A 70,661-nucleotide genomic window follows, 5' to 3' on the forward strand; every position below is an offset into this window, starting at 1 on the left:
CTTTACCTGCAAAGAGGCCTCCGAAGCTCTCCTGCAGAAGCTGTTGGGGACTAGACAGTCAGTGGGTGAAAAACAAGGATGCCTTTAAGGTTTTTAGGGGCTTCCCGATCGGAATGGGGGCGGGAGGGGGATGCGAGTTCTAATTTGTTCATGCCTGCCTGATTTCCTAAAAGCGCTTTTGTGTTTTTGGATGCTGCAGCAGCCATCAAACTTTTATCACATGTTGAGACATAAAAATAAAGTATCCCATTTGGCTTGTCCAGGTCTGAGCCGGAATGGAAAATGCGCAGTTTGTCAGGCTTTGGGGGGGGAATGAGATGGCCCAGCTTCCTCTCTTTCTGTCCGCTCACCACTCTGCCATGCCTGGCAATTTGGGAAAGGTGGGGTGCCACTTGGGTGCCAGGCAAGTTGGGGTCTGTCCCTCTGCTCCAGCTGGCCCTGCAGCTTGACTGTGCCTGAGCCAGCTGCTTTGGGCAGAGGGAGGGACAGAAGGGGGGGGGGTGATTCTGTCTCTCCTAGGGCCATTTCGCACGGCTTCAAAGTAGCAGAATGGTTGCCAATTGGAAACGCTACTAATTTGCCATAACCCACGATGTCGTAGACAATCTGCAACAGTCCTGCAACCGACTCGCAAAAAGCGCTTCGTTGTAGCGCTTTCAGGGGAATCCAGAAAAGTGGATTCACCCTCCGGATAGCGATACACTCCTGCAACCAATCTGCGACAATAGCGCCAAAGACTTGTGCGTTACCATTGTTGCGGGTTCTTCAAAGTCCCTCCTCCCGAGCCTTTCCTCCAAACTTCCGGCGAACTGTCCGCCATTTTTCTTTTTCTCCGAGCGAGCGGGGATCTACGAGGCAACGGGACAGCGACTGGCTTTCAAGCACGATCACTTTCGGAAATTCTGCCCAGACACCACAAGAGTATTTCAAAAGCACAGTGGCACACACCGTCACGTTACAAACATTTGCCCAAAGCTTAAAACCCCGTCTACCTTCGGCCAGTACTAGCGGAGTCAACGTACAGGGAGCATTTTAAAAAACTTTCCTCTGAGCGTGCCAACGAACGTTCGCCGCTCGCGGTCTCCTGTTTAGATTAGTGGGGTTCAATAGATATGATTCGAGGTGATACCGTGAGGGGCGGTTTATGTGCAGTGGGTCTTTGTGTGGTTCCGGGTGCGTGGTTGTGCTTGGGTGCGGACAACCCCTTCCATCGACGGCTAGACCTCCGGCAAGCGGAGTCGCCGTCCGCCGTTCATTTAAAAAAACTTTCCTCTGAGCGTGCCAACGAACGTTCGCCGCTCGCGGTCTCCTGTTTAGATTAGTGGGGTTCAATAGATATGATTCGAGGTGATACCGTGAGGGGCGGTTTATGTGCAGTGGGTCTTTGTGTGGTTCCGGGTGCGTGGTTGTGCTTGGGTGCGGACAACCCTTTCCATCGACGGCTAGACCTCCGGCAAGCGGAGTCGCCGTCCGCCGTTCATTTTAAAAAACTTTCCGCTGAGCATGCCAACGAACCTTCGCCGCTCGCGGTCTCCTGTTTAGATTAGTGGGGTTCAATAGATATGATTCGAGGTGATACCGTGAGGGGCGGTTTATGTGCAGTGGGTCTTTGTGTGGTTCCGGGTGCGTTGTTGTGCTTGGGTGCGGACAACCCCTTCCATCGACGGCTAGACCTCCGGCAAGCGGAGTCGCCGTCCGCCGTTCATTTTAAAAAACTTTCCGCTGAGCATGCCAACGAACCTTCGCCGCTCGCGGTCTCCTGTTTAGATTAGTGGGGTTCAATAGATATGATTCGAGGTGATACCGTGAGGGGCGGTTTATGTGCAGTGGGTCTTTGTGTGGTTCCGGGTGTGTGGTTGTGCTTGGGTGCGGACAACCCCTTCCATCGACGGCTAGACCTCCGGCAAGCGGAGTCGCCGTCCGCCGTTCATTTTAAAAAACTTTCCGCTGAGCGTGCCAACGAACCTTCGCCAGTAACATGTCATTGATTTATGCTTTGGTTGGTGAATATTATTGGGGAACTGTCGCGTACCGCTGCACTTGCTCTCGGTTTTAGACCGGCATGCGTTTTGGTAATGGCGGACATTTCAGTAAAATGGCTCCCGCTGCATGTTCAAACTGCTCTTCTCGCGTGTGGACGAATCAGCGCATGCGAGAAGTCAAACAACAAGGGCGCTAATCTGGCCATTAGGAGCAGATCCTGTTCCCGCGCGAGGAGTTTTGACCGTGACATGTGACCTCATGTGGCCAATGTGCGTGTCCCCTACTGCCCTCCACCAATCAGGAGCCGGCTAGTCCCTTTGTCTTCGTGTGCGGGAAGGTACATGATCCGTTGCACCCTGCACCTCGCACCTCCATTTTGCTCAGCTACTCGCGAAGGTACCATGGAATCTTCTTCGCAAGCCTCGTCCGTCCCTGCGACCGGCCGTGGGCCAACATGGAGGGACGCGGAGATCAGGGACCTGATCGCGATTTTCTCGGAAGAGAAAATCCAGGACGCCTTCCAGTCCTCGCACAGGAATCGGGAGGTCTTTGAACAAGTGGCCATCAAGATGCGTGCCCTGGGCCACAACAGGACCGGCCTTGAATGCCGGTCAAAAACTAAAACAATGCGGGCGGAGTATATGCGTGCCGTGAATCATAATAAGGGTTCCGGCAACGAGAAGGTGACCTGCCCCTACTTTGAGGAGCAGCGCCTGCTGTACGGCGACGGGGAAGGAGCCGGCAGGCCGAAGCGCATCGGGAGGAGCCTTAAGGTGGTTCGGAAGCCGGCTGCCCCGGTCGAGGAACCACCCGCTGAGGAGGATCCCGGCGAGGGCACCTCGTCCACCGTCCGGCCTCCACCCCCCGTCCAGCAACGAGCCGCGGACATGGTCACGCTGGACCTAATGGCCATCGCTCCTGGGGAGCCAGAGGAGGTTCCTCAGCAAACGCCCCTGGCCTCCGGTAAGCACTTTTATTTTAATTTTATATTTCATTTTGAGCAACTGTGTGTTCTGACGTTTGGGAACCGTTTTCTCGTGTGTTCGTTGCAACGCATAGTATGCTAGGATGTTTGTGGATTGCTTTTGGTGGCTTTTTAAAACGGTACTGTTTAACCAACAACCAAAAAAGTTTTGCAGCATGCCTCAGCCATAGGCCTTCTGCAGTGCTTTAGCCACTACTTTGGGAGCTTGCTGTGTGGTTCAGGTTGTATGCTTGCTCCTTTTTCACTATTTTCTGCTCTTGTCCACAGAGACACAGATGCCTGGGACGGTGGTCCTCGAGTCCCCAGCAGCAGTGGCCGAGGACAGTGATTCTGGGGCGTCAACAAATGTTGGTAAGTATCAGTTGCAATAAGGGGGGGGGGTTAACTGCTTTGTGCTTTTCTGTTTGTGCAGGGCAGCAGCACTGCCAGGAGAAAGAAGAGAGTCCCTCAACGCTGCTGCTTTAGGGTTTGAAGCTTGCTTTGCCACACTTTGGTCAGAAATCCTGTTTTTTTTTCCTTTTTGCAGATTTCATACCCGGGACGCAGGAGGAGGAGGAGCGTGGGGTGGCTGGACCTCCTGCCCTGCGCAGACAGATGCAGATCCAAGATGGTGAGCAAGCATGAACTGTTCCTTTCGAGCCATGGCTGCAGGACAATGTCGCTAGCCACTAACCGTGTGCTTCCTTTTCATTTTTGTGCTCCCCTGGCATTGTTTTGAGTCTTGGTTTAACAATATGTAACCAAGAAAGGCCACCATGGGCAAACAAACAATAACTATGTGCTCCCCTGGCATTGTTTTGAGTCTTGGTTTAACAATATGTAACCAAGAAAGGCCACCATGGGCAAACAAACAATAACTATGTGCTCCCCTGGCATTGTTTTGAGTCTTGGTTTAACAATATGTAACCAAGAAAGGCCACCATGGGCAAACAAACAATAACTATGTGCTCCCCTGGCATTGTTTTGAGTCTTGGTTTAACAATATGTAACCAAGAAAGGCCACCATGGGCAAACAAACAATAACTATGTGCTCCCCTGGCATTGTTTTGAGTCTCGGTTTAACAATATGTAACCAAGAAAGGCCACCATGTGCACCAGAGTGGGTTTTGACTGTCTCGATGGTACTAACAGTTCTGTTTCTCATTTTTTGCCAACAGAGGTCCTTTCAGAAGACGATGAGCCAGCCGGCTCACCACCTAGAGGTGCTCTCCAAGCAGAGGAGAGGCTGGCGAGGGAACGCGGCAGGCTGTGGCGCGTCTCCGTCTTAACTAGTGTGGGAGAAAGGATCCTCGAGCACTGCCAGGAGGAGTCCAGGCGTGCCGCTGCCGCAGACCAGGCGATGCTCTCCCTCGTGGCCCAGGAGGGGAAAAAATTGCGGGCAATCCTTAGGGAGTCGAACCAATCCCAACGCGAAGGCGTGGAGGAGGTGAGACTGATAAGGAGGCTGATGGAGAGGGCGGTCGCGGTTATGGAGACGGCCAACCCTCCTCAGATTACCGTGCACGTCCCCCCCCACCCACACCTACCCCACCACCTCCAGCACCCACCCCACCCACCCCGTCTCAGAATGCCTCGACCCAAACGAGAAGGAGGACTGTTCTCGGGAAGAGAATAGTTAAACCTGCGGACAAGTTCTCCCCCTCCTAGTTCGGGCCACTTTGTCTATTTAACGTTATCTGTGTTTGCTGTTGTCTGTTAAATAAAGTTTATATTTTTGACTCTGTCTCTGTGTACCCTCTCTAGTGATTGTGTCTATTCTGGTACCGTTGTGTGGGTTGGAGGTTGGAGGGTGTTTTAAAGGTTAAAGGTGTTTTAGGAGTTTGGGGTGAAAGGTGTGCGAGTCTAAGGAGTCACACTGGAGTCTTTTTCAGGAAATTTACAACAACATTTTATTTTAACAAACAGTTTAACAGGGATAGAAAAATGGGCAATGTAACTAGGAACCCCCCCAACCCCCCCCCACCCCACAACACAAACAGAAAACAAAACTCAGGTCCCACTGCTCCCCTCCCCAGCCCCTTCCATCTCCCTCACTCTCCTGCACAACCGTCCCATGGTCCCCCTGACTTTGCGGCGGAAGAGGTCTTCGTCCTCCTTCTTCTTAACTGTGTGGGGAGGGAGAAAAAGTACACATTAGTGCCAAATATATTTTCCAACCTGGAGTTTACATGGATACACTATTTAGTGGCCTTAGCCACAGTGTGAGAAGAGTTGGGCAGTGGGGAACATAACCTACGTTCTTCCGCCTCCCTCTGCTGCCTTTGCCGCTCCATCTCCCCTTTTAGGTCTGCCACTTCAGCCTCTAAGGAAGTCACCCTGACCTCCATGGCACGCAGCCTTGCCTCCATAGTTTCTGCTATAGAAATCAAATAAAGAATTTAATCACACTTCAAATGGAAGCATCACAGCGGGCTCCCATATGGCTCCATGGGGGTACACACACATGGGTCTCCCTCAAAGACATAAAACTCTAACCTGCAGCCTGTCCTGAGGTGGAAGGTCCCTCTTCCTCCCCTTCCTCACGCTCAGGTACTTTGGCAAGTTTAGATGGTGATTGTGTAGCTGGGCGAAGAAAAAGAGAATTCATAACTAAAAGCACACAAACCAAAGATCAAACACAGCTGATGGCCACACCACAATCAGACTCAAAGTGCATAACCAAAGTGGTTCTACAGTACTGGCGGGCTAAGTCAGAGGGGGTTGACAGCATCTTAATACTTTCTCGAATTTCATTGGGGACAGTAGGGGAAAGAGGCAGCTAGTCATTCCATGCATGTTTAAGGGTAAAACACAACGCAGCACTCACCCATATGCCTCCTCATTTCCAGGGGGGGCTTCCCAGCCTTCTCCCATATCTTGACCATCTGGTCGTGGAAGACCATTCTCCCACTTGGCTGCGGGACCCCCCCCCCCCCACTGTTCTAGACTGTTGAGGAAGTCCAGCTTCACCCTCTTAAATTTTGTCCGGACCTGCTCCCAGGTCCGGACGTAGCCCCTCTCCCTCAGCTTTGATGCCAACACCCGGTAAGCACCCTTGGTGTGGCAGTGGGTGCTGGCCATAAGGCGGCCAACACTTGTTGATTGGAGAACAAGCTCCAGAAGTGCCTCAGCCTCGGCGCGCTGCCAGAAGGAGCCCTTCCGTGGCTTCGGCATCTTCGGAATGACGGTTAGGGAACGAACATGCGTTGCTCCGATCGACCACCCCAATTTCAAATGTATCAAAGCTGCCCACCAATAAAATTATTCCTTGGAAAATAAGTGGATTGATCCTCCGGTTTGACAGGGGTCGCCAATACTTCCTGGCTACCCGCCTCCCCAAACTTTCCCCGTTCAGCGCTTCCGTATTGTGTTTGTAAATTTCAGCATGGAGTTAGCATTTCGGGCTGTCAAAGTCCTTTTGGACCAGAGAATCCCCGTTTTTTTGCTGGCTAAGTAGACAAACCGCACAAGACAAGGTTAAACAAAGAACATAAACCTTTATTTTACAACAGAGTAGAGAAAAACAATCAAAGACGCCTCCTATTTCTGTAGAGGTGGGTGGCTATAGCGTCCCGGACCTTGCACCCCTCCGCATAGATCCTTTTTTTCCTTGCTTCAGGGATGTCTTGTGTGTCCTCAAGGACTACAGGATCAGGTTCATCCACAGGGAAGGGGATGTTATGTCCCTTGTCCTCGCAGATGTTGTGCAAAATGACACATGCGATTATCAGCGGAGTCACATTGTCTATATGTACATGGAGTCGTGACATCAAGCAACGGAACCTTGACTTCAAACGTCCAAAGGCACGCTCCACTACATTCCTTGCCCGGGAGTGACTGAGGTTGTAGTGGCTCTGGACGTCTGTCCTTGGCCGCTTTTAGGGAGTCATGAGCCAGCGGCGTAATGGGTAGGCTCCGTCCCCGAGCACCAATGCCGGCACACGCACGCCCTCAATGGTGGCGGTGGGGATTCCTGGAACAAAGACCCCTTCGTCCATGGCTTTCCTGAGGTTCGATTCCCTGAAAACAAGGGCATCATGCCTCCTGCCACTCCACCCCACCTCGGCATCGATAAACCATCCGGAGAAGTCCACAGTTCCTTGCAGGAGAACAGAACAAAAGTCCTTCCTGTTCCCGTACTCCTTTATGCTTCCCCCGGGTGCACGGATAGGGATGTGGCTTCCATCGACGGCCGCAAAACAATGCGGGAATCCAAGCCTGGCAAACCCGTCCATACTCTGGAATAAGGGAAAGAAAAGAATATAAGCCATGGCATGTCAGCGTGGGGTGCATCGCGTCTTCGTTGCTGACCTGTCAAACAAGAAAAAAAATTTAAAGGGCAAAGGGGATAGAATGACACTCACCGCTCCAAGCCGGTCTCCGAGGCACACGACTTTGCTGAACAATTCTGCCTCCATGGCGAGGCAGAACTCCTTAAGGATATCGCCAACCATTGTGACCCCGAGCCCGAATTGCTGGGCTACTGTCCGGAAGTACTGAGGGGTGGCCAAGTACCACAATGCGGCTGCCACCCTTTTTTCCACTGGCACGGGGCGCCGCATGCCAGTGACTTGCCTCTCCATGCGTCCACGTAGAGCCTCCACGAGTTCAAAAAATGTTCCCCTAGACATTCTAAAGTTGGCAATCCAGTGGTCATCATCCCAGCGAGCCCACACAAAATTTTCCCACCAGTCAGAGGATCTTTCGTCCACCCAGAACCGGGTGGGGAACCGGACCTCTGCCAGAGCTTGCCAGTGCTTCTTTGCCGCCATGGTTGCCCGTTGAGAACGTCTTGTACTGGTGTTCATCGCTCCGGCAATACGTTCTCGGTAGTCCTCGATAGCAGCCCTCCTATGCCGCACGGTGGTATGGACACGCTGGACCACCGCAAGCATCTGAGCCAACAATCGAAAAATAATCCTCTCCATTGCAACGTTAACCTGTGCTGCGGGCAGTAGGCTACGCAAACAAAGAGTGAGGCCGACCGCGTGTCTGCCCAGGTGCATATAAGCAGGTAACCTGTGGGCGTGTACTGTGGGCGGGGATTAACCAATCAAACATATCAATGCATCAACCTCTGGTTCATAGAAAACAATAGAAAACACGTTTTCAAGGGCGCCAATGATCGGACGATAACGCGTTGCTACGGGGTTTCCTGGGTTTTTTTAAAAAAAAGGGAACTCCGACAAGTCCGGCTTTAGGGTCGAGGTCAAAGGTGTGCCTGCAGTTTGATTGACGGGCACGGGAGGCCAGAAGCGCTAAAAAGGGACCTCCTTTGTAGCGAAAAGACGGAGAACCGGAAGCCTGTGGGTTACGAAAGTGACGAGAAGTGAAAGTGCTAAATTCCGCAAAAACCGCAGCTGTGCGTTACGGGCACAGCTAGTTACATTTCGCTAGTTGAAGTAGCGATTTCGCTAACAGCAACCAAATAGCAACTTTGAGCTCTGTGCGAAATGGCCCCTAGTTCTGCTGCAGATAGCATTGCAGAAGGCGTGGGAGAGGCGGCAGCTATCAAAATTCTTCCTTTGAATCAACTATTTATTTAAGACAGTTTTATGACCCCTTATCACCAAAGGAGGGTCCATAAGGCCACAAACATAAAAACATTAAAACATCTAAGCATATCTAAGTTGAAATTTGTAACCGCAGAGCGATAATAATAATAAAAGACTAAGGGGGGGGGTCGGGGTGGGCCCAGTCCGGGATGGGGAACGGCGGCCCTTGGCCCTGTCAGTCTGGGGCCAAGGAGCCAATTGGGAGGAGTGCACAGCATGCCTCCCGATTGGCCCCGGAGTCGGAAGGCGATCCACACACCCCGCCGGACACGCAGGTAAGGAGGAGGCGGCCGTGGGAGGCTTTGCATTCGGGGGAGGTTTTGTGCAGGCCCACGCCAAAGCCGCTGACTTGCGGGGGAGGGGGGGAGGGAGGAGGCATTGGCGGGAATGGGGGGTGGTGGGCCAAGGCTTCCGGAAGGGTAAAAGAGCACAGCCTCCTTTGCCTTCCCTGAAGCCTGGGATGCAGCCTGGCCGAAGGCTTTTTCTCCTGGCTCCGCAAGTCACCTGCTGGGCTCCAATGGCAGCGGCGGGACTACAAGCCCCAGCATGCATTGCACCCCGGCAAGCTGCATGCAGGAGGGAATGGGGGCAGGCAGCACACGCCCATGTTGTTTGGGGGCCGGGGGTGGGTCGGTTGCGTGCCCCATGGGAGCCTTCTGCTTTTGCAAAGCCGCCTGCTGCGTGTTCCCAAGCACAGTCCCTTGCACAGCTCCTCCTCCTTCCTGCAGGGCTCCTTCTCTTTGGCCAGCAGTTCAACAGGTGAAGCCGGGAACACGGCCGAGAGGGGGGCGGGGGGAGAGGCTGCTAGCACCCACTGTATTTAGCCTACAGTGGGCTTAACCTCTAGTCTAGTCTTAACACAGCACCCAAATTAAAAAAAATAATATTTGGGAATAGGTCTTGCTTGATACCTCTGATACTCTCTGACAGGGCTGCCAGCTCCAGGCTGGAAAATACCAGCCTGAGGAGAGCTTGAGTTGGAGAGGGGCATGTCATCCATAGGCAAGAATACCACCGAGTCCATTTTCCAAAGCCGCCATTTTATCCAGGGGAACTGATCTCTGTTCTCTAGAGTTCAGTGGTAATCCCAATAGCTGTATGGCCACTGCCTGGAGGTTAGCCATCCCAGCCAGTCAGTGAGGAGCCTGCACCTGCTCATTGGCCCTTGTTGCCATTCAGGTCATCATCCGTTAGGCTGAGATCCATCGGAGTACCTGGGTTCAAGGTTTTTCAAACTTCCAGAGATTTACCTTCCTCTTTTCCCCTTCATACAAAGCTGTTATTGGAACAAGTGACATGACATGCCTGGACAGTGATGGAGGGATGGGACGGGACGGAATGGGATGGGATGCTACATCACTCTAAGTCAGGGGCAGTCAAACAGTGGCCTCCCTCTGGAGGGCCACCGTTTGCCTACCTCTGCTCTAAATATATAAAGGTGTCACCCCCTAGAATGGGGGAATGCCTAGAATCCTGGAGTTGGAAGGGGCCATACAGGCCATCTAGTCCAACCCCCTCCTCAACGCAGGATCAGCCCTAAGCATCCTAAAGCATCCAAGAAAAGTGTGTATCCAACCTTTGCTTGAAGACTGCCAGTGAGGGGGAGCTCCCCACCTCCTTAGGCAGCCTATTCCACTGCTGAACTACTCTATGAAATTTTTTCCCCTGATATCTAGCCTATATCGTTGTACTTGTAGTTTAAACCCATTACCGCCTCTCCCAACATGGCCTTCCAATGGAGGCACCTCTATCTGCAGGTGTGTCCTGTACAAACAACGCCCTCATCCTCCCACCCCCATGATTTCAGAAGAGATGGCCATTTGCAATAGGGAAAGTTCTTTTAAAAAAATTAGGCTCCTCTCTCTCCTTTTAACCACAGCCTGAACATGAGCTGGAGCTACTTGAATAAATGTAAGTTTACCTTTTTATTTTTATTTATTTTTTACAATATACTAATCGGAAGATGTATTTACCGCACTCAAGATTGCGCTTCTGTGACTGGACAGAGCTCAGCTCCGTTGACCAAATATCCCCGTAGGTGTATCTTTTAATTTCGCCCTAAGATCCAGTCATTGCCTTGGATGAGAAATTCTGTCCATGTCCATGGAGGCTGCCTGGCTGACAGAGATGTTTAACCCTGGCCTGAACTCTAAACCCCCCTCCGTTATTCCTATTTTTCCATTAGTTCAGCACTTTAAAGCTGAAAGCGCTTTCGGTTTATGGCTTACCCAGATTAATCTGTCCCCTAAAATAGGCATAGATATATCCCAATGTGAGGAGCTGATTTGCAGTGCTGCCTGCCTGCTCTATTTTTCTCTTCTTTCAAAATCTCAAGCATCTCTTTCTCTTCCTGCTCGGACCTTTGATCTCCCTTTTGCTGGAAAGATTGCCAGCCAGGTCCCTCATAGCAACCAGCGGGGGATGGAAGAAACGTACCAGGCCACGTTACTAGTGTCACGTAGGAAGTGACATCATCATGCCGATGACTTCCAGGCGACTCTCTGGTATTTGGACAAAAACTCTCTGGTAAAACTAACTTCTACTATAGAGTTTTGCCAGATACCATAGCATCACCCTGAAGGTGCTGGTGTGATGACATCACTTCCTATGCAATGCAGGCAAAGTGGCCTGCAACAGGAACCATTCCCTGCCCCTCTTCTAAGTGACAACTTTTCAAATAATTAAAGACAGCAATATATTTATTTATTTTATTTATCAACCTCCTGTTCTCTAGGCTGTGAAGATTGCCAAGTCCCTCTGCCTTTCCTCTCAGGACTTGGTCCCCAGGCCCCAGATCATTCTCATCACTCCCCTCTGAACCCTCTCAGTTTTGTCCACATCCTTTTTGGAGTATTCCAAGTGCGGTCTGACCAATGCGGTAACATCTTGCAATTTTAATGTGCTGCTCTGTTGACTGTATTTGCTGTCTTTACTGCCACATCACACTGTCTGCTCATATTAAGTTTCTACAGTCCACAAGTACCTGAAGATCTCGTTCACCCACACTGCTACCCAGAAGTGTCTCCCATCCAGTATGCTGCTTCTCATTTTTGTGATCCAGATGTGGAACTCTGCATTTATCCTTATTGAATTACGTCTTGTTCTCATTGGTCCTCTTCTCCAGCATGTTCACATCTCGTTGAACTCTATCTCTATCTTCCAGGTGTTCGCTACTCATCCAGTTCAGTGCTATTGGACTCAAATTTTGTTGTGCTACTTCAGACCAACACAAAATCCCAATCTGGCATCATCTTCAAATTTAATGAGAAGTCCCTCCACTCCCTTGTCCAGATAACTGATTAAAATGATGAAAAGTACCGGACCCAGTACTGACCTCTGTGACTCCCCACTTCTCACCTTCCTCCACGTCGATGAAATACCATTGATAACCACTATTTGAGTGTAGTTTTCTAACCAGTTCCATATCTGAAAATCCAATCTGCAGTGTTCCAGTTTATCCATCATGGGGGAACCTTGTAAAAAGCCTTATTTAAAACCACCAACGTCAATTGAGATTCCCGTCGGTCAAAGAAGGAAACCAGGTTGGTCTGACTGGATCTGATGGAGACACAACCATCCTGACTTACCCAGAGGAACAAATTGTCTTTCAGATATTTGCAGATCACCTCCTTTAAAATCTGCTCCATGATCTTTCCTTCAACTGAGGTCAGCTCACTGGGCTGTAGTTTCCTGGGTCATCTCTGCTCCCCTTTTAAAAAATTGGGATAACATTCACTCTCCTCCAGTGTTCAAAGCACATCTCCAGTCTTGTAAGAGTTCCTAAAGATGATGGACAAAGTTTCCACGGCCTCTTCTTAAAGTTCTTTGAGCACTCTTGTGTGCATACCATCCAGCCCAGGGGATTTGAACTCATCCACTGCAGCCAGGTGCCTATCGACGACCTCTCTGTCTATGTTAACCTGCCACCCAGATCTTGCCTACTACTTTTTCCATATTCTGGGAAAAAACAGGCAAAATAGGTATTGATCCATTCTGCTTTCTCTCTGTTCTTTGTCAGAGTCTATCCATCTTCATCCAACACTGGGGCTATTGCCTCATTTACTTTACATTTGCTCCTCACATCAGAAAAATACTTTCCTGTCATAGTGGGCTTCCCTGGCCACTCTCAGCTCACTCCCAGTGTTGGCCTCTCTGATGGCTGACCTACAGTGTCTTGTAGGCTGCATATACTCTTCCTTAGATGTCTGTCCTTCCCTCCATTTCTTGAACATTTCCTTTTCCTTTCTTAGCTCCTCCTGAAGTTCTCTGTTCACCCAAATAGGCTGCTTTGATCTCCTACCATGTTTCTGTCCTGCTGGAATAATCATGGCTTGAGCATGAAATAGCTCTTAGAATCATAGAGTCATCTTGTTTAAGGAGTCCACACACCTCTTACTCCTTTCTCTTCTAGCATTCTGCTCCACAGCATGACTCGCACCCCATCTCTGAGTTTATTAATGTTCACCCTATGAAAGTCTAACATAGAAGTCTTAGGAACTTCCTTGGCCCTCCTTCTCAAAACAAGTTCTAGGAGGACATGGTCACTCCCCCCAGGGTCGTCACCCCCTTCACCCCATCCACCAGCTGTTGCCTATTGGTCAGTATTAAGTAGAGTATGAAATTGTCAGCCAGGCAGGTCAGAAATTTGCCCGACTCAGGAGACTTAGCAGAGTTAGTTTCCCAGCACACGTCAGGGAAATTGAGTCATCCATAATGACAAGGTATCCATAATTACCTTGATATTCCATCAGGCTGCTCAAGGAGGGCAGCATTCACATCCTCACCCTGGTCAGGCTGTTTGTAGCAGATGCCAAGCACTATACTCTGCTTCTCCCACCCTGATCTTCACCCAGATACTTTCCAACAAAGTGTCACTCTTCTCCTCTAGTATTTCTTGACAGGCATGCGTTGTCCTCACCTACAGCGCCACTCTACTTCCTCTTCAACCTTTTCTCTCTTTTTAAAAACAATTCATATCCATCCACCACTGTATTCCAGTAACGGAAATAATTCCACTAAGTCTCTGTAATGCCTACAGAGATTGTCTCCTCCTACAGTGTCTCTGTCATGACAGAGTTTTCTGTGTCACTTTGCTCTGTGGGAGCTGGCCGACGTATAACAGTAGCTTACGCCAATCTCCTTTCCTCCCATTTTGTCTTCATGATAGCAATGCCATGAGGTAGGGGAGGCTGAAAGTGAGTGACTGGACAAAGGTTGCCCAGCAAGTATTTTACCTTTGCTTCCATTGCAAATAGCACGTGGCAAGCTCCCTCACTGAATAACTGTGAATTAGTTTCCAGGGGAGGGTGTGTGTTGAAATCATGGATTCTGAAGATTCACTAATCGTGGGTCAAACAGGGATTTGGGGGTAAAACTTTAGGAATGCTGAATTGGAATTTTAGTTGATTGTGGAAAGGGTCTGTGTGTCTGTCCCCTACCTATCTACATCATAACCTCTCTGGAGGTGTTGCCTAAGCTGTTCTTTAAATAGCAGCTGTGATAAATATTCATGTATTTTCCAAGTAAAAAGGAATCTGATTTTCATATGTTCACACTTCGTATTATAATAATCAAGAGGCAGCTGTAGAGATTACTCCATTGTGATGTCAATAATGAATCAAATAATGGCTATTATGCAAAGAGCGCTCCACGGCGTTCATGATGGCCCACGACTTCCACTCCAAGTTCTGTTGTAGAGGTCTCATGAGTTTGCCACAACCATCTTTCTCTTTTTGAACAGCCTCATACGTGCTAATAAAATGGGGTACCATTTCTGTGTGGAGAAAATGGTATAAATTAGCAGGAGCAAAGTTCAAAGCAGACAAAGTTCAAAGCCAGTGAGCCTGACATCAATTTCAGGGAAGATAATGGAGCAAATTTTAAAGAGGGAGATTTGCAATCATCTGAAGGACAATTTGTTGATCCGGGGAAGTCAGCATGGATTTGTCTCCAACAGGTTCTGCCAGACCAACCTGGTTTCTTTCTTGGACCAAGTGATGTGCTTACTATAGCATGGATACTCAGTGGATGTTGTTTACCTGGATTTCAGGAAGGCTTTTGACAAGGTTCCCCATGATGTACTGATGGGTAATCTGAAGGACTGCAGACTGGATTTTCAGATGGTTACATGGATAGAGAATTGGCTAGAACAGGGGTAGTCAACCTGTGGTCCTCCAGATGTCCATAGACTACAATTCCCATGAGCCCCTGCCAGCAAATGAACATCTGGAGGACCACAAGTTGACTACCCCTGGGCTAGAACACCCAAAGAGTACTTCTCAATGGTATTTCATCAGATTGGAGAGAGATGAGCAGTAGGTGCCACAGGGCTCAGTACAGGGTCCAGTACTTTTCAATATTTTAATCAATTATCTGGATGAGGGGGTGGAGGGAATCCTCATTAAATCTGCAGATATCACCAAATTTGGACAACAACTCTTTGAGTGCAGTTCTCTAACCAATTCTTTATCCACCTAACTATCTGAAAATCCAGATTGCAATCCTTCAATTTATCCATCAGAACATCATGGGGAACGTTATCAAAAGCTTCACTAAAATCCAAGTAAATGACATCAACCAAATTTCCACGATCCAGCAAACCTGTTACTTGGTCAAAGAAGGAAACCAGGGTATAAACTGCACGGAGCTTTTATTCCCTCAGATCGATTCAGTCCCTGCCCTCTACACAGAATGTGATTTCCGTTTGGATTTTGGGCAATTTAAATTTTCCTTCTGCAGCAAGAAGGATTGATCTGGAATGACCCTACCTTTATTGTGCGATATCTTAGAGTGCTTTTAATGCTCAATATCCAGATTGGAAAACCAAGCTCCATGGTAGAGAACCTCTGATAGGCCACACCTGGTCATGTAACAAGGTTGCCTTAAAGGAAAAGCCCCTAATTTCTCTCAACTTCTGTCGGTCCTGGATTTTTTCTCCCTTCTCTGCCTTTTTCAATCCTCTCCACCCCCCCTCCAAGAAAAGAAAGAGGCTCCCTGCTTGGCTCCTCCCCCCCACTTCAAGAAAAGAAAGAAAGAGGCTTGGTTCCCCCCCTTCTGAACTACCCTAACCACTTTCCTATTTCAATGGGGGGGGGGAGAGGAAGACCTGAGTTCAAAGCGATCTGAATTCAACAGGATTGAGAATGGAATAAAGAAAGTAAGTTTAGACTCTGCCCAGGTTGGTCTGACAGGACCTGTTGGAGACAAATCCATACTGACTTCCTTGGATCACCAAATTGTCCTCCAGATGTTTGCAGATTGCTCCCTTTAATATCTGCTCCATTATCTTACCCACAACAGAGGTCAGACTCACTGGTCTGTAGTTTCCCGGATCATCCTTCCTCCCTTTTTTGAAGATTGGAATACGTTTGCTCTCTTCCAGTCCTCCGGGACATCTCCAGTCCTTAAAGGGGTCCCGAAGATGATGGACAAGGGTTGTGCAAGTTCTCTGGAAAGTTCTTTGAGCATTCTCGGGTGCATTTCATCCGGCCCAGGGGATTTGAACTCATCCAGTGCAGCTTGCTGGGGGGTAAACGGTAATGACTGGGGAAGGCACTGGCAAACCACCCTGTATTGAGTCTGCCATGAAAAGGCTAGAGGGCGTCACCCCAAGGGTCAGACTTGACTCGGTGCTTGCACAGGGGATACCTTTACCTTTACCTTTAGTGCAGCTAAATGCCTCTCGACAACCTCTCTGTCCATGTCAACCTGCCACCCAGACACTATCCCTTGGCTACTGCTGTCTCTAGATGTGCCTAAACCCTTTGACCTGTGGGAAAAATCAGATGTAAAATAGGCGCTGAGCCTTTCTGCTTTCTCTGCATCCTCAGTTAGAGTTTGTCCATCCGCACCCAACAGTGGGCCTATTGCCTCCTTTACTTTACGTTTGCTCCTCAAATAACTGAAAAATCTTTTCTTGTTACAGTGGGCTTCCCTGGCCAATCTTAGCTCAGTCTCAGCTTTGGCCTTTCTGATGATTGATCTACAGTGCCTAGTAACCTGTAGGTACTCTTCTTTAGAGCTCTGTCCTTCCCTCCATTTCCTGAACATTTCCCTTTTCTTTCTTAGTTCCTCTTGACATTCTGTGTTCATCCAAATAGGCTTCTTAGAGCTCCTGCAGTGTTTTTGTCTTTCTCAAACCACTTTGAGACTCCTTCAAGTAGAGAAAAGTGGCATATAAGAACCAACTCTTCTTCTTCTACAACACAGATTTCCATGCAAACCTGGATGGGGGGGCTCCTCAGATTTTCAGGAAAATCTTAAAATATTGAAAAAATACATTAGGGGATTTAATTTCAGAACGGTTGAACTGTGCATGGTCAGGGCCAAGAAGCTACCCACTCCATCCATGCACAATGCACAGCTCAGCCCCATTGCTGCATTGAGGAAGCTCCTTGCTGCCTTCCAACATCCTGCCACCCAGCCCCACAAGTTCCTTGTGGGTCTCCACTTGTACCGATTTCTCCTCCTAAGTTCCAAGACCACTGATATCAATAGGAATTAGTTCCAAGGATACCTGTGCAGCCTGTTGAGAATAACGATCCATCCGTTTCTTAAAATGTACACTGCTTTCACAATGCTAGTCTTTGCATTACATGTTACAAAATGTCCACTATTTGGGTGACAGCAGTACAAAGGAGGAAGTAAGTAAGTAATTTCTGCCACATGTTGAGAAATCGGGTGAAGTTTCCCTGTTTCACAACCTGCTGATCCTGCCATCAAAGAAACAGGGTTGATTAGCTTCAGAAATTTAATCAGTGTAGTAAAAAAGTCCTTGGCAAGTCCACGCATCACGTCATTGGACTCCCACTACAGCACAATGGATGTTCTTTGTCTTTTGTGCAAAAAATATTTGAAGGGAGGGAAAAACACACATGTGCAAACACTGCGGTATCACAGGATCAAATAAATATTCCTGGGTAGAATGCAATTAAGATGTTGACTGACCTAAGGTCACAGGGCTTAGAGTTCTCTAATGGGAAAAACGAGGCCAGGTTTTTACATTGGTTGGGGCCCGACAATATTTATGCGAAGTTCATGCAATTAAAGATCTTGTATGTCTTGCACCATAATGTCCGCGTTGCATCAGGCTCTGAATTTTCCCAAAGCAATTGGGGTGTTGATGTCCTAACTTCAGTGCTCTTCGAAGAGCAATACTGGGAGGTCTTGCAGAAGAACACACAACCCCTTGTGCAAATGAGGAAGTGGAAACTGCTGGGCAGTGCAAGTGTGCCGTAGTGGTCCAGCTGGTATCCGTATGGCCCAGGTTCAAATCCCCACTCATGCCATGGGAACGCGTTGGGTGACCTGGGTCCAGTCACACTTTCTCAGCCTGACCTACCTTGCAGAACCGTTGTGAGGGTAAAATAGCATGCCTACTGGATGGGGGATACGCTTCTAGGTAGCACTGTGTGTGAACGAGACCTTGGGGTACTTGTGGACTGTAAACTAAACATGAGCAGGCAGTGTGATGCAGCGGTAAAAAAGGCAAATGCCATTTTGGGCTGTATCAACAGGGGCATCACATCAAAATCACAAGATGTCATAGTCCCATTGTATATGGCACTGGTCAGACCACACCTGGAGTACTGTGTGCAGTTCTGGAGGCCTCACTTCAAGAAGGACGTCGATAAAATTAAAAGGGTACAGAGGAGAGCGACGAAAATGATCTGGGGCCAAGGGACCAAGGCCTATGAAGATAGGTTGAGGGACTTGGGAATGTTCAGCCTGGAAAAAAGGAGGTTGAGAGGGGACATGATAGCCCTCTTTAAGTATTTGAAAGGTTGTCACTTGGAGGAGGGCAGGATGCTGTTTCTGTTGGCTGCAGAGGAGAGGACACGCAGTAATGGGTTTAAACTACAAGTACAACGATATAGGCTAGATATCAGGAAAAAGTTTTTCACAGTCAGAGTAGTTCAGCAGTGGAATAGGCTGCCTAAGGAGGTGGTGAGCTCCCCCTCACTGGAAGTCTTCAAGCAAAGGTTGGATACACACTTTTCTTGGATGCTTTAGGATGCTTAGGGCTAATCCTGCATTGAGCAGGGGGTTGGACTAGATGGCCTGTATGGCCCCTTCCAACTCTATGATTCTATGATTCTATGATTCTAAAATGGAGGAGAAGATAATGGTGTTAAGTCACTTCGGGTACCTCTTGGGGAGAAAGGCAAATATGAAATGAATGGAATAAAATAAATAAATGAATAAGTAAATAAATGCATTGATATCTTACACATGATTTTGTTCCCCTCTATTCTCCAAAAATTCCTGGCCTGTGACCATCACTCAGAATTCCTTTGTTCCCCCCTTCAGTTTAAGTGGTGCTTCCAAGGGATTTCAATGGGTGCATTAATAGTATTGTTGTTTGTTGTTTATGGTGTTCACTAACTCCAATACCTCATGAGAAGGAGGGACTCCCTGGAGAAGAGCCTGATGCTGGGAGCGATCGAGGGCAAAAGAAGAAGGGGACGACAGAGAATGAGGTGGCTGGATGGAGTCCCTGAAGCAGTAGGTGCAAACTTAAATGGACTCTGGGGGAATGGTAGAGGACAGGAAGGCCTGGAGGATCATTGTCCATGGGGTCGCGATGGGTCGGACACGACTTCGCACCTAACAACAACAACAACAACAACAACAACAACCAAAATCTATTCCAACCTCTTTCTATGAAATATGCAAGACGAACTGCAATATGCAAACAACTATTTATAGAAACACTGTACAAAACAAAAGCAAGACCACCAAAGAGTTCACAGAGGAATCAATCAATCAATTTTATTTTTATATCCCACCTTCTCTAATTGCCTCAGGGTGGGTAAGAATAGATTTTAAAGACAGTCAATACAGGATTTACATACAAAAGATTTCTTAGTGATTAATTTCTGGAGCAGTTTCAGGGGCAGCCCTGCATAGAGCAAGTTACAAAAGTCTGGAGGTCAGTGTTGCATGGACCAGGTGGCTCAGTCGGGTGTCAATGGGATACCTGGCGAAACGGGTAAGATGCCGGTCAAGTGACATTTGTGACCTGGATCTCCATGCTGTTTGTCTAAATAAGGCAGCCTTCCTCGACTTCTTTACCGTTGGGAAATCCCTGAAACATCCTTCCGGCTTCGAGAAACCCAAGAAGTGGCTCAATCCTGCTGAATATGGCTGGGAAGCAGAGCTGTGGACATGCCCCGCAGGGGGCCCCTCCCTTCCCACCCCCTCTAGGCCCACCAGGCCCATATATGGTCATATACCCAACCAAAGATTGAAGGGCCAACTGGGAGAACATGGAGGGGGATAGCAGTGAGGGGAGACAGAATAAGCGGAAAGGAATGGGAATAGAAAGTACAGGAGGGCAGAGAGGGGGAGATGCAAGAGGAGAGCCCAAGGATCTCAGTGGTCCAAATAATAGGGGGAAGGGAGATTGGTCCAAAGAAGGGGCATGAGCTATGAATATGCTCGATCCTCTTCTAATCTCTGTCCCATCCCCTGTGTTGCCAGGGAGGAGGATAACGTGAAGAACCTGGTTCCGTAGGGATGTTGAGCAACAGCAACAACAAAGCCTCTGCCCTGCAAGCCTGCATGTAGGATGGAGACCTGGGCCAGGGAGGGAGAAACAGTTGCCCTGTCCTTCATCAGTCATGCCCTGCGGGGCAGAGGCAATAATGGCCGCCACCACCAAGATCGCTCCCCGACGCCCTCTCTGCTCCCACCCAAGTAGGCCCCCTGGTACGCAGAGGAGCACCATGAAAGAAAGCAGGAGCTGAGATGGCTGGAGTGAGCCTGGAGGAAGAATTTAGAACATCTTACAGGACACCTGTGAAAGCCTCTGAGATGGAAACAGTAAAATGCGAATGTCATTCTGTTTCTAGCACATCCGTGAGCTCATGTCCGGAACAAGTGTTTAGGGTAGTTAGGTCACTTACCGCCCTGGAAGAAGGGCCACACAATAATAGTCAATGGGAGATCAACTGTGAGGCATCTGCAAGCTATTTTGCGGCTAAAATCTCGATCCTCCGCCATGACCTTTGTCCAACTATTGACCCAGAAAGGGAACTAGAGACCCCCCCCCCCGGCCGCCTTTGGACAGAGCATTTCCAGTTCCACGTGGCCTTCATTGGTTGGGGCCAGGGATCAAATGGGCCACACCCCCCATGGAGAAGGTCCTCTGACACATGTATTGAAAATTGCCGAATAGTTTTAAGGCTTTTAATTGTTTTGATGTAAATGGTTTGTTGACCGCTGTCTTGAGCCATATAGGACGGTGGTATGATATTTGATGGCTTCAGATGGCTCATGCTGACTGAAGTGGACAGGGTGAGGCCAACCACATGCCCATTAGATCCCTGTTCCTCATGTCTCCTCAAAACGAGTGGTGAAAGGATAAGGGGCACTGCTCCAGGAAATAATCAAAAATAATTTGCCCTCTCAATAGGCAAAGAAAGATTCAATGTGTAACGGCTTATAATGTTTTCTTTAATTCAAAGTAGCATTTTCATTATAGTTCAAAATTCAAAAACTGAACCCTTCAAAGACGGAGGCCCTGTGGCAGCGGAGGAAGAGCCCAAGCAAGGAAGCTCAGTTGCCCAGCCTGGATGGGGGGAAACTGTCTATTCCACACTCTGCCAGGAATCTGGGCATGATTTTCGACATCTCCCTCTCCATAGAGGTGCAGGGTCACATGAGTAGCACAGCTGGCATTTTTCTATTGATGCCAAGCTAAGCTACTAGTACCCTACGTGGCCACAGGGATCCATGCATGCAGCGGTCACCTCTAGATTAGATTTCTGTAACTCACGCTATGCAGGCCTACCTGTATCCCTGCTCCAGAAATTGCAACTGGTCCAGAATGTGCCAACCGGGGTCCTCACAAGAACATCTTAGAGGGCTCTGAGCCTTCAGGGAGGGTGGTATATAAATATAATAAATAAATAAATATCCATCCTGTGCTCCAGCAGCTCCATTGGCTTCCAGCTGAATTCTGAGTCAGTGATTACCTTTAAGGCAGCGGTCCGCAACCTTTCGGCTGCCACAGACCGCTGCTCCGGTGAGTGGGGAGAGGGCGGCCCAGGGGCCCGCTCACGCGCGTCAGCCCCAGTGCAAACGCGCATGTGCGGACTGCTGCGCACGCGCGTTTGTGCCCGGTAGGGGCGCAAACACGCGTGCGCGGCAGTCCGCACACGCGTGTTTGCGCCGCCGCCATGCCGGCGGCCGTGGCTTCGCCTCCCGGCCCCTCCGGGCCGCCAGCAAATCGGCCGCCAAAGCTAATCAACGGCCGATTTGCTTCGACGGCCGATTTGCTCGCGGCCTGGCGAGCGTCTCGCTTCGGGCAGGGGAGGGAAGAAGCTGCGGCCTGGCGCCAAGGCCTTCGTGGCCCGGCACCGGGTCGCGGACCGCAGGTTGGGGACCACTGCTTTAAGGTAATCACCTAGTGTCCCTGAGGGATGGCCTCTCTGCCAACACCCTCGAAAGAGCTTTAGACTCAGCCAGCTCCAATCAGCTAGTGATCCCCAGCCCGAAGAAAGCACGTCTAGCCTCCACCACGGCTAGGACACTTTCAGTCCTGGGCCCACTTGGATGAATGAGCTTCAGGAGGAGATCCGGGTGTGTTGGACCCGATACAATTCAGCAGGCCCTATAAAGCGTTTGGTTGGGGCCAGGGATCCGACATCTGCTGGGACACCCAGAACCACCAAATGAATTAACGCCCACACATTCCAGGGATGTCCAGAAACCTGTCAAGAATCCCTGAGTTAAGGATTGGGAGCATTATAGCCAACTGGAGTAAACTTTCTGATCGTTCTTTTTAAAGTTCCAAGGCATGATTCGTTAGTCCACCCACACAGAGAGAGGAGGGGGCTCCCTAAACTGGGGAGAGAGGAATTCAGGATGAGTCCCCTGGGCACATAAACTTGGCTTCTCCACTACACTTTATAGTATTTAAGCCGCTGCGTGATGTTCCAGAGGTTAATTCACTCCAGTTCCTCTCCCTGTCCCAGTTTCAGTTCAGTTTCCTGCCATTTTCCCTGCCTGAGGATTCCACTCTGTGCCCTGGAATATCCGAAGGGTGCCAGGAGCACTGCATGCCGTGACCTGCTCTTCCCTCTGCCGTTTTCCCTTGGCCTCCCCTCTCCTCAAGAGCCAGCTTGGTGTCGTGGCTAAGAGCCGCAGTATCTAATCTGGAGAACCACGTTTGATCCCCCATCCCTCCTCCCCATGCAGCCATCACGGTGACCTTGTTTTCCCAGTTCACCGAAAGCTGTTCTCGCAGAGCAGTTCTTACAGAGCTCTCTCAGCCCCACAAGGTATCCGTTGTGGGGAGAGGAAAGGAAAGGTGTTTGTAAATCGCTCTGGGATGCCTTTGAGAAGCGAAAAATGGGGTAGAGAAACCAGCTCTTCTTCATAGTTCATTTCTAAGGTGACAGAAGACGGAAGATGCCGAGCAGCCTTAGCTTTCGAGCTGCCAGCTACAGTTTGGGAAACTGCTGGAGATTTCAGGGAGGAGCCTTGGTAAGGAGGCGTGGAAAGGATGTGATGCCATAAGAGCCCACCCTCAAAAGCGGCCCTTTCCTCCAAGGGAACTGGTTTCTGGACATTGGCCATAATTCCAGGGCATCTCCTGTCTGGAGCTCGGCAGCCCTGTTCAGAAGGTAGACTTGATGACCTCATATCCCAACTCGGCTCCCCCTCTTCCCAAATTCTGCTTCCCCCAAATATCCAGAAATTTCCCAAGCCAGAACTGGAAGCTCCAGAAGGAGCAGAGAAGAGGCGCCTGGTCTATAGGAACAGCCAGGACATACTGATGGAGCTTGGTGGGAGGGCTTGGGGAGCCGGCTCTCTCAGGCCCCGTCTGTTGCCCTGACCAGATTCATGGCACCACATGAGGACAGCCAAACCACACCACTGCTTATTGACAATCCCCGGCCTCTCTTCCTTCACTTCTGGCTTCTGCACGGCCTCAGAAGCCGAAGACAGCCGTGATTGACAGCTTTCAGGCACCCACCCCTGTTTAACAGGAAACAGGAACCTTCTTTCCACATGTTTCTTTACAGATTATGAGCAGCTCTGGAAAGATTGGAAAGTGGCAAGAAGAATCAGGAATGGCTGCTGATCCTAGATGGGGTTCTGTGCAGAAGAGAAGAGCACAGGGAGCTTCAGGGTGTGTTTTAAATTAGGTTCTCTATACAAATGGAAGAGTGGCTTAAAAAAATCGCAGCCTTGAAAAGGGCAACTGAAAGGTCGGGGCCGAAGCCAGGGAAGTCTGGCTGCCCTCGAAGGTCCCTCTGATCAGAGACTGGGCCCCTTTGGCAGCCCCAGACACACAGCGCATTGTTCTTGGTGGCTCCTGTGAGTCAGACTCAGGCATGCTGGTGATTTGCTCATCAACCTGTGGGAGAAATGCCAGGCACCATTGCGCAATTTTGGCCTTGGCGCAAGGCCCTCCCGCAGGGGAATCCCCGGGCCTCCTCATAAAAGGGCCCTCCCGGCCCCTTCTCTGCTGCATCTTCCAGGCAGTGAAGATGAAGCTGGCTAGAGCTGCCGGGCTCCTCTTGCTCCTCCAAAATGCAGTTGCCCTGGACCCCATGCTCACAGGGGCCGGAACGGAGGTAAGAGGGATCTCAGGATGGTGGACAGGGAACTTCCTCCCACCATTTGGCCAGTCTGTCAGGACCTTGACTTGGTCTGGAGAGTCTAGTTGGGCTTGTGAGGGCAATCTGCCTGCGACTTCTGGGACACCCTTGATCACCAGGTCTGATTTGGCTGACCTGGCTGGCTAGCAGGAGGCCCCTTCCTCTCTCACCCCGTAATGTGCCTTCGTCCTGAAGCTGCTCGCTTGGTGGAAGAGGACAACCATCTCAGACAGGAGGAGAAAACACCAGTCTATATGGACCCAAGTCCCTTAGTATGCGCAGGGCCCAAGTCAAGGGGAGGGCCTGTGGCTCAGTGACAGAACATCTAATTGCCACACAGAAGGTCCCAGGTTCAGGCACCAGCATCTCCAGTTAGAAGGTGACCAGGTCATAGATCTCTGCCTGAGACCCTGGAGAGCGGCTGCCGGTCAATGTAGACAATACTGACCTTGACGGACCAATGGTCTGACTCAGTATAAGCAGCTTTCACATTTGTCACCATTAGTCCAAGGCCTACAAGGCTGGAGCCAGGCTGCAACCAATGGCAACTGGGCCACACTTGGAGCCCTGGCTAGGGTTTTGTTGAATCTGGGAAACCCAGGTTGGACTCCCACTCTGCCATGAATGCCCACTGGGTGACCATGGGCCAACAGCGTATTCTCAGCCTAGCCTACCACACAGGTACCTGAGGGACCGCCTCCCCCAATATGTTCCCCAAACGGCACTGCAAATACCAACTTGCTGGTGATCCCTGGCCCCAGACAGATCCAGCTGGCCTCGACCTGAGCCAGGCTCTTCTTGGCTTTGGCTCCTGCCTGGTGGAATGAGCTGCCAGTGGAGATCCTGGGCCTGATGGAGCTGCCAGGGTGGTCCAGAGGTATGTGTGGCCTCCCTCCTCCCCTCTCCCGTATTTTCCTACCTTAGGCTTCTTCCCCCTCCTCTACTATTGAAATAAGTGTATCTTACTACATTTTACTGAGTTATGATTTTAAATGTTTGAGTCATTGTTGTAAACTGCCTTGAGCCCACCTGTGGGGAGGGGTGGTCTAGAAATGAAATAAAATAGGCAGGATGAGAGGAGAACCATGCCAACCGTTTGAGGTCCCCGTTGGGGAGAAAGACAGACGGGCTGAGCTCTGGTCGTGAGTCCCTCCCCGTAAAGGTGCCCTGGGCTCTGTGGATTCTCCAGGCAGCCTTCTACTGCACAGGGAAGGGAGGACTAATTTACCTAAGGAAGGTGTTTATTACAAGTGTGCAGCTCTCCTCCCTGGAGGCTTCAGATGCTAACATTGCATAACATTACCACTCCGACCAACAGCTGGGTTAGCCATCATTACAAAGGCCCACAGAAGGCTGCGGAGCAAGTCCTAAGTCAATTCCCCGCTCCTTTTCTTCCCCACCTCTGAACCCGGTGGGGTGGCTCCTCCCTAGAAAGGAGCATCATCTGCCACCTGGACTGCAGACAAAGGTTCCCGGGAAGTCTGCCCTTCGAGGAAAGAATGAGAGTGAGTGAGATTTTGTGAGAACCAGCTCAAGAAAACAGCAGGCAGGAGAGGGAAAGCTACCATTGGGGCTGGGGGGGGGGGGATTCTCTGCACATCCAAAGCTGTGCACATCAAACCATCACCTGCCGTCAGTGCACTCCAAAAGTGAATGGCTGAATCATGTGTTCTGGGGAGCACTGAAATGTTGGGGAGTCATAAAGTACATCTCCACATGACTCCCCACATTTCTGTGCTCTGCAGAGGAGGAGCATGAGAGCTTGGTGCTGCTGCTGCTGCTGTAGCCCAGGGTTCCCCCTGCAGCCTCCATCCTCTTGCCAGAAAGCATGGGTGGGCAGCACGGAGCTCAGTCACATTGCATAAGGCATTTTTCTGGCCCATCTGTAGAAGAAGTTTATAGCCAATCCGTGCTCTTTTGCTTGTTCACAAACCTCCTGCAGAAGTCACAACCCTGTGAAGAATTCAGAGGGCTCTTTTGCAAAATCCCCATCATAGGAGCCCTCTGACTCCCTTTGAATGTAGCTGTCTGCTTTCCAAGGTTTCTGCCTGCAAGCCACCACTGCCCTTTGAGTGTCACCAACTCCAGGTTAGGACATTCCTGGAGATTTGGGGGCTGGAGTCCTGGAAGGGTGGGGCTTGGAGAGGGGAGGGAATTCTGCACGGCATAATCTCGTAGAGCTAATTACCAAAACCCCCATCTTCTCCAGGGAATGCATTACTGGTGTCTGGAGATCAGGTAAAATCATGGGGGCTTGCTCAGGACACAGCTGGAGGATGGCAACCCTGCCTTCATGAGTATCACAAGATTCCCAAAGGATTAAAAAAAAAACAATATTATTAAATACCCACATTTTATATTCTAATGGCAAAGGCAGCAAATCTTTGGATACTTAAATCTGGTGATTGGAGATGTTAATAGCAAGTCCGATTTTTCTACAAATTTAAAGGGAACCAGGTTGGCAGAAAAATGTGAAATCTAAAAAAAAAAAAACCCAAATAAAACACACTGTGGAATTTAATAAAAACCCAAAATGATGAAGGAATTCTCTCAGTGGCTTGGCAACCATCGTCTTCCAGGCTGGGGTTTTGTGAATATAGCCACACACCCCAATGAATGCACCCCTAAATCTCCAGGAATTTCCTAACCTGGAGCTGGCAACCCTCGGTAGTTGGAAGATCCCTTGGGATTCCTGGAGAGCCACCATCTCCAATGCTGCTCTGTGGAGGGGGGGGGGGCGAGAGGGAGGAGAGGAGAGGCCAGGAGAGTGATGGGGGCAGAAAGAGGGAGTGGTGAGGCGGGGAGACAGTGAGGGGCTGCAGGGTGGGGGGGGGCAGCCACGGAGTGACAGCCACGGAGGAGAGGGAAGAGGGAGGAAGAGACTGAGAGAAGCAGGGGGAGGGGCGAAGGGGGGGGGTAAGGGGGTAGTCAGTCCCACAAGTTTCTGGCAGGACCCACTTGTTCCAGCATATTTTGGGGTGGCATCGCCCTGTTCCCCTGGAAGAACGTGGAATTAGAAATGCTCAGAAGTTACCACAAGGGCCACAGAAAGATGCAGAGCGGCTTTCCAGCCGATTCTTAGATGAACTGTTCTAAGTACATTGGAAGAGCCCTCCTGGGTGCGGCCACCATCCTCTCTCATGCAATGGCCACCAGCAGCAGCTGCAGCGGACCACAGAGGGTCGGTCTCTCTGGCCAGCATCCTCCTGTCTCACACGGGGGCCATCCAGGCCAAAGGAGGAGGTGGGTCCACCACTGGGCCAGGGGGGAGGTAGCAGGTTGGCTTGGGACGGGGAGGAAGATGGGGCCAGAGAAGCTGCCCTTGAGGAACTAATCACCGGAAGGGATCCAGGTGCTCAAAAAATTGGTGCTCTTAGGGGGTGAGGGTGCGTTAGGCCTCTGACCAGCCATGTATGTACAGTCAACGCACCACAAATCAAATACAGAAATGCATGGGCACTCAGACCAATACAATTACATACGACACAAAGCCAGTCTCTCTGCAGCAATATCATTCTCAGCTGTGGATTCCAATCTGATTCCACCTTCACAGAAAAGATGAACTGGGGAGGGACTTAAGAAGGGGGCTGCAGGAAGAGGAAGAGGGTTGTAATGCAGAGGGAAAAAGCACCCAAAATCAAAGTGGAAATCGAATTCAGTGTAGATGGCAGGAATTTATTCGAGCTGGCAGTGGGTAACCCCCCCCCCCGCAGACTACGCCCGGTTCTTTCCCCCGAGTGGCTCTCAGCAGAGAGGGACTCCGCTGCCCCAGTGGCTGACTGACCTTTCCCCTGCTCTCCTTTGCCCACAGCCCTTTGCCAACATCACGGGTGCTTTGGACAACCATGGGCTGTGCCAGTGCTCTGTGTATCTGCCGGACACCTCGTTTCCTGCCCAGAAGGTGGAGAGGCTGGAGATCCTAGCGCAGACGCTCACCGTGAAGTTTGACCAGGAACTCTCCAAAGTAAGTGACCCGGTTTCTCAAACAGAGGTGGTGCTCAAACTGTGACGTTTCGGGGGGGGGGGAGGAGCGGAGGGGACAACGTGAGAATGCAGCATCTGAGCTGATTCACAAGGCTGGAAAAGCGGGGGCAGAGGATTCCTATTTCACTCCAGATACTCATTTTCTGCCCTTCCCAAGAATTTAATCATATCCAGCTGATTACAATATGCCACGGTGCCTGGACATCCTTTACCACTGTCCTTTACAACCTTCTGACTGGGAGCAAAATGCCCAGATCTGCATTCCTGCTCATTTATGAGGAAGGCAGCTCTAACCCCTGAATGATTTTTCAGAGGGGCCTCTGTCTGAAAGGAGGAAGAGGATGCTGAGAAGTCCTTCAACCACTGTAGTTTTAGAAGGGACTTTGTAGTGGGAGTGGTTCATGCCAACTCCAGGCTGGGCAATTCCTGGAGATTGGAGGTGGCGCAAGGGGAGGCATCTCAGTGGGGGATGCTGCCATAGAGGCCACCTTCCGTAGCAGCCATATGATCTGGGGCACTGATCTTTGTAGTTTGGAGATCTAAGGTTGTTCTGGGAGACCCCCAGGCCCTACCTGAAGGTTGGGGGGTTACTAGTGGAGGGAAGGCAGGTTTGGGAAGGGGAGGGAGATCAGTTGTAATCCCCGGAGATCAACAGGCCCACCTGGAGGCTGGCATGCAAAAATTGGTGCGGGAATGACTGTGGTCTTTGGCTAGGCTGCCCAAATGTCCCTGAGGCCAAGGAGGCAGGGAGTCCCCTGCTGCTCTGAGTCTAGGACAAGGTCAGTCGGTCTCAAGAATGGAGACTGCAGAATAACCAAAAGCTTAGGAAGGGAGGGGGCCGAACACCACGAAGATCAAAGGGAGGAAAAGGTGAGTCAGAAGAATGAGGTGGGAAGTAAGAGAAGACAGGCTTACAGAATATGAAGACTTTGACTATGGGCCTCAAGTAATGCAATAATTTATAACGCTTTCCTGGCCTGCCAGGTTTCCAGGTCCCCCTGAGATTGGAGAGGTAGGGAGGCTAGATCCAGGTTGAGAAACTCAAGGAGACTAGGGGATGGAGCCTGGGGAGGAAAGGGACTTTAGTGGGGTACAAGGCCACAGAGCCCCCCGCCCCACCAACACAGCCGTCTTCTCCAGGGGGAACTGATCTCTATAATCTAAAGGAGACCTGTATTTCTGGGGGATACCCGGACCCCACCTTGCACCCCTACTCCTCCTTATTAAATCTACCCTTCAGTAGCCCTAACCTACCCAAAGCTTTTTCCTGAAAGGACTACTACGTCTGCTGTACGATGAAACAGAAAATAAATGCCTGTTATATATATACAGAGAGAGTATGTCGTATGTGTGAAAATGACTGAGGGACTTACTAGACCAGACACTGGACATGAGAGAGCAGTGTGAATCAGTAGCTAAAAAGGCAAATGAGATTTTAGGATGTCTTAAAAGAACTATAGTGTCCAGATCACATGAGGTAATGTTACCACTTTACTCCAGTCTGGTAAGATCTCACTTGGACTCCTGTGTTCAGTTTTGGGCACCACAACTGAAGAAAGTTGTAGAGCATTGATTCTCAAGGTTGGGACCCCTCTGTGGGTCAAATGACCCTTTCACCGGGGTTGCGGCAGGGCAAACAGCTTGGCCGGGGAGGGCACCACCCACACAACAGCCTTGTGAGGTAGATCAAGATAGAGCATTCGTCTGTCTGGAGCAGCGGAAAAGAGCAAGATCAACACGGTAGGACAAGAGGCAGAACTGAACTGAGAATCCCCGGGAAAAAAACAACTTATATGAACAATGGATCTTCATGCCATTGGTCAGTTTTGGTTTAATTTCTCTGAAAGCACACTTGCATGATTTTATGGTTGGGGATCACCACAACATGAGGAGCTGTATTAAAGGGTCGTGGCATTAGAACCACTGATGTAGAGAAACTGGAGCATGTCCAGAGAAGGGCTATGAAGATGGTGAGGGGTTTGGAGACCGTCATATGGAGAAAGGTTGAGGGATCTTGGTCTGTTTAGCCTGGAGGGAAGACAACTAAGAGGTGATATGATCACCATCTTCAAATACTTGAACGGCTGTCATAGAGAAGATGGAGCAAAGTTGTTTTCTGTTGCCCCAGGAGGTCAGACCAAAACCAATGGGATGAAATTAATTCAAAAGAATTTTCAGCTAAACATCCGGAAGAGGTTCCTGACAGTGAGAACGGTTCCTCAGTGGAACAGGCTTCCTTGGGAGGTGGTGGGTTCTCCTTGTTTGGAAGTTTTTAAGCAGAGGCTGGAGAGCCATCTGACAGAGAGGCTGATTCTATGAACTTAGGCAGATTGTGAGTGGATGGGCAGGAAGGGTTCCCTCCAGGCCAGGCTGGATTCTGGTGATTTTTGGTGGGGGGGGGGGGATCACTTGGACATTAAAATGGGGGTCATGTGCTGAAGTTAGCATGGATTGGTTTTTGCCTATAGATTCTCACAATCAGAAAAACAGGAGCATCTGAGGCACCTGTAAGGTGTGACTTCTTCAGGTAATATGAGGCAGGGTATCTTTGACTTGTGGGGTAGACTTGCCTTAGGGCAACTTAGCTCAAACCAGCCTGGGTAAAGAACTGGGTGAAAAGTCCCCACAATAGGGGTACCGATCCCCATTAATTTCGGTGGCAATGTGTGAGAGAACTTCCCAAATGGATTGTGGCTAATTTAAGGTGACCAGATTTTAACATTGGTAAAGCGGGACACCATTGACAGGGGCAGGGGGGTTCTTGATTAAAAATTTGGTCTATATGGAGCAACAAATATATATTTAATTTCAACATAAGTACAATTTGCCAGGTGCCCCCAGATGTCCCTACAAAAGTGGTACAATCTGGTCACCTTAGGCTAATTACCTGCAGTAGCCATTTTGTGAACGGCTCTGCCTTCAGCAGCCATTTTGTGGCAGCTATTTGGAGGCTGCTCCCACTACACTCTCCCAGAATTCCAAAGATCTCCATCACCTTAAAAAGGTTGGGGACTTCTGCTTGATAAAGGATGCCAGCCTCCAGGTGGGACCTGGGGATCTCCCAGAATTACAGCACAGACTGCAGAGATCAGCTCCCTTGGAGAAAATGGATGCTTTGAACAGTGGATTCTGAGGCATTGTCCTCTGCTAAGGTTCCTGTCCTTCTCAGGCTCCATCCCCAAATATCCAGGAGTTTCCTACCTGGATCTGGCAACTGTATCTCCTCCCATCTCTCACTTGGTGGCCCTATAGTTGAGCAGCAAATCCAGGAGATCTCCAAGCCCCATCTGGAAGTTGGCTGACCCTGCTTTCGAAATATTTCTTGAGGTTTGGCAGTGGGGCCTCAAAAGAATATAATGCCCCTGCAGTCGCCTATCCAGCCACCTAGCACCCTCTGATCTATTTCCAGTCAAGAAAACACTGCAGAGAGGAGGTAAAGTTGCCAGATTGGTGTAGGTTTGTGTTCTGGAATTCCGCACTTCCTAGGTGTTTATAAGCCTTGGGCCAGGACTGCTGTGCACAGAGAGACCCCCCCTTAGGGTTGCCAGCTTCCAAGAGAGGCACTAAACCCACACCAAACCATGAGTTAGTGCCTGTTGTATTACAGCAGGGGTAGTCAAACTGCGGCCCTCCAGATGTCCATGGACTACAATTCCCAGGAGCCCCCTGCCAGCGAACGCTAGCAGGGGGCTCCTGGGAATTGTAGTCCATGGACATCTGGAGGGCCACAGTTTGACTACCCCTGTATTACAGAATGCAACGGGCTTTACTACAAGTATTAAAATAATATATTACTGTTTCTCAAATTTCTTTCAGTATATAAATATGCACCTGGATTAAGTTTTTCACCCTAATTTATTTAAATTTAATGAGTTCATTAATTGGTTAAAGGCAGGTGATTAATCTTCTGGAAATTTTTTGATCGGTTAATGCAGCTGCTTTAGGGACATAGCTGAGGAACTTTGTGAGATTTTGCTTTGGTTCTGCGGTGTCTTGGACCCAATAACTGTGCGTGGAGTAAGTTCACGGGTGCAAAGGGTTTGTGGTTCATTGGGTTTGTGGTTCATCCCAAACCCAGAGATCCATCTTGCTTTCCCCGAAATATAAGAGAAAATCCTGTTTTTTCTACTTAAAACAAATTCCCTTGCCTTGCATTCACTTTGGTTCTTTGCAGGAGAAATTCAGCGCCCATTTCCATTGCAAAACTCAAGCAAAACTCATAAATAATCCTCAACCTCTGTTATCTCAGGGAAGCTGAAAACGGTGGGGGCACAGTCAAAAGCCAGAGTTGCTTGGCAGAAAATATGCTGGATTTCAATTAGCTGTCCAGAGAAGGCCTACGATTGCTCCAGAAGCAGCCATCTAACAAATGAAGTGTCCTTGAATTAATCAGAGCCAATGACAGAGCACTAAATTATAAATTCTGGCCATAAATATTCATAGATGTTCCCACAATATAATTGGGAAGAGATAAGGCACACACATATATGTGTGTGTGTGTGTATATATACATACACACACGCACACACACTCACATAACAACTGGGATATGGTATACATTTTACTACCAAGTTTTAAAGTATATATATATTTGTATTTTAGCATCATGTTTTATCTGGGATGCACTGTACAATCTCCCCTGTTATATGCCTGGTGCAAACCATAAGAAAATTTCTATTCTATTAACTGGGATAGGGTGAGGAAGATAGAGCCAGACTTTAGAAACATTTCTTTGTTGTTTAAATAAGCAGAGCAAACAAAAGAAACGCTCTCCTTGGTGACAGGGTTTTGTGTGTGTGTGGGGGGGCCGTTTCCATTTCCTCCCTGCCTCCTCAAGTACCCAAATCAGTCAAGCTCCCCATAGGCAGTTAAGGTTCCCTTCAGTTTACTCATTTGAAGGGGAAGCCCATGGGTAGGGTTACCAACTCTGGGTAGGAGATTTGGAGATGAAGCGTGGGGAGGATTTGGGGAGGGAAGGCAACTCAAAGGGCTATAATGTCCTAGAATCTACCCTCTAAATCAGCTTATTTTCTCCAGGGGAACTGACCTCCATAATCTGGGGTCAGTTGTATTTTTTAGGGAACCCCAGGCCCCACCCCTGGGAAATTGGCGGTCTCTGCCCACTGACACGTCATGATAGATTCATAAACCCCTCTGTTTATTGCTACTCAAATTAAGTTGAGCAGGATTAGCAAAGGGAACCCCATCTCACCTACCTGAAGCCTCTTTGCGGGTTCCAAAAGACTGGACTGGCCAGTCTGACACTTTCAGCTGCATTTAGCAATCCTTTCTCCAGAGCTATTTCAAGCCCTGCCAGGAGATGAGGAGAGCTCTCTACTGAGGGCTGCCAACTTGCCAGGAAAAAATGTGGTGTGCCTCTTTAAAGGAGGCGTATGGCATGGAAAGAGCAGAAACTCTCTGCGGCATGGCATGCATTTGCTGCAGATCAAGCCGAAATCAAAATGAAGAGAAACTGGATCTAGAGACTACAAGAGATCAAGATATCCTTCAAGAGGACTACTTCCTCTTTCCAGCAACAGCTTATTTCATGTTTCTTCCCTCCCTCTTGATATTTCCCTCCCCCTTTCCACAGTTCAAGGGTGGGAGGAAAACCTGAAAAACGAAAGGTGTAACTGAGAACTGGCCTCATCTTCTCCTCTTTGCCCCTAGAATTCTGCCTCTGCGCTGCTCATCTGAAGTCCCTGCTGCACCTTCTAGGAGGGGTGGAGGGCCACCAGCTCTCACTTGGGAAATACCTAGTTCCATTCCACACAACTTCAATGTTGCAAAAGGCTTGCAAATTGTAAACGCTACTAATTTGCAGTTACGCATGACGTCGCACACAATCTGCCACACTCCTGAAACAGTCCCGCAAAAAGCAATTCATTGTAGCGCTTAAAGGGAAATCCAGAAAAGTGGATTCACCCTCCGAAAAGCGCTACACTCTTGCAAACTATCTGCAACAGTAGCGAAAAAGATCTCTGTGTTACCATTGTTGCGGTTCCAGCAAAGTCCCTCCCCCTGGCTCTCTCCTCCAAACTTCCGGCGAAGCGATCACCATTTTTTTTTCTCGGAGCAAGCAGAAAGCAACGAACTGGCGAGCCTTCATTCACCCAGCGAGGCTTCTCCGGCTGCAGTCCCTCCACAGAACTGCTTTAAAGCTCCCCTAAGTCACCAAGCACAACACAGCCCCGTTTGCAAGTTCCCTTTATTTTTGGCCGAAAATTGTGCCCATGCACGGGGGGGGGGGATTTTTTTTTTCACTCGGGGGAGCGTGGCAATGATGACTCGCCAGCTCACATGCCAGCTACATGAGTCTCTATGTTAGGAGGAATCGAGGCATATCCGTTGCAACGTGTGTTTTTCTTTTTTTAAAAAACCCTGTTCTTAAAGGGAAAGGGGCTTTTCAGGAGCATAACAGCCGCCCATTGGCTGTTTGTTTGAGGGGCGGGACAAAGCACATAAAAAATCGCTTCCTGTATAGCGATTTTTGCGAGACCAGAAACCTGTAGGAAACTATTGAAACGCTACTGGATTCCACTACAAAGGTATGCATAACGCCAAATTGCACTATTAAAAATAGCGTTTCTGCTTTCAGGAACCAATTGGCAACATTGTTCCTTGTGCGGAATGGGCCCTGATTTGGACCCCTGGATTAAGCTATAGCACAGTTCTTTCTATAATAAGGTGACCAGATTGTCCCACTTTTGGAGGGACATCTGGGGGCACCTGGCAAATTGTACGTATGTTGGAATTAAAAATATATATATTACAATACTATTTTTGTGTTCTATGCATTCTATGAACATTTTTGTTGCTCCATATAGACCACAAGCAATTGTGAAGTTATTTACTTCCATGCCATGAAAAGCTTCAGCTGCCCATTTCCACTCATTAAAACTCCCTGAAAGGGACAGGGCATTTCCCTCTCCCGCTCCCCCTCCAGCTGGCAACCTTCAAACCCTCTAAAGTACTTTAGACAGATTGTGAGACTTGACCTTTGTGAACCCTGTGCTACAAGAAGTCATTGATCCAAAGCAAGCTGCCTTCCACCATGCCTTCCTATTAAGTTCGGGCTAAAAATAAGATTTTGGAAAAAGTTGTCTCACTAGAGAATTGCAGCAGTGGGTAGCTGTAAATTATGAGTCTGCTAATGTTGTTCTCATTTGCATCTGTGAGTGCAGCTGTTTTATAATATGGTATGTGGATTATATTGTACCGCCGTTTGTTGTTAACATTTTATTGTTAAGGTTTTATGGGATTGTTATAGAATCATAGAATCATAGAGTTGGAAGGGGCCTCCTGGGTCATCTAGTCCAACCCCCTGTCCCCACAGCTTTCCCACTTTTGCTCACTCTCACAGTGGGCAGGTTTGAGCACGTTTGAGCTAGCCTGCATGTCTCTCTGTTCCACTGTACTCCGCTTACCCTCTCACAATTCTGCACTCCCCCACATGCAGCCAGCTAGCTGGGTGACCTTGGGCCTTACAGCACTGATAAAGCTGTTCTGACCAAGCAGGAATATCAGGGCTCAGTCTGCTGTGGAGAGAGGAAAGGGAAGGGGATTTTAAGCAGCTTTGAGACTCCTTCGGTAGAGATATGCGGCATATAAGAACCAACTCTTCTTCTTCAGTAATATCAGGGCTCTCTCAGCCTCACCCACCCCACAGGGTGTCTGTTGTGGGGAGAGGAATGGGAAGGCGACTGTAAGCCGCTTTGAGCCTCCTTCGGGTAGGGAAAAGCGGCATATAAGAACCAACTCTTCTTTAGTGATATCAGGGCTCTCTCAGCCTCACCTCCCTCACAGGGTGTCTGTTGTGGGGAGAGGAAGGGAAGGTGAATGTAAGCTGCTTTGAGCCTCCTTCGGGTAGAGAAAAATGGCATATAAGAACCAACTCTTCTTCTTCTTCAGTAATATCAGGGCTCTCTCAGCCTTACCTCCTTCACAGGGTGTTTGTTGTGGGGAGAGGAAAGGGAAGGCGACTGTAAGTTGCTTTGAGACTCCTTCGAGGAGAGAAAAGCAGCATATAGGAACCAACTCTTCTTCTTTCTGCTTTTGGGGAGAGAGAGCAATGCACCACTACAGCTACCAAACCTTAGTGGAGTCCCAGGGCTTTCTCTACTTTGTGTGTTTGAGGCTGATCCTGCACCGAACAGGGGTGGGACTAGATGGCTTGTAGACTGTCTTCCGACTCTATGATTGTTATTCTTTTCTATATTTTCTTGTTTAACTCAATACAAAATTGCTAAGAAAAGGGCTGATCAGAGATTTTTCTCCTATCCTGAAGACATTTTGCTTTATCTGTGTCATTTATCAGTAATCTTGGCTCTGAATGCTGAGTCTAAAAATAACCCTAGATTAGCTGCTGTTGCATCCATGTAGATCGTAGTTTGATTAGACAAGATTGTGAGACCCCATGAGGCAGAAGTTATCTTTTTACAAGGGGCCTCCTATATATTTGCTAAAATGGAATGCATTCAATTGTGTTTTTATAGGTCAGCCAGTATACCAAAGCCATCGAACTCTACGAAGAAAAGATCCTGAACCTAACCTTTAAGATTGAGACCATGGAGAAGACCAGCCTTTCTTACACTGAGCTGGACTTTCAGTTGCTGAAACTGGAAATTTCTGAAATGGAAAAGCTGGTCACTCAGCTGAAGAGCACTCTGACTGGGAGCAACGTGGTTGTCGACCAGCTGTACAAAGAGGTTTGGTTAAAATGTGCCCCCCGCCCCTCTGACTTGACCCAAGGAGAACCGTTTCCCATGGCTGTCCTATGCCTTGCTCCTGTGCAAGTGGAAGGCAGAGTTTAGCTCTTCTCATCCAGTTTACATCAAAAAATACAAATCAGGTTGAAACAAGGGAGAGAGAGAGAGAGAGAGAGAAATACAGGACCGCCTGATACTGAATTAGACCCTTGGCCTATCAAAGTATTTTTGTGCAGTCTCTGGAATCTCAGGCCGATGTCTTTCCCATGACCTGCTGCCTGGTCCTTTTAGCTGGAGATGCTGGGGATTGAACCTGGGACCTTCTGCATGCCAAGCAGAGTCTCTTTCAGATAGAACAATAAAACAAAATCAGAGTCCAGTCAGGCACCTTTAAGATCTACAAAGATTTATGCAAGCACTCTTCCTCAGACTATGAGATAGAGCAAGAATAGGATCTGAAGTGCACCTCGGGTTCCAGGCTCAAAGCATAAGTGGGCTCAAGGATTTCACGTGTTCTGGCTATAAGTCACTTCAGCCATCAAGGGTTGCCAACTTCCAGGTGGAATCTGGAGCTCTCTCAGGATTCCATTTCCAGACCACAGGGATCAGTTCCTCTGGAGGAACAAGCTGATGGAGAAGTTGGGTTCTGTAGTATCATCTGAGTTCCCTTTCTTCCTCAAGATCCTGCCCTCTGCAGGCTCCTTCCCCAAAACCAAGTACTTCCCAACCTGGAGTTGCCCATTCTGCGATGGCATAGCACGCCTTGCCGAAGGTGCCAGAGATCAATGAATCTAAGGAGTGAACTGGGGTGCAGAAGACCGATCACTGCACCCAGACAGAGTTCTGAAAGAGGCACAGTGATTTCTTCTTTCTTGCTGTAGTGCTGAAGAGCGGCAGCTTCTAATCTGGTAAGCTGGGTTTGATCTCACTCCGCTTCCACAGCTGGGTGACCTTGGACCAGTCACAGTCCTGTTAGATCTGTTCTCACAGAGCAGTTTCTCTCAGCCTCGCCCACCTCACAGGTGCCTGCTGGGGGGAAAGGAAGTAAAGGTGATTGTAAGCCACTTTAAGACTACTTTGGGTAGTGAAAAGCAGTGTCTCAAAACCAGCTCATAGTTTACGGTATATCTGACATGTTGGTCAAACAACAAAACAAAAGGAAACCTCCATGTACAGAGGCAGTCGACCTCTGAATCCCAGAGACAAGAGGTAACATCAGGGGAAGGCCTCAGGCTCTGCCCTGGAACTGGTTGACCACCGTGTTAGACAGGATGCTGGGCAAGATGAACTGTTAGTGATCCTGCAGAGCTCTTTGTATGAATTTTAAACCACAGAATTAAGAATTAGACATTTTAAAAATGAATTATCAGAATTCTATCTAGAAAACCAATCATTTGTCAAACCAAAAAGTAGTAGAAGAAATTGTAACACTGAGTTTCTGCCTAGACCCTTGTCTGTCTAAATCAGAGGTAGTCAAACTGCAGCCCTCCAGATGTCCATGGACTACAATTCCCATGAGCCCCTGCCAGCATTCGCTGGCAGGGGTTCATGGGAATTGTAGTCCATGGACATCTGGAGGGCTGCAGTTTGACTACCCCTGGTCTAAATGGTGATTTTTTTTTGGGGGGGGGGAGGATGGGGACTAGCAACCGAAAACCTAGAAATTCACCCTTCCTGATAATTAAATTGGTAGCATTCCTTATGTGTAAATCTAACCCTAGCCTAACCCAAGCTTGCACATCTGCCCTTCCTTTGACCTAGATTAAGAGTCTGAGCCTCACCGTCACCGAGCTGGAATCCCTGGACAAGAACAACGTCCTGGCCATCCGCCGCCAAGTGGTGTCTCTCCAGAATAAGCTGAAGGAGTGTGAAAGGGACCGGAAACAGACCAGCAGCAGCACCCCCCACTTCCCACCAGGTAAGCAGTTACCCCTTTCGTAAAATTAAAAGATGTATGTAGGAGTACGCTCCCTTTCTCAGAGGGCGTGGCAAGGGATAACCGCTGGTGCAGCCTCCTGATCTGCATCGATTTTAAAGCACTGCCTGAATTCCAGACATTTATTTGCCCCTCCCCTTGGCAAATGTCATATTTTCTTCATTTATACCCTGTCCTTTCACAGTTGTTTACATCTTTAAAACATCAGGAGAGCCCTGCCGGGTCGCACCAGGGAGGGGCCCTCCAGTTCAGCCTCCCATCTCACCCAGGGGCCAGCCAGTTCCTCTGCAGGGCCGGCCACAGGGCAGAGAGGCCGAAGCCTTCCTAAGGACATCAGGAGAGCCCTGCTGGGTCAGATCAGGGAGGGCCCATCCAGTCCAGCCTCCCATCTCTCACAGGGGCCATCCAGTCCCTCTGCAGGGCCAGCCACAGGGCAGAGAGGCTGAGGCCTTCCCCTGAGAAGAGCCCTGTTGGGTCAGACCAGGGAGAGCCCGTCCAGTCCAAACTCCTGTCTCACCCAGGGGCCAGCCAGTTTCTCTGCAGGGCCAGCCACAGGGCAGAGAGGCCAAGGCCTTCCTAAGGACATAAGGAGAGCCCTGCTGGGTCAGACCAGGGAGGGCCCCTCCAGTCCAGCCTCCCGCCTCCCACAGGGGCCAGCCAGTCCCTCTGCAGGGCCAGCCACAGGGCAGAGAGGCTGAGGCCTTCCCTGATAAGACCCTCAGAAGAGCCCTGTTGGGTCAGACCAGGGAGAGCCCGTCCAGTCCAGCCTCCTGTCGCACCCGGGGGCCAGCCAGTCCCTCTGCCGGGCCAGCCACAGGGCAGGGAGGCTGAGGGAAGGTCACGTGCTTAGAGAAGCTCAGAAGAGGAGGGGGGAGCCAAATGCAGCAGGAGCCTCTTTCTTTTCTTGTAAGGTGGGGGAGAGGATTGGAAACTGCAGAGGAGGGAGAAAGAAATCTAAGATGCAAATCTCTACCGACAGAAGTTAGGGCTTCTGCTGAGAAATTAGGGGCTTCCCCTTTTAAGCAAGCTTGTCACTTTGGCAGCTTTGGCCAATCAGGGCTTCTCTATCAGGAGCTCCAGCAATCTGCATGATTTCTCATGCTTTCTAATTCTGAATCTTCAAATATTGAGGGTTAAAACCACTCTTGGATATTGCGAGGAAAAGAAGAAGAAGAAGAGTTGGTTCTTATATGCCACTTTTCCCTACCCGAAGGAAGCTCAAAACGGCTTACAGTTGCCTTCCCATTCCTCTCCCCACAACAGACACCCTGTGGAGTGGGTGAGGCTGAGAGAGCCCTGATATCACTGCTCGGTCAGAACAGCTATATCAGTGCTGTGGCAAGGCCAAGGTCACCCAGCTGGCTGCATGTGGGGGAGGGCAGAATCGAACCCGGCATGCCAGATTAGAAGTCCGCACTCCTAATCACTACACCAAACTGGCTCTACACCAAACTGGCTCAAAAGGTAGGGTTATTCTGGATCAATCATGCTTGTTGCAGAGGGAAAATTTAAATCGGACAAAATCAAAATGGAAATCACATTCAGTGGAGATGGCAGAGACTGAATCGACCTGGGATTGGAATAAAAGCTCCGTGCAGCTTACACCCAGGTCAGGGTGAGAGTGTATGAGTGGCTCAAGGTAACCTTGAAAGCTTTTATGGCAGAGTAGGGATTCGTTCCTGGGTCTCCCAGATCCTAGTCTGCTACTCTAACTATTACGCCCTAACTAGTACATAACTATAGCATGGCTCTCCCTTTGATTCCCTGAAGATTGGGAGAAAAGGATCCCAGAGGAACAGAATGCTCTGGAAAATGCTTTAATTGATTATGTTCCAGAAGAAAATAAGTGTCTGCTGTGAATCCAAGAAATTTGCAGAGTGTCTCTTGGAATCTTAGCTTTAGATGCCATTTCTAGAGAACAAACCTGACACCAGGTGTGGCATCAGCACAAGAGGGAAAGTCTTCTCTAGTTTGTTGGCTTAGAGTTCCAATGAAATGGCCTCCTGTAAAACAGAGGAAAGACAGAAAAGCAAATGATTGCCAAAACTCTGTACACATCTGCTGGGAAGCCTTTCCAGCTACCTGATTCTTGGGATGGGGAGGACTAGCCACTTACCCTGCTGGGAAAATCCCTGGAGGGCTTCTGTCCTGGAGGACCAGCTGCGACACAGCAGATGGGGAGGAGCACCATGGGGCCCCCTTTCTCTTGGCTTGCCATCCAGTGTGCGTGTTAGGGATGTGCACACACACAAAATAATATGGACTGTTTCAGATTTGGCCCTTCGCTTTTTCGGACTGAGTCGAATAGATTGGACCAAATCCAAAAAGTTTTGAGTCGAGCACGTGTTCCCCTTCCCAGGCAACAGAGAGTGTCTACAACAGGGGTAGTCAACCTGTGGTCCTCCAGATGTCCATGGACTACAATTCCCATGAGCCCCTGCCAGCATTTGCTGGCAGGGGCTCATGGGAATCGTAGTCCATGGACATCTGGAGGACCACAGGTTGACTACCCCTGGGCTACAATACCTGAGGGGTGGGGCTGCCCAACAGCAGATCTATCATTGTCAGCTTTTGGTCGCGGTGCTCTTTGAAAATGCCTTCCTCATGCCTTTCCAGGCGGCACTGCAAATGCACTGGAAATCTTTTACAGAGCGCCCCACCCAACAGCTGATCCTGGGAGGCACTGTGCTCTTTAAATGCCCTCCAAGGATTTTCCGGGCAGTCTTGCCCGCAGAGTCTTTGGAAGGCATACAAAAATGCCCTGTTTGTCCTCAGCGGCAGGGACGGAAGTTGCTTGACGAAGGCCGTTGCCACCTGCAGTGTGGGGTCCAAACTGTGATCGTTCCTCAACTGGGTTTGTACGATCTGGTTTTAAAGATGGGAGTGGACGTCTCCTTTGAACCCGCAAGTGTCTTTTCTTCTTTAAAAGCATGTAGGGTTGCCAGGCTATGACAAGCAACTGGCAGGAGAGTCGAGGGGTGGATGGGGGGACGACGAATTGGGGTGTGTCTGTGACGTCATCTGTGCTGTGTTATCACTTCTGGGGACAATTTTGAAGTGATGTCGGGTAGCTCTGGGAATGGCTAGAGTTTGTCATAGAGTTTCTGTCAGTTTCGAGAACTTCCAGATGGTTGTGGGAAATGGTGTCTATGGATATCACTTGTTTTCTAGGGCGGCTGGCAAGGTGGCCTTTCACTCAAGTGCCACGTGATAGGCAATTTGGGTGAATTAAGTGAGCCGGAGTGCAGTGTCTTAAGAGGACTTTGTGTGATGGCACAATTGTTGTGGGGAGATGGCCTCCCTGCCCAGAGATCACTTCCTCAGCCTTCTGTGCTGGGCCTCCTGATGCTTCATTAGAAGTAGAAATAAAGTTGGCTGAAGACAAATTATTCCTTGTTCAGAAACCTTCTTGGACTTTCATGCCTTGTAGGCACTGCTGTGCTTTCTGATAGAGGCATGAGAAACCTTTGGTCTGTTGGGTCAAGTGGGACAAGGGTGGGGGGAACCCTCCAAACCTCAAACATTTCTTTAAAGCTTAGCAAGGACATTAGCCTCTTTCAGGAAACAGCTAGAAAGTTCCCAAAGTATTTGAAAGACATATCTTTGATTTATTCTGAAAAAGAGTCTATTCTTCTGAAGCCTCTCAGCTCCTTCCGTTGCAAACGTACTTTATCTTTTACAGTAGCAAAGAGCCTACAGGGATAATATGAGAGAGAAAGAGAAAGAGAGAGAGAGAAGTTGCTGGTTAACTTGCTTTGTTTCTCATGGGCAAAGTAGACATTATGCTTAAGTGCACCCAATACAACCTAGGCCTTTTATGTACTGGTGGTTTCCTCTGCATTTGCCCTGAATTCTCCTTGAATGTATTTTTCTTTTCTGTATGCCAACTCACTTTCACTTTGCAGGTGGCTTGGGCTTTCTTGATCCTTTAGCAACCTTTAGCAATTATATTTGAGAAGTCCTGGAGAAGTTCCAATGAACTGGAGGAGGGCAAATGTGGTCACCATTTTAAAAAAAATGGGGGGGGGAGAAGTCCCCAACAACTACCGCCCAGTCAGTTTAACATCGGTACAAGGAAAGGCCTTGGAGTGGATGGTTAAAACGCAGTGTGTAAGCACTTGTTGTGCTTAATAAAAGTCAACATGGATTTCTCAGGGATAAGTCCTGCCAGATGAATCTATTTTCATTTTTTTGATAGAGTGACAAGTTTAGTAGATCCAGGAAATGCTGTGGACAGACAGACAGACAGAGACTTTAGTAAGGCCTTTGATAAGGCCCCCACAATATTTTTGTGAGAAAGTTAGTAAAAACTGGGATAGATAAGGTCACAATCAGATGGATTTGAAATTGGTTGGCTGTCAGAACCCCAAAGGGCAATCACCAGTGGGAGGTGTACCACAGGGTTCTGTCCTGGGGCTGGTATTACTTAACATTTTCATTAATAGATGAGGCAGTGGGATGTATATTGGTTAAAACTGCAGATGACACTAAATTGAATGTTGTGGTTAATAGTCCAGAGGAAAGGACTACTATTCAAGAAGATCTGGATAGAATGGGAAATTGGGCCATAGCCAACAGAATGAATATTAATAGGGAGAAATGTAAAGTATTACATTTGGGTAATAATAACATGATGCACAAATATAAGATGGGGGATACCTGGCTTGATAATAGTACACGTGAAAGGGACTTAGGAGTTTTGGTGGTCACTAAGCAGAATATGAGCCAACAGTGTGATATGGCAGCTAAGAAGGCTAATGTGATCTTAGGCTGCATTGCTAGGAGCACAGAATCTAGAGCAAGGGAAGTAATATTATCACTCCTGTGAAATACTGTGTCCAATGCTGAGTGCCACCGTTTAAGGGGGATATTGGCATGTTGGAGAGTGTTCAGAGAAGGGTGACTAGGAGAGCAGTGGGACTGGAATCCAGGCCTTACGTTGGTTGAGAGAGTTGGGGCTGTGTAGCTTGGAGAAGAGGAGAACAAGGAGTGAAATGAGAACTGTGTTTGACGGCGTAAAAGATAGACATTGAAATGGGGGCCAATTTATTTACTGCAGCTTTAGAGACAAGAACTAGGAACAAAGTGTCCAAATCACAGGAAAGGAGGTTCCACTTAAATATTAGAAATCATTTTCTGATGCTAAGGGCTGTTTGTAGATGGAATATGCTGCCTCAGAGGGTGGTGAAATCCCTTCACTCGAAGTTTTTAGGAGGAGATTGGAGGAGTACCTGTCAGGAGTGTGTGATTTTTAAGTCTCTGAGAACATGAACAGTCTTTTCCAGCTCGGTGTGATTCTGGTACTGCACGGATTCTGCTCCTGGCAGAGCTCAGTTCATTTTCTGTTCATTGAATCTCAAGTTTTAAAGAAGTCCAATTGCCCTGCTTTCCCCCCTTTCTGAGCTCCCATCCAGTACCTTTATTGGAATATAGAAGAGAAACAATAAAAGAGAGTCAGCCATCAAAATTCAGACTCAGAGAGTCAAGAGAGAGTTCTCATGGAGTTTGAATAGGGACAAATACAGAAACCTGGCAATAAGTTCAGTAATATGAGGGTGGTGGTCTTGGAGAAAGTAACTGGTTAACTTCTTGATGTTGTGGGAACCATCGCTTCTTACTGTGAAGGGGATTGGACTAGATGACCTTGTAGGTCCCTTCCAACCCTATGATTCAAATAGTTTCAGGAGACGTTCTCTGTGGTGAATATGTTGCTTGTAGTAGAAGAGAACATCCTCAATGGATTCCGGTTGTGTAGGTAAGCAAGTGCAGAGTCTTCCTGAGCATGGGATTTTTAAAAATCGGCCTGTAGTTAATGCTGTTAGTAATGAGTTTAAGCATGCCAGCATGAAGCATCTTCTCACAGAAGGTGAGGCTAGTGAAGAAAAATAATCCAGCGTTCTTCGCACAGAAGGGAAAATATCAAAGGTTATTAGGGAGCAAGTTTTACCCACTCCTGCTACGATAGTTTGATGTCAAGGATTCACTGCTTGTGAAGGAAAATAACAAGCAGAATAATTCCATGGGATTTTCTCCCCACCTCTGGAAGACCATGCCTCCACCGCCGAGATTGTGCTGCAGTCTCTGCTCATTGGGCAGTTTTAGGCAATGGGTGCCTTTTAAAATTATAAAGAGAGATTCTTAAAGCTGCTTTGATTTCCGGGTAGCCATCTTAGTGGAAGGTTTTTCCTGTCTTCATATGGTCTATACTCCAGTACTGCTTAAGCATTTATTCACTTTATGCTTCCCCTTAAGTCTTGTGAGAGTTGGAGTTCAGCATTAGTGTCAGAACTTTAGACAAGCCTTTCTTTTGGAACCCTCCAGCTGCTTCCCCCTTCTTCTTCCCGACAGAGGGACTCTTGCTCCAGAGGGACCAGAACGAATGGGATGAAATTAATTCAAGAGAAATTCCATCCAAACATCCAGGAGAAGTTCCTGACAGTTAGAGCGGTTTCTCAGTGGAACAGCCTTCCGTGGAAGGTGGTGGATTCTCCATCTTTGGAAATTTTTAAACAGAGGCTAGAGAGCCATCTGACGCAGAGGCTGATTCTGTGAAGGCAAAGGGGTGGAAGGTTACAGTAGATGAGCGATTGGGATGTGAGTGTCCTGCATAGTTCTGAGGGTTGAACTAGATGACCCATGCGGTCCCTTCCAACTCTATTCTATGATTCTATGATTCTGTCAGAAGCCAGTTAGAAGATCAGAATGTTATGTGTTCAAACCTACCTGTGAGTGTTTATTCCCCCCCACATAGAATTTGCCATGCCATACTGGTTTTTTTTTGCTTTTGAAAAGCTCATGTTTTAAAAATGACTGTGCCATTTAACTTGCATCTGTCGAGCCTCTGTCAAGTTCCCAATAAGCTGATTTGTAGTAAAAAAGAAATCTCTGTATTGAAGAAAATGGCAAACAAAAGCAAAGATTTCCCTTGCTAGAATGGAAAGGCAAAACTACAAGCACCCTTTCATGTTACCCTCACAATCCCTCCCTCCAGTTCAAATCTTGATGCACTCAGTAACATACCAGGCTCTCCCTTTTCCCAGAACACGTTTTCCCAGGTTAAAATATACTTAAAATTATAATAACACACATTCCTGAGAGCATAGATCAGCCCAGTAAGGTCATGATTGAAAACCTGCAAGCCAAAGAACAGTGAGGAACTACTGCATGATTAAAACATTGGTTAACAACAGGTCAAGGGAACATTATTTAGCCAAAGCATAAAAACATAAAACAAATCAAAAATCGTAAAATAAAACAGAGCATGGCAACAGGTAAGAAAAACATTACATGGCAAGATAATGAAAACAAGTACACAGGATCTTGACAGCATCAGACCCCAGCTTGTCCCCAAATGACACAAACCAGGGTACCAGTTTCAAGTGAGGGACCACCACAAGCATCAATACGTCTGTCACTGCCGGGAAGGCTGGAGCGGATGGAGGGGCGGCTGTCTGTCAGGGGCTTGCTGGCTGCCGTGAATGTCGCCCGTCCAACCTGCATAGCCCCTGCCTCCAATCCCACCCTGCCCATCCAGCCATGCAGCAGCAGGCAGCAGCAGCCAGGCCACCCCATGGCGGCTGGGTACAGCGTGGGGGAAGGGTGTGAGCCCTAGAAGTGCCCTTCTTGCCCTCCAGGAACCATCTGGCAGCGAGGCTGGGCGAACGGCTCACGCACGGCTTGCAGAGGTGGGTGCTCTAGGAGCCGGCACACTGGAGTGGTGGAAGCACAGGCCGGACCGTGGGTTCCTGCCCCGGTCAGTGCCGCCCAGATGGCCCTTTCTCAAATATTAAGAGGAACCTGTGGTAAGGATAGCTCAGTTGTTTTGAAAAAAAAACTACATTTGGGACACTTTGGGGGGGAGATGATAAAAAGGCAATTTTTTTTTTGAAGGGAGGGAGGACAGCGATAAGGAAAGGGGCATTTCAAAACCACTCAAAATGGCAGGCATGGAGGAAAACCCAGTTGCATGCATTTCTGCATCTGGCAGCCCCGAATCAGACCCCATTATTCCCCGCATTAAAAAATGAAGACTGGTTTTCTGAGGATTCCTTGCTGCGGTGCAAGCAAGGAGGCAATTTGGGTCTGTGCCCAAAGAGGTGAATTTCAGTGTGGAAACAGACAAAATAGTTGACCCTTAAAAAATGCAAAGCCGAATGCTATCCCTAGTGCAGAAACTGTTCCTCTGAACAAAAGGGGTACGTGAATTTCCTGTACCTGCTGATATTTACAAAATGAGACATTACTTTGTTTCCAAGTCCCTCCCTGATTCCAGACAGCACAGCTACATGAAATAAATGCCAACAGAATGTTAATGCAACCTTCAGCATTTGTACAAGAAAATGCTGTATCTCCCTTCCCGGCAATTGTACGATTGCATATAGGTTTAAAAGTATGTTTCATAAATGATCTTTTTCTTTTAAAAAAAGACCGTCTTCCCTCAAAGTATTTTTGAAGTGACTAAACTACAGTTGCTCCTAGGTTTAATAATTCATGCATTACTTCTGAAATTACAACCAAACGAGCGTTCAAGAAAGAGCTCTCTTTAAGGAAACGAGAAAGAATTCCCTACCTCTTTTGTACAGAAACGCCCTCTTGGCTAGATTCGTGATTGTTTTTATTTATGAAACCACTCATGAATTATTAAAAGAAAAGCTTGCTTGGCCCTCAGTTTAATGACACGGAAAAATGATTTCAAACCGCATCTATGTGCCTGGCAAGTGGCATTTTATCCCTTTCTTTTTTCCTGAATAAATACATGTAGATTTATGCACATAAGCATTTCATTTGAGGACGACCATTGCTGATGCAGGTGTACTAATTCAATCCATGCAGTTGTCATCTTAGGGCAAATTATAAGACGCAGCGACAATCTTATTTGATATCTCTGCCGTGAGAAGAGCTCCTATTGATCTGGAGAGCAGGCAGAGTGGGAGGCGTTGAGCCACAAAGCCGGTTCATAAGGCTGTTATCAGCATTGGGTTTTTTGCCCTGCTCTGAGGAAGGTCCCAGGCATAGCTGACTTCTGGCGACTCTGTAGGCAAGGGCTGGCCAAAGTGGCACATGGGAATTGTAGCCCATGGGCATGGAGAGCCACAGTTTGGCTACCCCTGCCAAAGGGTTTCCCAGGCTAGAGGCGTTCAGAGGTCTTTTGCCATTGCCCGCCTCTGCATTGGGACCCCGGACCTCCTCGGTGGCCTCCCAGTCAAGTACGAACCAGGGTTGACTCTGTTTAGCTTCTGTCCTTGCCTGGGCCATCCCTGAGTTTAGAAATACCCATCAACAGTGGAAGTAACGTGAAGCATGTGGGGATTGGGAGACCAAGTCAGGATATTTTTTACCCAAATCCCAGACCCATTTGGCAGGAAACCAATGTTTGCTCCATCCCAGCTGACCTCACAGAGGGCTCTTGTAGATCATGGGTGAAGGAAGGAAGGAAAGGGGGAGAGAGAAAGAAAGAGGGAGGCAGAAATGAAGGAAGGAAGGAAGGAAGGAAGGAAGGAAGGAAGGAAGGAAGGAAGGAAGGAAGGAAGGCAGACTCTCCTGCACCCCCCATTGTTGGAGCACACATGGAGGAGTAGAACCTATGGGGTCAGCAGGTGGCATTTTCTCCATCTTCTGTACCCACAGAAGATGTGGTGGTGTGCCGAAAGGGTCACTGGCTCCTGTGGGGCTCATTGGCAGCCTTTCCTGCGTCTCCCATCCCTCCTGGTTTGGGAGAGCACAAAGTCCACTCTTGGTCTCATTGGGCTTGCAGGGGGGACTGGATGCCTTCTCCCATCTCCAATCCCAATCATCTTGGGCGGGCTTAGAGGCTGTGCTTGGTGTTCTGGGCTGGACGGCAAGCTGAGCTTCTTCCTCCTTCCCAGCCATCCCATTCTTTGGACCAGCTTGCCTTTGGGAAGTGGTCAGCAGAGGGGTCTGGCTCTTCTTCCAAGCAGGAAGGAGGAGGAGGAGAAGAAGGCCGGGGGTGGGACGGACCCACCATTGGCCCTCCATGAGGGAGTAGACACTCCTGTGGGCCAATCAGGTACAGTGTGAGTTGTCTTCACGTAACTTGAACTTTATTATGGTTAAAAACAAAGATAAAGATTGTTCTATAATTAATTGACAAGCTTTCCATGTCAGAGCTTTTGGCATAGGTCCTGGGGGCTGCTACATCTGCAACCAGCGTGTGATGTCACAACATCCATGACATCTGGATAATGCTTTGGTACTTGGGCAAAAACTCTATGGCTAATTGGCTTCTATCATAGAATTTTTGCCCACATGTCAACCAGAAGTCACTTGTGTGATATGTCACTTCCTGTTCAACACCAGCTTTCTTCTTTCTGCTGTTGTGACCCAGGCCTTTCTCTTTCTACTGGTAATTCCCCCACTGGACAGCACATTGGGGGTGGGGGGGGGCAGGGGACCTTGTCTGACCTAAGGGGTCTGGCAAGCTTGAGAAGGGTGGAGTTTGAGGAGAGGCGGGACTTCAGTGGAATATAATACCATAGTCCACCCTCCAAAGTAGCAATTTTCTACAGGGGAAGGGATTTCTGTCACCTGGAGATCAATTGGAATCCCAGGAGATCTCCAGCTACCACATGAAGGTTGGCAACCCTAACTTCTGCTACAGCCATTATGTGGCAGCCATTTTGTGGCAATGTCCTCCGCAGGGTGCCAGGCTTTCTCAATTAGTAATGTTTTGTTGCTGTCTCAGAGAGCTCTGTTTTTGAACTAGTGTTGCCAGCCCCCCCCCCCCCCCGGCTACTGGAGATTTTGGGGTGGGGCTTGGGGAGGACAGAGACCCCAGCTTTGAAAACATCCATTTTCTCTGGAGGAACTGATCTTTTCCGTCTGGAGATGAGCTGTAATTCTGGGGGATCCCAAGGCTGGCAACCCTATTTTGAACACGTCCTTCACATTAAGCTTGTATGTAAAACACTTCTGATTTGGGGTTAATTTCAGGAAGCTGTGGTCATGGTGGAATCCAAAACATCAGCCAGCCCTACGTGATTCAGCTGAACTGGAGAGGATTTGCCTACAAATACGGTGCCTGGGGAAGGGATTACTCCCCCCTGACCCCTGAGAAAGATCTCTTCTGGGTTGCTCCACTAAATACTGACGGGAGATACTTGGAATATTATAGACTTCACAGTTCCTATGACGATTTGCTGCTCTACAAAAACGCAAAGGAGTATCGAATTCAGTACGGCGAAGGCAGTGGGACCGCCGTTTACAAAAATTACATGTATTTCAATGCGCATAGCTCCAGAGATATGAGCAAGCTGGATTTAAAGACCAACACTGTGGTGCTGAGGAAAACGCTTCCGGATGCTGCCTATAACAATCGGTTCTCCTACGCGGGCGTCTCCTGGCAAGATATGGATTTTGCTGTGGATGAGAATGGGCTGTGGGTGATTTACTCGACAGAAGCCAGCACGGGGAACATCGTCATCAGCAGACTCAATGAGACGACCCTGGAAGTGCTCGATACGTGGCAAACAAAGCAGTACAAGCCATCCGTCTCGAACGCCTTCATCGTCTGCGGGGTGCTGTATGCCACGAGGCCAGTCAATACGAGGAAAGAGGAAATCTTTTACACTTACGACACCAACACAGGCAAAGAAGGCCGGATAAGCATCATTATGGATAAAGTGATGGAAACAATTCAGAGCATCAACTACAGTCCAGGCGATCAGAAGCTGTACGTCTACAATAACGCTTACCTCCTGTTGTATAATTTAGTTTTCCAGCCTCTCCCACTGTCCTAATTTTCTGTGGAGAATTGTTTTAGAATGCCACTCTTCAGGAAAGAGCATGGCTGGGAAAGCAGAGAAATTACATTTTTCAATTGGGGGGAAGATGATTCGTGATTGATTAGTGGGTGCACAATCCAGTCCCTGGAAATAATTTTTAATGGACCTACCAAAGGCTTTTAAGGTCTCATTGATTTGTGGGAATAAAGCCAAACCCTTCTGTTGAAAACAGGGCACTGCAAATGTGCTTAAATTTGGCTGGGTTCTATTGAGAAAACATGCTTTATTGCAAGTTAATAATGTGGCTCGCGTAGGCACCATAGTGCCCGCTGATATTTTCCCCAGCGTCTGTCAAATGTTTTCAGAAAATAGGTGGGGCCAGGCAGGGTTCAGCAAGACTTCTGATTGGCAGCGCAGATTTTTAAAAACATGATTTTGGCTGCACCTGCCTCCATAGCACAAGGATCTTCATTGGGTGAGTGAACATAAGCTGCAGTCATTGTGTTGAAGATGGCTCCACCTCCTGTGGCAACCATTTTGCGGCAGCCATTTTGTGTCAGAATTCTGCTGTGTCAGAATTCCAAAGCTGCCCACAGTCTCAGCATGGTTTGTGCGCTTCAGCATGATTCGGCTGCCTCAGTGATCCCCAAAGCCCGCAGCGGTGTGTAGGAGGCCAGTGCCCCTGCGCGGAGAGTAGGGGTGGCGGTGGCGCGCCAGGTGGTGGCTGCACACAGGCCTACTCTGTGCCTGCGTGTGGCCGTCAGCTAGCACACGGCCACCGCCCCTCCTTTTTGCGCTGCGGCACCGGCCTCCTCAGGCTTTGGAGATTGCCGAGGCGGCCCAACTGCTCTGAAGTGCCCAGCCCTATTGGGGACTCCCGCTGTATGGTGTTCATCCGAACACCTATTGTGATTCATGCTATTTTCTATCATAAATGTAAAAATAGTTTTGCTTCTGGATCGAGATAAATAAAAAATGTCTTTGTTCCTGGACTTTTCCACTGAAGGGTCGGTGTCATGTGACTGTGAAATAAATGAACCACTAGACCAGGGGTAGTCAAACTGTGGCCCTCCAGATGTCCATGGACTACAATTCCCAGGAGCCCCTGCCAGCGAATGCTGGCAGGGGCTCCTGGGAATTGTAGTCCATGGACATCTGGAGGGCCGCAGTTTGACTACCCCTGCACTAGACAATTTTGTGTGGGGGCACATCTTTTGTCTCGTGTTTTATCTCCCCCGTCTTTGAAAGTGCCACACCATCCTGTTCTGCCAGCAGCGCCCCCTTGCTGTAGGGAGGTCAGTTGTTGAACTCATTTGTTAGGAGATCCAGGTCTGCCCTGAGTGTTGCTTTGTTGGGCCAGGCCATGGGTGCCATAAAACAACAGGCCTACAAATAACTCCAGGAGTATGCTGGCCTCTCTGCTCTTCAGTCCACCCCTTAGGCAAGCTCTCTAAGAACGTCCATGTGTCCCTCCCCTCAGCATAGGAACTATCTAGGTTTTTTAATTAATGGAGTTAATTATTTAAGTTTAATTATTAATTTTAGAATTTTAGAACCTAAATTAAAATTTAATTTCATTATGGATTTTCAACCATTCTGCAAGCCACCCTAAGCCTTCAGGGAAGGGCAGGGTATAAATTAAAAAATGAATAGAGTACTGTAAATTAAATTAAGTACAATGCCAGCTCCTGGAGCTATTTTACCCTGAGGATGACCCACAGCCCTCCGCAGCAGAGGCTGAGGCCAAACCAGCCCTCTTCGCCACTTATGGTTTTCAACTCTGGGTTGGGCAATCTGGAGATGCGGGAGAAAGCCTTGGGAAGGGCCTGTGGGGGCGGGGGAGGGAGAGACCTCCGCAGGGGGTGTAATACCCTAAAATATAATACATTTTTGTCCCCATTTGAACTGGTTTCCCTCCGATTACTTGTGGGCCTGATAAGGGCCCTAGTTGGGTTGGTTCCAGCTCCTGGGGCATATGTTTGACATGTCTCCACTAAGCGGACAGTGTCTGTGCATTATTAAAAAGTTGTTGGGACTTTTAGACATGATTTGGTCCTGAGTCTTTCCTGAGAAATAGAGCTGCAGAGTAACATACAGTTTTGAAAGTATGCAAATATTAGTTACCTTTGTGGACAAAGCACAGATCCAGACTCACCGCACTTTGAGGGTGGGAAAGATTACTTACAAAATATATTTAATCTTCTTCAGTCTCTTTACTGAAGCAGAGTACAAAACCTTAAAGAATAGTTACAAAAGTAACACATTGCAAGTCTCTAAGACTGTGCTGCAAGCAGAGTACATGCCCATACATCAGCAGACGGAGAGAGCAGAGAGCCAGAATGTCATGCTAGGACAAAAGGCTTTGTGAAAGGACAGCCAAGAAAAATGCAGCTGGGATCTCGTGGATACCCATTAGGGAACGAGAAGCCCACAAGTTCTCCTGCTTGAGCCTTGTCGGGAGCAGCAGCCCAGGGATTTCAACAGGTAAGAGGCACCTGATGGATTGGGGTCCTCCTGCAGCCCACAGCATTTCCAGTCTTCTCTTGTTGTCTTGGGTGGGTAAGTGTGTTGTGTAGATCCCACACAATGAACTGATCAACCAACAGATCCCCCTATAAGATCAGCACCTTGTTAATCTTTTCCGTATTATCTCACAGCCAGACTATAGCACTGATGCTGTTGCCGCCGGTTGGCATTTTATACAAATCAGGGTTGTGCCACAGCTGCTAGCCCCTTTTCCATTTAAGGCAAAAGATTCTACAGAACTGGGAATCTGGTACAGAAAGCAGTTCTGAATTTCCTGCATTCTGCAGGGGGTTGGACTAGATGAACCTGGAGTCCCTTCCAACTCTATGATTCTATGATTTTAAGTTCACCACTTTGGTGATGAATTTCAGCTTTCTTCTTCGGGACTAGCCTGTTGTGAGTCACCTTCCTCTCTAGAGACATTTTTGAAGCTTCCACCTAAAGCTTGCAAAAGCTTCTTGTAATCTATGAGCAGAGAGGGGAAGAACAGAGCTACCTGACCGTCTTGGTCAGCTTCGGGACCTGTCCTCCTCTTTTATGTTCCTACTTTAGCCTAGCCACTGCTCCGGCCTCTGCAGTTCTGTTTCCTCTCAAAATACCAAATGCTGAAATGGGGGGGGGGAAAGGTGAGGGTGTTTCAGAATAAAACACTGAAATTGAGTTAGTTTGGGAAATGTAAGTGCATTTGCATAAAATGTAATGCTTTGCATAATTCATGCAGAATGCAGATTTTTGTCTCTCCTTGGCAGTGGATGGGCACTTCTGTGTTACAGAATATGAATAGTGCTGTTCTATTTCAGTGATCAGATACTAGGGGGTTTTTTCGGGGGGGGGGGGTTGCAATAAGCTATTTTTAGACACGAAAAATTCAAATTGAGCACTCAAGCACCTCTGTTTTTTTGACAGCTGGGCTGGGAAACAGCAGGCCTTTAGCTTGGAGAGCCTTCCTTCCAAGCCGTGAGGGTCACGTACCTTTGGACAGCATGGCTTAGAAGAGTCCTGGTAAAAACAGATGGATGCTGACCCACAGGTTGGCAAGCACCTTCTGCAATCTGTTAGCTACTTCTGCGAATGTCTTTGAGCCGCATTTTTCAGGAAGGTCTTCAGAAGGGCTGCTCATCAAGGGATGCGCATTTGGACAGAAACTAATCAAAATCTGAACAGACCTCATTAAATATAGCAACTCTGACTCAGGCAGTCAATAACAGCCGGAAATAATGATGGAAAGCCATTAAGTCCCCGTCCGTTTGTTCTCTCTTGCTTTCCACATGATGATTCTGGTCTGTGAAGCACAAGAGAGGCACCAGAGGTGCTTCAAAGAGCCCTCCCTGGCTCAGGCAGGAGGGCCTGCTGCTGCCCCCCCCCCCGAAAGAGGGCCCTCCCAGGGGAGATTCGTTTGCACAGCAGTCCCCCTTTCGGGGAAGAGCTCCCGGACTTTGCCACTTCTTTGCCCGCAATGGGGTTCTCTACGGCGGCTTTAGCGGCTAGCCTGGGCCAGGGACAACCTCTGTGGGCACTGGCTGCTTGGCAAGCCCATGGGGGGGGGGGATAGAGACACATTTCTTTAGCCACAGGTGTGGAATTGCAAAAATGAAGATGGAAGTAACACGAGAGGAAAAGACTGCAGGTGAAGTTCAAGGAGAAGAGCAGAAGGCTTTTAGACACCACTTTCACTACCCACAGGAGTCTCAAAGCGGCTTACAGTCGCCTTCCCTTTCCTCTCCCCACAACAGACACCCTGTGAGGGAGGGGAGGCTGAGAGAGCCCTGAGATTACTGAAGAAGAAGAAGAGTTGGTTCTTAGATGCCGCTTTTCTCTACCCAAAGGAGTCTCAAAGCAGCTTCCAATTGCTTTCCCTTTCCTCTCCCCATAACAGACACCCTGAGAGGGAGGGGAGGCTGGGAGAGCCCTGAGATTACTGAAGAACAAGAGTTGGTTCTTATATGCCACTTTTCTCTACCCGAAGGAGGCTCAAAGCGGCTTGCAGTTGCCTTCCCTTTCCTCTCCCCACAACAGGCACCCTGTGAGTTTGGTGAGGCTGAGAGAGCCCTGATATTCCTGCTCAGTCAGAACAGTTTTATCATTGCTGTGGCGAGCCCAAGGTCACCCAGCTGGCTCAAACACCCAAAACATTACATTCTAATGAATGTATCCAAAATATTTAGAATATTCTACATTTTAAACCAAAGAAGAAGAAAAAATGTCTGGTCATTTTGAAGGCAAAAGGAAATGATGCTACAAACCTGATCTTGATTACAGCCCCATTTCTGAAAAATTGTGCCTCAAAAAATACCTCAAGCAGGAAACACACGAATCTGCTGGAGGAGATGGACTTCTAGTTCGGTCCTGGAGAGCTCTTCTGTATTGAGCCCGTCTCTGCAGGAAGAACATGCAACATTCCCCTCACACTCCATAATGCAGCCTGTTTTAAATGGGGGGGGGGGATCTGCAAATTGAAGTCCATTTTCAGGGGGAAGCATTTCTCCCCATATTAAACGAGAGCTTGTGTGCTGTAGTGGTTAGGAGCACTGGGTTGGATTGCCCTCTCCTCCTCCTCCACATGAAGTCCCAGATCTCTCTGGACTCTGTCAGCCCCACCTGCCCCACCAGGTGTCTGTTGCGGGGAGAGGGAGGGCTGCTCTCAGAAGCCTTTTGGTAGAGACCGGTGGGCTATAAAAACCTTCTCCTGTTCTTCCAGTGACATTTAGAACTCAGCATGTCTTCCCTGCTGGCCTAGAAGTGTGGACCTGCCATTTTGGTCTCTGACGGGGTTGAGCTGGTAGCCACTGGCCAAAAGCCAAAGGCCATGCGGCGGGTGCCACAGCCAACCCAATGGGCCAAGGGGGAGAAGCTGGCTGGCACATAAAAGAGCAGGAAGGCCCAGAGGTGGGAGCTGCAGCCCAGTAGCCACGCCCAGCAGGAGCTTGAAGAAGAGCCATGAGGGTAAGGGGATGGAGGCCGGGCTGAGCACAAGGTCTGAGATTGGGGACAGCATTTTGTTTGAACGCTCCTCAACAGAATCTTCTGCATGCTGGAAAGTGAGTCACCGGTTGCTGGGGCCCGGTTGATGGAGTGGCGGATCCCCAATGAGATGAAACAGCTCGCGTGGATTGTGAATCCTCTCAATTACCCAAGAGTGACGCTACAGCGCTGGATGATTGTAATTTGACAGATGGCTGGCAGTTTTTCAATCCCATCTCAAAAGTTATAGATATATTTCCCTCTTTCCCACATCAAAGCAATTCAAGGGTTGATATGATTTTCATAAGACCTCCTTTGTTAGCTCAAATATCAAAGACAGAAATTGACATCCCTTCCATTTCAGATCAGGCTGGATTCTTTTTTAACAAGAAGAAAAAGAGAACTTGCAAATAAGCTCAAGTCTAATTTACAGTCTGAGAAATTCAGTGGGATATCTAATTACAGCAGGCAATGGTCATTAATCAAGGCACAAGCAGTTATAATAGCAAAGCGCGAGTCCAGTTGGGCTCCTTGAAGGCCCACAAAGTCACCAGATACTTTGTAAGAGCTTTGACTCTCAGAAGCTTATAGCCCTCCACATTTAGAGGCCCCCATCCTTAATCCAAGAGTCAGGAGGAAGGACTCGGCCTCTGTGCCTTGTTGTTGGTCCTCCAGGGGTACTGGCTGGCCCCTGGGTGAGACGGGAGGCTGGACTGGAGGGACCCTCCCTGGCCTGACCCAGCAGGGCTCTTCTGAGGGTCTTCTCAGGGGAAGGCCTCGGCCTCTCTGCCCTGTGGCTGGCCCTGCAGAGGAACTGGCTGGCCCCTGGGAGAGACGGGAGGCTGGACTGGAGGGACCCTCCCTGGCCTGACCCAGCAGGGCTCTTCTGAGGGTCTTCTCAGGGGAAGGCCTCGGCCTCTCTGCCCTGTGGCTGGCCCTGCAGAGGAACTGGCTGGCCCCTGGGTGAGACGGGAGGCTGGACTAGATGGACCCTCCCTGGCCTGACCCAGCAGGGCTCTTCTGAGGGTCTTCTCAGGGGAAGGCCTCGGCCTCTCTGCCCTGTGGCTGGCCCTGCAGAGGAACTGGCTGGCCCCTGGGTGAGACGGGAGGCTGGACTGGAGGGACCCTCCCTGGCCTGACCCAGCAGGGCTCTTCTGAGGGTCTTCTCAGGGGAAGGCCTCGACCTCTCTGCCCTGTGGCTGGCCCTACAGAGGAACTGACTGGCCCCTGGGTGAGACGGGAGGCTGGACTGGAGGGACCCTCCCTGGCCTGACCCAGCAGGGCTCTTCTGAGGGTCTTCTCAGGGGAAGGCCTCGGCCTCTCTGCCCTGTGGCTGGCCCTGCAGAGGAACTGGCCGGCCCCTGGGGGAGACGGGAGGCTGGACTGGAGGGACCCTCCCTGGCCTGACCCAGCAGGGCTCTTCTGAGGGTCTTCTCAGGGGAAGGCCTCAGCCTCTCTGCCCTGTGGCTGGCCCTGCAGAGGAACTGGCTGGCCCCTGGGGGAGACGGGAGGCTGGACTGGAGGGACCCTCCCTGGCCTGACCCAGCAGGGCTCTTCTGAGGGTCTTCTCAGGGGAAGGCCTCGGCCTCTCTGCCCTGTGGCTGGCCCTGCAGAGGAACTGGCTGGCCCCTGGGTGAGACGGGAGGCTGGACTGGAGGGACCCTCCCTGGCCTGACCCAGCAGGGCTCTTCTGAGGGTCTTCTCAGGGGAAGGCCTCGACCTCTCTGCCCTGTGGCTGGCCCTACAGAGGAACTGACTGGCCCCTGGGTGAGACGGGAGGCTGGACTGGAGGGACCCTCCCTGGCCTGACCCAGCAGGGCTCTTCTGAGGGTCTTCTCAGGGGAAGGCCTCGGCCTCTCTGCCCTGTGGCTGGCCCTGCAGAGGAACTGGCCGGCCCCTGGGTGAGACGGGAGGCTGGACTGGAGGGACCCTCCCTGGCCTGACCCAGCAGGGCTCTTCTGAGGGTCTTCTCAGGGGAAGGCCTCGGCCTCTCTGCCCTGTGGCTGGTCCTGCAGAGGAACTGGCTGGCCCCTGGGTGAGACGGGAGGCTGGACTGGAGGGACCCTCCCTGGCCTGACCCAGCAGGGCTCTTCTGAGGGTCTTCTCAGGGGAAGGCCTCGACCTCTCTGCCCTGTGGCTGGCCCTACAGAGGAACTGACTGGCCCCTGGGTGAGACGGGAGGCTGGACTGGAGGGACCCTCCCTGGCCTGACCCAGCAGGGCTCTTCTGAGGGTCTTCTCAGGGGAAGGCCTTGGCCTCTCTGCCCTGTGGCTGGCCCTGCAGAGGAACTGGCCGGCCCCTGGGTGAGATGGGAGGCTGGACTGGAGGGACCCTCCCTGGCCTGACCCAGCAGGGCTCTTCTGAGGGTCTTCTCAGGGGAAGGCCTCGGCCTCTCTGCCCTGTGGCTGGCCCTGCAGAGGAACTGGCTGGCCCCTGGGTGAGATGGGAGGCTGGACTGGAGGGACCCTCCCTGGCCTGACCCAGCAGGGCTCTTCTGAGGGTCTTATCAGGGGAAGGCCTCGGCCTCTCTGCCCTGTGACTGGCCCTGCAGAGGAACTGGCTGGCCCCTGGGTGAGACAGGAGGCTGGACTGGAGGGGCCCTCCCTGGCCTGACCCAGCAGGGCTCTTCTGAGGGTCTTCTCAGGGGAAGGCCTCGGCCTCTCTGCCCTGTGGCTGGCCCTCCAGGGGAACTGGCTGGCCCCTGGGTGAGACGGGAGACTGGACTGGAGGGACCCTCCCTGACCTGACCCAGCAGGGCTCTTCTGAGGGTCTTCCCAGGGGAAAGCCTTGGCCTCTCTGCCCTGTCACTGGCTGTTTTGAAAGATGGACTCTCTGGCACCATGCCCAATTGAAATCCACCCCCCCCTCCAAACTGCACCCCCCCACAAGTTTCCAGGTATTTCCCAGCCTGCATCTGGCAGCCCTACCCCCCCCCCCAGCTATGGCTCCCACAGAACACCAGATGGGGCTGATGCCCACAAGGCTGCCTTCATGTGCCTGAAAGCCAGCTGAAGAGCAAAGCAGTTAGCACAGGGCAGTGGGAGAGAGGAGGAGGAGGATGGTCAGGGTGTCTCTCAGCTTTCCCTTCTGAAGGACATGAAGGGAGGGGCAGTAGGGCTGCCCACCTCCGGGTGGAACCTGAAGGTCTCTAAATGACAGGGATCATCACACCCCCTGGAGAAAACAGGAGCTCCTGAGCTAGCAGCTGGGGTTGACTTCACCCCCTTCCCCAAACCTGGCTCTTGCCAAGTTCCACCCCCTTATCTGCAGGGATTTCATGCTCCTGCTTCCATGGGTGTGGAGCAGGAGCCAGACGTTCTAGCTCTTTAGAATAGCCCTGGGCAGAATCTTGAGTTCTAAGCACCATCTTCCGGGGTAGTCAAACTGCGGCCCTCCAGATGTCCATGGACTACAATTCCCATGAGCCCCTGCCAGCATTCGCTGGCAGGGGCTCGTGGGAATTGTAGTCCATGGACATCTGGAGGGCCGCAGTTTGACTACCTCTGATGTCGCAGTGAAAAAGGGAGCACACAAAACAATTTTCTCCCAAACTTATCTGGTATCACTTGGGGTGTGCTGGGGTTGGTTCAGAGTTCTGCAGAACATTCAGTGTTGCTCAGCTGCCCCCGTGAGCACAAATTTGATGTCCAGCTCTGTCCAACCATCAGAACCATCAGGCGGAAAGGGGCTCTGCTGTCAGGCGGAAAGGGCTGCAAACATTTTCAGCACACTGATCGTTCCCCAATGTGGGATGGGAGGTGAATTCACTCCAGGCCAGGCTAGATTCTGGAGATTTTTAATGCGGGGGGGGGGGGTCTCTTGGGCATGAAATTGGGGTCACTGTGAGTGTGCAGGTAGTTGAGTGTTCTGCATAGTGCAGGGGGTTGGACTAGATGGCCCTGGAGGTCCCTTCCCACTTTAGGATTCTGTGATTCCTCACCCATTTCCAAAGGAAGCGAAGCAGTCCAGCATGCCGAAATCACTTGCAGCCATCTTGGGCTGACAGCTGTCAGAACCACCCCTCCCCCACCCTCTTCTGCCATGATTGGTGTTTATTTTACTGCATTCTCCTGTTCCTCCACTTCCCAGCCCTGTTCACCCTTCCTCTTCCTTTTGTTATTCCTCTAGGTTTCCCTGGTGCTCACTCTGGGATCTTCTCAGATGTTAGGGTCCAAAAAACCCACCGCTTGGGGAGGGTCCCCATGGGGGGGGCACGGCTGAGGAGACCATATGCTTTGCTCTGTAGATTGCATGTTGGTTCCGTCAAGGCCTGCAACCGAAACAAAACTTTTCTAAAAGAAAGCTTGAATGGGTCAGCATACCCGTTAGATCCACTTGCTCAGGTATTTTATATCACTGCATGCTTCCTGTGTGTACCTCAGCCATGTGATAAATTACGAATAGATCCTAGTTCAGGGTTGGCAACCCCGATGGGGCAGCTGTGACTGAAAGGCGAAGAAAAAGAATGTCCCCCAGGCAGACCTGCTGGAGCTCAAGGTGCCCCCGCCAGATGTGCCCATTTTCCCCCTGGACCCCTCGCCACCCCTCCGCCCCTGCAGCTGGCAGGTCCTGTTGTGGAAGGAAACCACGAGCACTGGCTACGCCAAGGTCTCCACTTGGCCTCTGCTGCGTTTGTGGCCGCGGCCGTGGCTGCATTTCTTCCTCCCTGCAGCTACGTGAGCGGAATGGAGATACGTCTCGGCTGAGGTCAGGGGCTCCAGACGACGGAGACAACACTCGGCTGGAAATGGCATTTTCAGTAGCTACATTCGCATAATGCGATGTTTAAATTTCATAAGTTCATCCTTAAATCTACACCATATGCGAGCGAGCAAGGAGCTCTCTGCTAGCTCCAGGAGATTATATTCTTCTTTCTTTCCTTCCCGGGATGAATTGTCGTGTTTCAGTGAAGGCTTCTTATGGTCTTGATCAATGCAAGAGAACAACTTTGGAGCAAAATGTGATTTGGTGCAAAGCCTGGCCAAGCATTGGCAACATTTAGGGTTGCCCATTTCCAGGTGAGGCCCGGAGATCTCCCAGAATTACGACTGATCTGTTCCCCTGTCAAAAATGGCTGCCTTTCTGGCTCTCTGCCCTTCTAGGCTCCGCCTGCAAATCCCCTGGAGTTTCCCAATCTAGAACTGGCAGCCCCTGTTGGCTTTGGAGTCCCAGCCCAAAGTCTAGCTGGGTTCTGATGGAGGTTCTGCTCAATGTGCCCCCCCCCCACAATACTTGTGAAGGAACAAAACGTGTCTGATAGAATGCTTGAATGCTTCTTACCTGGCGTGAACCACACGAGGGGAGACAAAAAGCCTTGACAGCAAGCCCTTGGGTGGGGGGCAGGGAGAAGAGGGGCCCTGGGTCAGCCATGGGGAAGGATTGGCTCAAGGCACACAAGGACAGGAATCTGATTCTAAACAGGATAGAGCAGGGGTAGTCAAACTGCGGCCCTTCAGATGTTCATGGACTACAATTCCCATGAGCCCCCACCAGCAAACACTGGCAGGGGCTCATGGGAATTGTAGTCCATGGACATCTGGAGGGCTGCAGTTTGACTACCCCTGGGATAGAGCCTGGGTTGCCAGGTACTTCCTTGCATCTGGCGGGGGATGGGGGAGCATACAAGGAGAAAAAGGCATTGCCCACGAAGTGATGTCATCATGCCGTGGCACTCTGGTATTTGGGCAAAACCTGTATGGGAAAGTCAGCTCCTACCATAGCATTTTTGCCCAAATATCACAGTGTTGCCCAGGTGTTGCCATCAGGATGACTTCACTTCCCGTGCAACATGGGCCACAAGACTTAAGCCTTCTCCTTTCTCCTCGTCAGTCCCACTCACTGGCCAGCTGATTGACAGCTGGGGGTAGGGCCTGGTGGCAGGGATGGCCCTAAATTCAGCAGAGACAGAATCCCGAACTAGCTAGCTACACTGGACGGAGATGCAGGAAAGCATGTCTTGGCGCCATGGCTACCAGATGGAAAGGGAGAGACTGTACCAAAACATGGACAATCTTCTTCTGCGGATCTTTCCCCTCCCTCCTTCAACATGGTAGCTGAAAAAGAAACCCACAGCGATTTAGGTCAGCCCTAGATGTCCCTGGAGACAGGATCAAGGGCTTCTTGTTTGGTGAAGTTGCCTCCTACAGACTGGATATAGAAGGACCCCCTTTCGCCCAGTTTAATGGGCCCAGCTGTTCAACAGATCAACAGGGATGTACCGTTCTTTATTCCCACCGAGTTCCCCTTTCACCCCCGTCTACCAGACATTTTAGCCACATTGATCATGCTGATCTACACGGGGCTACTCCGGTCTACATAGCTTGCGTTTTGGCTGCCCGCGCTTTCTCTTCTTCTCGGCGGGTAACCCACACCCATGCAGAGCTTATAATGCGATTATTCCCTGATATTTCTGCCAGTTCCAGGTCATTCAGTTCTGAATTCATTTATCTGGTAATGAAGGCCATTGTCCACCACTGGTGCGCACCAGCCCTGCATGCGGGTGGCAGAAAGGCAGAAAGCCACTGGATGCCTGCCGCATTCTGTCCTGTTTCCTAAAGCTGTCCCAGGGTACAAAGCAGAGCGAGGCATTCTCGAGAATGGAGTGCATTTACAAAGTGCTCTGCTCAGCATTTTATTCTCCCAGCTTCTATTAAAATTAATAGGAGTTGCACAGCTGAAACCCCGTGGAACGAGCTCGGACGGAGAGCACAATGCCGCGACAATGGAGCGCGGCACTGTGAAGGAGGCAGGCACAAACGGGCAATTTTCACCGGGGGCAGGGGGGGCCGTGTTGTTTGGCTGGAACGGTCTCAAGTCCATTTTGCCGTCTTCAGCGTTAACTGCTTGGCTGCTGATCTTGTTTACGGCAGGCCTGCCCATGGAATCGGTTCTCAAGGCAGGCGCTCCAGAAGGGACAACGGAAGGGAGGGGAAGCGGAGGAGTCTGCCGTGCTTGTGGAGGGCTCAGAGCGCTGCTGCGTATACGGGCGGTGGGGACAACGGGAGGGATGCTAGCCTCCTGGATCCCCTGGAATGACAACTCTTTCCCAGTCTGCAGAGATGAATTGCCAGGGGAGAGTGGACGCTTTGGAAGGTGGAGTATGGCCTCATGCCTCACTGAGGACTCTGTCCTCTCCAGGCTCAAGCTGCCAATGGCCAGGGGGGACCCAGCCATACTGGGAAGGGTATTTCCTCCGGGTCAACTCCCAGGGCAGCAGACCAGGTTCAGTTCAGGGCTCTAGAGTTGCCGGCACCAGGTAGGGAAATCCCTGGAAGGGTCGGGGGCAGAAGCCTGGGCAGAGTTGGGTGAGTGGATCAGGCTGCCAGCTTCCAGTGGATCTCCTAGAATGACTGACAGCTGATCTCCAGACTCTAGGCCTCAGTTCCCCTGGAGAAAATGACATCATATTACTATTACTATTACTATTACTATTACTATTACTATTACTATTACTATTACTATTACTATTACTATTACTATTACTATTACTATTACTATTACTGTTATTTATTTATTTATTTCCCGCCTCTCCCAACAGGCTCACAACAACTAACCCCATTAAAATCCCCATTAAAACATCAAACTACTAACATGACAGCTACAAATCCCATCCCTCCCCCAATGATAAAAGAGGGGAAGAGGAAAGGTCCTCACCCTGAGGACCCTCCCTCCCTCCCTCTTCCATCCCTAAATCTCCAGGCATTTCCCAAGCCAGAGGGGGCAACTGTAGCCTCTGCTGATGGGCCGGGACGCTCAAGGGCCACAGTCTGCGATGGAAGTTCATGCGTACAACAATACTTTCGTACTGTGATGTGTCCTCGTGGCTGTTTGTGATCGTTAAGGGAACAAGACTCTGAGGCCAGCCTCCCCTCCCGCCTCCCCTCCATTTGCTCGCCTGAACATTTGTTTCCATCGGATGCACAATCAGTTTGCCCACCCGTCATCCGGTTTGCTCCAGAAGTGTCTTTCCTTTTGCTGTGTGTGTGTGTGTGGGGGGGCGCCCCTGCTGCTTTGCCCTGGGGAGTCCTTCCGCTCTGAGTGACTGACTGAGTGACATCAGGGCCACTTTGACAACAGACCCCCCCCCTGTCCTGTGGGGAGAGTCAGGGAGGTGCTGGTTGGTCCTTCCAGCTCAGTAGGAGGCTTGCGAGGGGACGGCCGGACACCCCTGGCCTGAAGGGGAGAGGGCAAGAAAAGGGCAGGGGCTCTTCTCGCCTTCCTTCTCCCTCTTCAGTTGCCATTCTAGTCCCAGACTTTGATCCCTGTCTTCTCCCCCCTCCCCAAAATGTAGGACCTTGGGGGGGGGGATGTTTTCTGTTCTGCAAAGGGCATGGAGGCTCTTCATAAAATAATGCCTAGAACTCTTGTTTATTTATCCTACTAGAATTAAAGCTCGTTGCAGTGTTAAATATGGGGGGAGGGAGGAGTGCTGGGGGAAAACTCCCAGTTCCCCCCTGCCCCGAAAAGACCCGCTGAGGTTTAGACAGGCTGCAGCAGGCCTTTTCAGGGCCAGGCAGAGCATTGGAGGGAACCCCCGTCGTCCCCCCTACTGGGCAGCCCTCTCACCAACACCCCACCCTGCCCTGAAAAGTCCTGCCGCAGCTGGGACTTGCAGAGGGCGTCTTTGGGGCGGGTGTGGGGCGGGACAGAGTTGCCTCCAGCAATGCAGACAGGCTCAAAAGCACGTGCTGAGGCTTGGAGAAGCTGGGGCAGGCCTTTTCGGGGCCGGGCAGAGCACTGGAGGGAACTCCCCCCCCCCAAGCAGGCCTCCCATCAGCATTCCCCCCACTCCCCCCTCCTCCGAAAAGGCCTGCCGCGGCCTGTCCAAGCCTCAGTGGGTATTTTTGGGGCAGGGGGGAGCAGTGGCAGGGAATTCCCCCCCCCACCCCTGGCAGCCCCACCAACCTCCTGTCCCGGTGGCAGTCAGGGGCAGATTTGCTGTGATAAGGCCAGAGTGCCGCTGACTGGGTTTGTGGTACTGGGTGGAAGTGGTCCACGGGCTTTGGTGTGCTTTTCCATATTAGCCAGTAAACCCGAAGCAGAAGCTGGGCACTCTTCCCAGGAGGCCTCTGCTCAAATAGTAAAGATGGCAGAGTTAGACACAGCAACCATACAATACTATAAACCAGGGGTAGTCAACCCATGGCTCTCCAGATGTCCATGGACTACAATTCCCATGAGCCCCTGCCAGCTTTTGCTGGCAGGGGCTCATAGGAATTGTAGTCCATGGACATCTGGTAAGCACATTTTCAATCCACAAAGAACTCTGTCACATCTTTCTGGAAAGCACAATGCTCACGTTCCCGTTGCAGATGGAAAATAGCTTGCCAGGCTGTGCCACAGTCACCTGGTGTTCCCCCTGATGCAAACAACAGGTCTGCGCAACTGCCCAAGACTGTTTGTGTTCTGGGTTTTTTATGTGGCAAGTCCAATCCTGCAGGCCTCTCGTGGGTGCTGGTCAGGTCATGGATATGGGGTGGAACTGATCGCATCCATGTTCGCAACTGCTCACCCCCCAGATCCCGGATTGTGCAGGTCTTATGGCCTGGCACTCCCGCACTGCCTTGGAGCATCTGCCTTGGAGGGACTTCCCATCCATCATCCGTGATCTTCTAGTGTGGTGCATTGGGCTCCGTTTGGGGGGTTTACTTAGAACAGAGTTCTCCGACCCACTGCCCTTGGCACCCACCGAGCTTTTGCAAAAGAAGGCATGACCTCTGCCAGGCAGGGCTGGCTACTGCCTCTCTTCTGGAAAGGAGAGGGTTTGAAGGAGGACTGGGGAGCATCTAGGGCTGCCACCCCTCGCTTGAGGGATACTTGGAGAGACCCGCTTAAAAAAAAATACCACGTTATATGGGAAAAAGTTCACTGATGAAGTTAAAAGGAAAACGCGGCTGTCGTATCTTGAAACTCGTTCTGCTTGTATTTGCTGATACTGTTTGAATAAAGTTTTTGCCTTCGCCAGCTTGAAAACGACTTCCTTCTCTCTGCCCCTGGAGATTGGCAGTTCAATCCGGAGGGGTTGGGGCCTGGGACGCGGGGAGCCCTGGCCCTTCCCCTCCTCTCCCCTGGGACTCGCAGAGGCCTTCTTGGTGTGACACCCTCCACTGGATGCTTTTAATCCCCATCTGCTGCTCAATAAATGCCAAATTGCTCCTAATGGCCTCTCCTAGCATCGGGCTTTTAATTTGCTGTCTCACTCAGCATTCATTATGGGCAATTCTCTGCCTCTCATCATAGAAGGTTTTAGTTTCTCATTCAATGCCTTGGACCCTGCAGAGGCACGTAGTGACAGGCTGTGTCTTTTCCTAAAAGAAATCACATCCATGCGTTTTATTCTTTAACGCAATAAAGGGAGGCAGAGAGCCTATAAAATGTTCGCACAGCAACAGTTCCTCGGCAGAGGATAAAAGAGCCCTCCGGAAAGCTGTGCGGGAGTCACTGGGAAGATGCCTGCCCACATTACAAAGTGAAATATAGAGACAAATTAAGAAGATGGAGCCCACCTGGATACTGGCAGGCCATGCTGAGCCCGGTGGAATTACTTCCTCATTGCTGGCTACCTGTGGACAGAAAGAGGCAATGGGGTCAAGGGGGCAGGCAGAGAGATGCGTCGCCTCCACTGAACAAATATTGTAGACCCCTGATATGCGACTGTGGCTAGAATCTTTCTAATGGTCATAATGCTCTCAGCAATTCCTGCACCCTCCCTTGGTACTGGAGCCTTTAAAGATTCTTCCACCATGCGGAACCCCCTCCCTTATAACATGCCTGTCTAGATCACAGGTTGCCAACCTCCAGGTGGTAGATGGAGATCTCCAAGAATTACCCCTAGTCTTCAGTTGACAAAGAGCAGTTCTCCTGGAGAAAATGGCTGCCTCGGGAGGTGGACTTCATGGCATTATGCCCCCTCGAGGTCCCTCCCCTCCCTAGTAGCCACTGACAGACTTATCTTCAACCAATCTATCTAACCCCACTTTAAAGGTGTTTGTTCCTGTGGCCATCACTACATCCTCCAATTCCACATTTTCATCACTGGTTGTTTGAAGGAGCTACTTGTTGGCCTCTCACCCAGTCATGTTGGTCTTCCCCATGCGTATGTTGATTTTTATTGTTTTATCATCAAACAAACAAATGAATAAATAAAGGTGCCAATTGTTTTCAGAGAGCTAAACAGGTATGATAGAAGTTGGAACTCCTAGGCTGATTCTGCACTTACTTTGTTTTTGTTGATCCTGCTGAATTCAGATCGATTTGAACCCAGTTCTTTCTCCTTCCTCCCCCCTCCAAATTGAAACAGAAAGCCTTCTGCACTTGATTGGGGAAGCTCAAAGAGGGGAGATGAGTGGTGAGCATGAAGCTGAACTACGTTCCCTGAACTGGGGGGGGGGAGGGTGGATGAAATCCAGCCTTTATTTCTGCTCTTTTTTCTTTTCCTGAAGGGGGGAGGGGGGAGGGGAGGCAGCGGCGGCGGCAACTTTACAGAGAACGAGGCAAATCTCTGCTGAGAGAAGTGTGGGCTTCTGGAGTGCAGTCATTTTAAAACAGGGCAAAAAATAAGTCTTGGGAGGGAACTCTTGCAACCAGGAAGTCTTTGAACTGATGCCCTGGCCAATCTGGAAAAGCTGCTTTGCTACCTCAGCGTTGGAGGTATGAAGGAAATTAATTTGCAAAAAGCAGAGATCTACACTTATACTAGTGGCTTTAAAATCCAGTTTCTCCAATAGCATGACTTAGATCCACTTCTGGATATTGCGGGGGAAAGGTAGGGTCACCGTGAATCAATCATGCATGTTGCAGAGGGAAAATTAAAAGCACCCCAAATCAACATGGAAATCTAATTCAGTGCAGAGGGGAGGGAGAGGATAAAAAGCTCAGTGCAGGCTCGACCCTAGTCTCACTATACTTCTGTCACTGAAAGGGTTGCCAGCTCTGGACTGGGAAGTACCTGGAGGCCATCTAGTACCACCCCCTGCTCTGTGCAGGATTAGTCTAAAGCATTCTGGATAAGCATTTGTCCAACTGCTGGTTGAATCCTACCAGTGAGGGGGAGCTCAGTACTCTTGAGGCAGCTGATTCCACTGCTGAATATTTGGGTTGTGAACATTTTTTCCTGATATCTAGCTGGTTCCGTTCTACACATAGTTTTAAGCCATGACTGCAGGTCCTATGCTCTGCTGCCAACAGGGACTGCTCCCTGCCCTCCTCCAAGGGACAACCTTTCAAATACATATAGAAGGCAGGTCTTGGGGAGGGAGGGGCCTTAGCATAAAGCCCCCCCCCCCAAAGCAGTCATTTTTTCTAGGGGAACTGGTCTCTGACACTTTGAGATCAGTTGTAAAAGTGGGAGTTCTTCAGGGCCCACCTGGAGGTTGGCAACTGCAGCACAGAGCTTGCGCTGTGTGCGAAATTCGCTGCCCAGCTGCAGTTCGTTGCAAGCTGTGTGTGCTGCTCGCTGGCAGGCAGCTGTGGGCCCCCTCATGGGGAAGGATCTTTGCTGGATTTCCGAAATTGTGTTAATTGGTTCTCCCAACAGAGTTAGGTTGCAAAGAAATGCCATTTTCCTATTAAACAAAACTTTTTTGTGTTATGGCTACATTTTGGCATCTTGTTCTCGAGGACCTCCAAGGATTTCCCCAATAGCGTTCAGAATAGGCTGGGGCACCACAGTTAGACACCTGGCTCATGGGAGTCGACTTTTGGTTGTAAAAATGTTGACAGGAGAAGAAAAGAACATTGCAAAGAGGCAATATGCAAGATTGTCTGGTAACTCCCCCCCCCCCATTTTTTGAATTATACCCACAAAAAAAGAGTCGGAACAATTCAGTTGCAAGAAAAACTTTGTGTTGGCCTGAACTGGGAAGGGATTTTGTCTCATACTTGACTATTCTGAAATTTTCAAGATCATCTCTTCAGGGGAATACACAGCCTGCAGCCTGCAAAGAAGACTTTCTCTCCATGGGAATAAACCTTGGTCATCTGGAGATCCATTGTAAGAGTGGGAGATCTCCTGAGAGCCAGCTTGGTGGAATGTTTAAAGAATGGTATCCTCTCTTCTGGAGAACTGGGTTGGATCCTTCAGTCCTTCTCCACATCCAGCACTCTGGGTGACCTCGGTGAGTCACAGGGCCATTCCGCACAGATTAATTGTAGCAGGAGTGTGGCAAATTGTAATCGCTACAAAAATGCACAATGTCTGCCACACTCCTGAAACCGATCTGCAAAAAGCGCTTCATTGTAGTGCTTTCAGGGAAATCCCAAAAAGTGGATTCACCCTCTGGAAAGCGCTACACTCTTGCAACCAATATGCAACACTAGCGGAAAAGTTCTGTGTGTTACCATTGTTGCGGTTTCAGCAAAGTCCCTCCCCCTGGCTCTCTCCTCTGATCTTCCGGCGAAGCGAACGCCATTTTTTTTCTCAGAGCAAGTGGAGAGCAACGAACCGGCGAGCCTTCATTCACCCAGCAAGGCTTCTCCGGCTGCAGTCCCTCTGTTTTAAGTCACCAAGCACCACACGGCCCCATTTGCTGGTTTATTTTCCCTTTATTTTTCCCTTTATTTTCGGCCGAAAATCGCTCAGGTGGGGGGGGGGGTGTATTTTTTTTTCACTCGGGGAGCGTGGCAACAATGAAACGGCAGCTCACACGCCACCTGCTAGCTAGATGGGTCTCTTCGTTGCAACGAATCAACGCAGATTTGTTGCAACGTGTGTGTGTGTGTTTTTTAAACCTGCCTTAAAAGGAAAGGGGCTTTTCGGGAGTATGATAACGGACGCCCATTGGCTGCTTGTTTGATTGACAGCCAGGGGCAGGACAAAGCTCAGCAAATATCGCTTCCGGAAACCTGTGGGAAACGATAGAAACGCAACTGGATTCCACTACAAAGGCAGGTATGCATAATGACGAATTCCACTATTTAAAATGGCGTATTTTCATTCCAAAACCAATTTGCAACATTGATCCTGGTGCGGAATGGCTCACAGTTCTCTCAGAGCTCTCTCAGCCAGCTTGGTGTAGTGGTAAGGAGTGCGGACTTCTAATCTGGTGAGCTGGGTTGGATTCCCCGCTTCTCCTCCATATGAAGGCAGCTGGGTGACCTTGGGCTCACCACAGCACTGATCAAGCTGTTCTGACCGAGCAGTAACATCAGGGCTCTCTCAGCCTCCCCTCCCTCACAGGGTGTCTGTTGTGGGGAGAGGAAAGGGAAGGCGACTGTAAGCTGCTTTGAGACTTGTTCGGCATCTAAGAACCAACTTCTCTTCTTCCTCGGTAATCTCAGGGCTCTTCTTCTACTGCTACTACTTGCCTTGAAGGAAGGTTGTGTGTCTCTCTGGCTCTCTTGCTCCCCTCCCCCCCCCCCCACTTTGTCCTCTCAAAAGGCAACAGGAAGAGGAGAGCCGGGACAAATTGCTGAAGAATGCTAAACCGGTATCTGATTTGCTTTTTAAAAGACTTTCATTACAAGTTAATTCATTAAGAGTATTTGTTGAGGCCACAGACAGAAAAAAAAAACACACAACTCATTTGCAAGTAATTAATAGAGAATTAGTTTAGCAGTACAGCTTCATATGCTGACGGAACACTTACATTTGAATTACTTTTAATCTACTTGAAAGGCAAACTTAGCTGTTTCATCAGCAGATAAATTGGCTATTTTGTTAATTACCAATTAACCAATATTCCAGGTCAACTTC

At 49.7% G+C, this 70,661-nt stretch overlaps 1 protein-coding gene and 1 long non-coding RNA gene across 4 annotated transcripts; one reads left to right on the top strand and one right to left on the bottom strand.

The window, feature by feature from the left end:
- Positions 1-4,965: 4,965 nt before the first annotated feature.
- LOC143840499 (uncharacterized) lies at positions 4,966-33,497 on the bottom strand. Of its 2 annotated transcripts, none has more exons than XR_013232225.1 (3): positions 5,444-5,643; positions 5,205-5,324; positions 4,966-5,073 (listed from the first exon to the last, which is right to left on the bottom strand). It is a non-coding gene; the product is annotated as an uncharacterized LOC143840499 (long non-coding RNA). The 2 variants fall into 2 exon arrangements; XR_013232226.1 differs by adding an exon at positions 33,314-33,497 and having other exon boundaries at positions 5,035-5,324; positions 5,444-5,530.
- OLFM4 (olfactomedin 4) lies at positions 18,926-51,482 on the top strand. 2 transcript variants are annotated; one of them, XM_077344121.1, is made up of 5 exons: positions 18,926-19,005; positions 27,925-28,077; positions 36,593-36,805; positions 38,567-38,723; positions 49,692-51,482. In XM_077344121.1, exons 1-5 carry the CDS (start codon positions 18,931-18,933, stop codon positions 50,495-50,497), a joined length of 1,404 nt encoding a protein of 467 aa, XP_077200236.1. In that variant the 5' UTR covers positions 18,926-18,930; the 3' UTR covers positions 50,498-51,482. The 2 variants fall into 2 exon arrangements, with proteins under 2 accessions (XP_077200236.1, XP_077200235.1); XM_077344120.1 differs by lacking the exon at positions 18,926-19,005 and adding an exon at positions 23,832-24,089.
- The last annotated feature ends 19,179 nt before the right edge of the window (positions 51,483-70,661 follow it).

This window comes from Paroedura picta, chromosome 6, assembly GCF_049243985.1.
Source record: "Paroedura picta isolate Pp20150507F chromosome 6, Ppicta_v3.0, whole genome shotgun sequence".
NCBI lineage: Eukaryota > Metazoa > Chordata > Lepidosauria > Squamata > Gekkonidae > Paroedura > Paroedura picta.

Bases quoted from the DNA above. Each gene is read 5' to 3' on its own strand.
- OLFM4 (XM_077344120.1), top strand. From the start codon at position 23,847: ATGCTGGTGATTTGCTCATCAACCTGTGGGAGAAATGCCAGGCACCAT. The intron at 24,090-27,924 runs GTAAGAGGGATC...CTTTGCCCACAG, and splicing joins TCACAGGGGCCGGAACGGAG to CCCTTTGCCAACATCACGGG. The intron at 36,806-38,566 runs GTTTGGTTAAAA...CCTTTGACCTAG, and splicing joins TCGACCAGCTGTACAAAGAG to ATTAAGAGTCTGAGCCTCAC.